Raw genomic sequence first — 72089 nt, 5'->3', positions numbered from 1 at the left:
GCCATCCCAAAGTGAGCAGGTGGATACCCAGTGCTGCAGCAGGGTCTGGGGCTGTCTATCCCTGTGTCCAGTCAGCATGAGGCCTCTAGAGTGTCTGCACTTCTGGAGGTTCCCCAGCACTGATTAATGGGGCTGATCTGGGGATGGAGGGGAGAAAATCTTTTGGGACATCAGTATAAAGCTGAAGGACAAATGTTAACCAGTCCAAACCTTACTTTCCACACACCTCTCTTCCCCACCCTCTAACCAGCTCCCAGCTGCTTATCCCAGAAAGAGGCTTTGGCAGGGAGCACTGAGCACATCAAGGTGGAAAATCTGCATCAGTCACTGGAGTATAGCTTTTCTTCTGTCATTAAAAATGCCTTCTCACTTCCCACAACCCTTACAAGCTCCTACCTAGCAAAGCTTGGAATCTGGCCCTTGTACCCAGTGCTCCCAAAGTACAGAGCAAATTCTGGCAGCTAGAAAAGGTCCCATGGGGGCCAAGTGCAATTTTATCAGGGCACATTGCAAGCCAGTTGCATACCCCCTACAACATAGCACCCCACAGCTTTCTAAGGGGGTTGAAGGTTTGCAGAATATCTACATAAGGTTAGAGTTTTCTCCTCCAACATGCCATAAAAGGAGATTTCCCTGCAGTCCTGCCCTGGCAGGTATTCTGCTTTTTCCCTGTACCTCAGGGCCAGCAGACTCTGGTAGGTGCAATGGGGCAGCAGATCCATGGTTACATTGCTTTTCAAACACTCCAGGGTCCCAAAAGCCAGTTTGCTTGTATTGAATCCCCACTCTGATGGGGAGAACGACACTTGAAAGAAATCCTCCAAGGCCACCAGGAGGGCTGGTCTGGAAACAGAGGACAGAGTTTTCCTTTTCCTAGGAAAGATATCCTTAGGCACATGGGAGCTGGCAACTCCTTAAGCAAGGGGACAGACTTCAAAGTGTCCCTTTGCTCTCTGGGGGCAGCCTGGTGGCTGAAGTGCATCCTCAGATGATGTCCTGCAAACGCTGCTGCAGTGGTGGGGTTACTGCCTGGTACAAGACAAGAAACCAAATCCTGTGTCCAGTTTGGGTAGCAAGGTAAGAACATGGTCCCTTGAAACTACTGATGCTGATACAACCCAAGTCCTTTCTACAGCTTTTCCAGAGGCACCAGGGAGGTTACAGCACTGGATGGTCCAGCTGTGCAGGGCTATTCCAAACCAAGCAACTCTGACAGCTCATCACCAGAATGACAAAGATCTGCACCCCAAAGCAAGGCCAGCAGCTTGGATACTGCCAGCCATGTAGATAGTGCCAGCCTGTCCTGCCTCTTCTGGGCACAGCCACCCTGCTCTGCCTGTCCCCTGGGCACAGCCCAGGACATGGACACCCTGATCTGCCTGTCCCCTGGACACAGCCCAGGACATGGACACCCTGCTCTGCCTGTCCTTGGGCACATCCTTGAGGAGCTTTGTGCACACACTGTGGCAATATGCCTAGGCCCTGAGAAGTGAGGGAGCACATCTGACTGCTAAATTATCATCTGCAAGTGGTACAGTGCTGTGGGATGAAGACCCATTTCTTTTACTTTGATTTGATCTCATTTTCCTGGGCAGGGAAATGCCCCAGTGACAGTATCACTGCAGATGGCATCACAAAGCCCTGGCTGGCACCAACTGAGTTGGCACAGTCAGATTATCATGTTCAAGTTTGTGTCTGTCTTTTCTTTTTTCCCTGCTTTGCTGTGCTAATAGCATTTCTATTACTGTGTAGGCTTCAGTCAGCTCCTTCAAAAGGACAGAGACCAACATAAAAAGTAAATTTCATTATCACTAGCAAAAAGGATGGGTCACAGAAAAAGCTAAATGATGCTACTCTACCTTTATAATTTTTCCTTTTTTTTCTCCCTCCCTCCCTCCCTCTCTCCCTCCCTCTCTCATCTGGGCTTAAAGGGAGACTGGAATTGAAGTTGCAGGGTCTCCAGGGCAGTATTGCAGAGCAGTGCTGCTTAATGGGGCAGCTGGTGGAGAGAGCTGAGCACATGTTTCCTTTGCAGTTTTCATCTTCATACTTCACAGGGCCTAGAGACTGATTGATGGAATTCTTTTTTTTTTTTTTTTTAACATAGCTTTCTTGAGGCCTAGAGGCTGCCACACTGAACATATGTCCACATATTCCCTTGGGCAGTATTTAAATGTGTGCATCCATGTGACTGTATTTGTTTAGTGTGTGCTCCCACTGATCTAATGGGACCTTTCCCATGACCCATTGCTTCCCTAAGTTTGCCACTTGCTGCTGTCAGGCGAGAGAGGCTTTAACTTGGATGGCTGTAGCTGTAAATGAATGAGAATTTTTTTCTCTTTCAGTCCTTTCGACTGAACCCTCTTGCTGATAGATCATCAAATGCAGTTTAGTTGAGAACCCTTCCTCGTGCTGTTAAAAAAAGCCAAACCTAAACAGACCCCATCTGTTGCAATCCTATGTCTATTTATGTGAATGCAAAATTTGTCGGGCTGCTTTCTGCTTGTTAATAAGCCATCCTCTGAGAACAAAATCCATTCCTGGAAAACTCCCAGTAAGAGGTGCATTGCTTACTACACTGGATACTTCTAATGCTAACATTTCTTGGGAACAAGAAAAGCAGTGGTTGCATATTGCACTCACTTTCCATTGGGAAAAATGCACAATTCTGTATGGTATTTAGTGTCCTCCAGGTAGGCAGCTCAGTGAGACACAAATTGGAATAAAACTATCTTTAAGACATTTCCAGCATACACAACCTGCTTGAGTAACATCCAACACTGCTCAGGGAAGGAGACTAGAAGAAGATTATTTGCCTTTCCCACTGTTGCAGCTTTGTGCAAAAGCCTGATTATATTCAACCTTTGGTCTGTCTTTCTGTTTCAGCAAAAAGCCTGCAAACTCCACAGAATGACACAAGTACAGGAGGTGCTTGAATGAGTTCAGGAACTGGGGGTGACTAAAAGAGTTAAAAACTATATAAATATTTCACAAGCAGCATTTGCACATATTTAAGGCAGTGCAAGGAAATACCGTAATGCATGCATAATACATAGAGAACGTAAATAAAAACCAGATTCATTATATTGTCTGCTAGAACTCTTGTTCAAGAGTGGAGCTTTCCTGCCCAGCACCATCCCTGCCCTAAAGAGCTTAAGGGAAACCTTGGAGGGCTGAGAGCTGCAGGGAACTGCCCTCACCTCCCTGCCAAGCTGCACATGGAGTGCCCCTCCTCCAGCCTTCTGGCAAATGCCCACAGGGTCACACCACACCAAATCCTGCTCAAGGTGAGGCTGAGGGCAAACCCTCCATCCCTGTGCCATAGGCACGGCATGGGCATGGGCTGGGCTACCTTTTCCAGCACTCTCCACAGGAGTCATGCCAGGAACCAAGTACAGCATATGGGAATTCATGCTGGACTTTTAAATATCACTTGTGAATCTAAACTCGGCTATCCCTTCTAGCTTGACATAGGCTGGGGAAAAAATCAGCCGAAGAATAGTAGTAAATATAAAAAATGCAGAGTGTTTGTTAAATATTGTATTTTCTATTAAAGAAAGAATAGTTTTACCAGCAATATCAGGGGGAAATGTATCATGGACTGATAAACAACACCAGAGAACTCAGTCATCCTAAGCCTAAACTGACTTTCCTTAGAAAAATTATTTACGAAACAAAAGTGCATCCTTCAGGTTATCCCAGGGGCTAACAAATGACTACATGTTATTACACTTATGGTAAGTGATACTGTAAGAGATGCTGTCATGTGAACTTGGGTTCAGTTATTAATCACTGGTGGTTTTGTCACTTTCAAAAGAAAGTGTAAGGTGATGGATTGACTTATCTACCCCTTCCAAGAAAATATTTATTTTCAAGTTGATTTTTAGCCTTGCTTTCCTGAATCTCCTGAGCAGTGCTTTTCATTAAAACAAGATGATGAAAAATGTTTCAGTTAAGGGGCCTTCTCAATTGTTTGGATTGTGAAGGAGAAAATACTTTTCCTGCAGCCAGAGAAGCAGCTAACTTTTTAATTTTAAATAATATTCACTTCCTCATCTTTGCATCAAATTGTTTCTGGTGCTTTTTCATTTGTAAAGCAAACAGCACTTTTCAAGTGAAACAATACCATATATGCTAGATGATGAGAGGTGTTGGGGATGCTGTGGGAGCTGATGCTGAGATGAATAGTTGACCCATTTGTGAGAACCTACACCCTACACCCTGAGCCCCCCACTGCTACTCACCAGGGACAGTCCTGGTCTTACAGCCCCCATGTTAGCCTTGCCTTTCAAGTGTGCTTTTTTTCATTGTCACATGGCAATCATCAGTTTTCATTCACCTTTTCTGATCCATTAAAAATGTGGTTCAATCCCACTTTCTTTGACTGTACCTACGTGCATTTCACTTATTTTTAACTCTTTTGTTAACCTGAAATTTATTCTTTGGAATTGAAAACAATTGGGATGTGGGAGCACAAGGATCTGTCGGTCCTGCTGCAGTCTATGTCAGTCCCTGGCGAGGTGCTTCTGTAATTCTGCCATATTTATTTTGTGTGATGACATCTGTGCAATGCAAGGTCAGCAAGATCAGAAATAACCCTTTCTTAGGCATTTGTTTTGATGCCAAGTGAAATCTCAAGTCCACTTCTTTTGGGTCCATTTCAGAAATTGGGTGTCCTTTGCTGGTAGCTCTCTGCTGAACTTGCCAGTCATTTTGGCAAACTTGATTTTACATCCCAGCTCTGTTTAGGTGCCCCTACCTAAACTGAGGGGGGATTCATAAATACCTGGTGCCTGTGGTGCAGGATAGACCCAATTGCTAAACTCAAATCCCAGTTTCATCAGAAAGTGGCTTGCTAAGAGTTATGAAGTGCTCAGAACCATGAAGTAAGCCATAGCAGAGCACTACAATTTAGTTCAGATGCAACTGGTGTGAACTTCTTTTGGCTTTCTGTGAGGAAATGGTCATTTCTGACTCAGAGAAAGCTTGCTTTCCCTTTGGTAGTGGATAACTTTGCTCTGTTTTTGCAAAGTGAAATGCAAAGTATAATGGGAGTGCTGATCAAAATAAGGCAAGAAAAGTAACTCCTCTGTGCTGAAGGTCTCAGCTGGAGTGCTGTATCCAAGCTGGGGCACCACACTTCAAGAGGGATGTGAACCAACTGGAATCAATCCAGGAACAGTGATGAGAGAGCTTAAAAACATAACCTATGAAAGAAGGCTGAGACAACTGAGGTTGTTTAGACTAAGAGGACTAAGAGGAGATGCAATAACAGAAATGCAGTTATGTAAGTGGTTGCTGCAAAGAGGGAGGAAATAAACTCTTCTCTCTTCTCCCGCCTGTGGACTAGAAAAGGGGCTCCAGTGGAGAACTGTAGATGGATATAAACTTGACTTTCTGGTGGAGCATTGGGATGAATTTGTGGGAGACTGAGCAGTGGGGAAAGGGGGAAATCCGTGGCTCGGGCTGTCCCTCACCAGTGTAGTCCACACCTGTAAATGTAACATGTTTGACCAAGAGCAGAGAAGGAGCCTAGGGCTGGAAGTAATGATGACAATCAGGCCAGCTGTGGGGAGAAACAAAATGTTTGTTTGGACAATTTGCATCTGTTGCTTTTTTTAACCGGATAAGAGAGTACACTATGTAATATACACACACCAGCCTCACTTACCGACAGAGACTTAAAATATTTATATCAGGGACAAACAATGCCAAGGAACTCCCCTACAAATGCAGTGATTTAATAAACACAGTACTGTAATGTAGCATTTATCTTTATTATATATAATCAGCTGTTGCTTTTACTTGGGTAGAAATAATGTCAAACTGAGCCAAGGTAACTGGGAAGGTTGGAAGGTTCCTGTTTCCCCAGTCCCAGACATACACACCTTTTTAGCTTTTGCAAGTACAAATGGGCTTCAGGACTGTGTGAGGCACAGCAAAGAATTTCCTGCTTTGGCCCCACAAAGGACTGTGCATCTCCCAGACCTCTTGAGGTCTCACATAGCAGATAGCTCCTCTCCTTGGTCTCCATCAGTCTTGTGCAATACTTATCTTCCATAACATCATTGAATAAATGTGCATGTATGTATCTAGGCAAAAGATGTGCATTGCTTCCCAAGCAAAGGTCAGAAAGATATCTATCTGAAAATACAGATTACATTCTACACAAAGATGTTTATACTGGGCAACAGGTACCAGATGCTCAGACAAACCTAACCCTATGCTCAGGGTTCGCTACCATGCTCAAAAAAAGGTGAAGATGATTCTGACTTTATTGACAGTTCCTAATCACATGATAATCCTAATCCCATGCTAATATGATATAAATCATTAATGGAATGATTGGCTGAGTGAACTGTCTATCAGAGGTGTTTTTTCTTCCTGAGGAAAATGCTGTTAGTACACAAGAAAAAACAAGAAAAAAACGTAAGAATTGGAGAGATGCTCACTTTTTAAGGGCATTTACATTCTCCTTAATGGAGGCATTTTTTCATATATTTATAAATGTGATCCAGTCTGAAACTTTATCTTTTTTTCTGTAGCAATATTTCTGTGTTCTTCCACCTTCATGTAAAATACAGAATTGCGCCAAAGAGCATTTAATCAAGAAACCACAGTTTTAAATGAAGCTTTGCTTCTGAAGAAAGAACTTCACAAATTGCTGGAAGGTCAGAGTAGGAGTTGGCCCCTACTTTGCAGACATGTGAAAACACGATGCCAGCAGGCTCTGAGAGCAGTATGAACAGTGATTGTGCAGTTTGAAGATGCAAATGGATGTAAACACACAAATATTACACATATGGAAAATTTTCCCCTTGGGCAATGTGATGCCAGAGCTGGGGTCATTAGCAGATGTTGTTCCCTGTGACTTTACCCCAGCTCACAGACAACACAGTGAGGACTCATCACCAGATCCCTGTCACCTCCATACCCAACTGAGCCTCATATCAATATACCCAAATTAGACTGCCCTGCATGATCTTTAGTTCTTTACACCACAGTGCTGGCTTTTTCACTTCCCTTCTCAGTGAACCTTCACCTAGACAGGAAATATTTTCATGTCAAAGCAAGGATACAGTTGCCAAAATGGACACCAACAGGGATGGCATCAGCTGAATAAGACTGAATGCTTCACAAGCATAGGCGCCAGTGTAATCTCATCATAAATTATCTTAATTGAACGCAGAATAGCCTCCTCCTGAAGAGTCAATTACTGGCTCTTACTTGATCTCTTGGAAAGTACCTGGCCATGGTGTCTCTCTGTTGGGACCTCTGGAGATCTCTGGAGTAAAGGAAGGGATATTTTGGGCAGTAAATGGGTAACCTGACTTTACAAACCACTCAGGAATAAGTGAGCTTCTTGAGGAGAGCACTAACAAGCATTGTCAAAGGTCCCAGAAAAAGGTCTTAAGTGGTCTTTCCACCAGTCTCTGGTGAGTTCCCATAACAGTGTCTGTATGTCACCTGGGTCTGGAAGATGTATGACCATGAGGTGTGAAATATGTCCTGAGTAACACCTTTGGAGAAGTGTTGGAGTGGCTTTTCCAGGCTATGTTGACAGAGTGGGACTAATGGACACATTTTCATGGCACATGAGTGTCCTCAGATGTCAGGCAGGGGAGAGCATAGACTTAGGCTTCCTTCCAGAGCAGATAAGGACATGCAGGGTTAGGGATGAGAGATCGCTGCATGTGGCACCCTGGGGGACTGCATAATAGTATTGTGTCAAAACTACAGTGCCAAGCCTTCTGCAAAGCCCAGGTTCTCTTCAGCGATGGAGGAGCTACAAGATAGCCTGTTTAAGAATTTATTTTTTTCTTTCCCCATGTCCTGGACACCTAAAAATCCCTCCTGACTCCTGGCTTTTCTTGGAGGAGTCTTGGAATATCCCATACGGCAACAGGAAAGCCAGCAAGGGGTGCCTTTCTCTACAGAGTCTAAGACCAGAGCTGGACACCTTAAGCACAGCAAAGCAAGGGCCACTGAACCAGAGGAAACTCATCCTGGCTAGGGATCATTCCCATAACCATTATCCTTGGTCACAGGCAGGACAGAGGGAGTCGGTAGGGTAACCTTGGGGAAAGCTCTTGCTGGAACAGGGCATTTGACCTCCATTGGCAGCTGCCAGTAAGTACCTAGTTCCTGAGATACTGTGTGGTGAGAAGAGGCACAGCCACTGCTTAATGGAGCAGTAACTCCATAGAAGGAAGCCAGGACACTGTGCAGGTGCTCTCAGGTGCTGGGTAGTCCCCAAAGGTTTATGAATTAGTCACCTGTTCTGCTTTGTGCCTACAGGCCTTAAAGTGATAATGCTGCAGTGGGGTTGTAACTCCTTGAAGCTGTGTTGTGATCACAGGTGTCAATGAGGGTGTTAGAATGGAGAGGAGAGTAGTGTCATAACAGAGGACAGGGATGTGGAGGCAGTCAGGAGTGCAGCAGGAGTAGAGACAGCTGTCCAAAAGCTTGGAGCCCCCAAGGCACGTTCACACAGTGGCAGAGCATGGGCAGACAATTACACTCCCCCCGAAAAACCTTCATCTGCTCTTTGGTGTTTTTACTAGAAGTCCATTGTCATGTCTCAGCAAATCGTGGGCTGTGCCTCATCAAGGCAAAAATGTGTTTCTTCCTCCTTTCTTATTTTGATGTATTTCACTTCCATATAATGTCCAGAGGGATAATTTAGCGTGTTCAAACGCCTTATTGAGGAAGGACTGCATTGTTCTTCCAGCCTTTGCGTGGCATCGGAATGTGCCTCTTCCTGAGCGCCCCTGCTCATGGCCAGCCCGTGATAAAGCCCAGGCTGCTTTTCTCTCATTGTTCCTCCTTGCCTTCGCCTTTCTCCTCCCAGCTTCATTTGTCCCAATACTAATTTGTGTTTATAACAAGAAGTGGTTCCCGCACCTCCCCTTTGTTGCTTAATTGAAGGGAAACTGAGCAACAGGTGGATCTCAGGAAATATCATTAATCTCTTTCAATTGTTTTTGGCACTTCTTTGAAAGAAAAGTTCAGCTCAATTCAACTGGCTGCTCGCTGTTTCCAGGCTAATTACTGCAGGACCCAAATGAGGAACATATTTGAACAAATCTAATATAAAGAAGGTGAGCTGCTCATCCAGCTTGGTATTATTTGCAGGCTTAGAGTTGCACAAGTTAAGGACTGTGTCTTATAACCAAACCTCTAAAGAAAATTAAATCCCTAGAGTATTGCATAGCATAGAAGTACCATTGGTGCACAGAAACACAGCCAACCACAACCCAGTGTGTTCATGTTTATGTAAGGGCTTCCTTTTAGCCTATTCTTTTGTTCATAGAGAATAGAAACAGTGTATAAGGACAAAAGTATTGTTGTATGTTTGATTTTGAGAGGTGCTTGTCAGTGGAGCCTGAAACTGGAAAAGAAAAGCTAACCAGGGAGACTTCTTCCTCATCTCCTTGGCTCACAAATCTGAAAAGTCACAGAGAAGGGGGAAGGATGCTAAAAAAAACCAAGCGGCATGATTCTTCAGTGTATGGTTTTAGCCCAGCAATTCCCAGTAGGACAAAAGAGGCAAGATCTCACAGTGTGCTCCTTCTATCCCTTTGTAGGCAGAGCTCCGATTTCTGCTATTTTTAAAACCAGAACCCTGGGGGAATATTTCACCATTGAAAATCAGCCAAATGCATTAACAAAGTGCTCCACCTGTTACAAGAATGCAAGCAAAGAACTGGATGATGGCAGCTCTCACTTGATGGTCAGCAATCAGGATATTCCCTACATGTGATATACCGTGATTTTTGACCAGCTGAAAATCTTGCCATCTGCTTTGTATTTTGGGGCTTGAACAGCTAGGCAAGTCAGAGGAAAAGAAGAGAGATGATAACATCTTTAATTTTAAGGGTAATTAAAGAAAATGGTAGGTACACAGAACCTAAGAATGCAAAAAGTAATTTAAATATAACTGGCTTAATGATACTGAACTCTCACCACTGTCCGAAATGTAGCTGCTTCTTGTTTCTTTCCACTGAGAAACTGGGAAGCTCAGCATAGAAATCTTCTGACATGCAATGTGTCATGGGCTGTTTGGAGCAGGAGTAATCAGAGGGTGTTGACAGCAGTAGGGCAAGAAGTTGTACAGCAAAAACACACACACACTCAACTACAAAAGCTGGGAAAACCAAGGACAGTGAAATCATGATTAAACAAGCATTTCTCCCCCTGACATGGGAACAGGGATGCAAGTAGAAAAGCCCTGGCCTTTCAGCAATGCCTTTATGGATTTATAATTGTAAATACCCCCTTTTATAAAGGATGTATTTAGGAAGCAAAACGGTTCCCTTTTGTGAATGATCTATTTTACAGGGCTTAAAAATATGTCAAGGTTTGCTGCAGTAAATCCTCCTCATGCTGTAACTGAGTAATGTAAGCAACTTGGGTTGCCTTTTAAACAATTCCCAGTGTGTGGCATGGCCAGTGCAGTTTGAAATGCCTCTGTCTATCTAAACAGAAACAGATGTTTGAACAGCAGAGCTGTGCAGAAGTAATTCTTCAAACAGTAGATTAAAACATCTGTCAGGACCATTGGATGGGACCAGACAAGCAGCAGCAGTGTCAGCTGGGACTGCCAGTCACTTCTACCTTCCCCTGGAGGTGGAAGGCAAAGGATGGGGGAAATCCGTCTGGTCTTTGCAAGTGACACCCCCTTATTTTGCCATGCCTCTCCAGAGATTCAGAGGATTACAGGCCCAGCTGTAATCAGAAAAGCAGAAAAGCTCACAACCTCTCTCAGCATTGCCTACTGTAACAGAGGTCTTCTAGGTTTTCACTTTTCCCGTTAATGTCTTTTTCTGCCACTGCTGGCAGTCGGCATGAAAGCTGTGAAGTGTTGGTGACATGCCAGGTTACAGCATTTTACAGTTATTTCCATCTGTCCTTCATGTTTCAGCATTTGACCAGTTTAGTGGCATTGCAAGCAAATTCTTCAGGCCTCATTGGGTCAAACAGATGACAGCCGACTAATCTCCTGCAACTTGCCCGCAGGAGCTGTGCCACAGGCAGTGCATTCATTTCCAGCTGAGCAAGAGGCCAAACCAAACCCTTGGATTAACACCTCTTTTGCACTCACCCCCACCCCAAAATCAGAGCCAAGAAAGTGATACAGAGTCAAGAAACTGTTTCAAAGTTTTTGGTGAATCAAGTCAAAGCTCTGAATCCTAACAGCCCCTGAAAGATATAATTTTTACAGTCTGGATCTGAAATCTTAGTCTTGAATCCACCCTCTGTTTCCAGCCCAAATTTATTCTTAGTTCTTGTTTTAGCATCCAGAGGAATACGTGAGGACAGCCCTACCCTCTGGACTGCTCATTTTGGGGTGGAGTTGCTGCACTCCCAGCACCTTCCTCTTCGGAGCACGGTCCTGCTGTGCTCGCCTGGATCAAGGCTGGGGCCAGGTCTGCCACCCCGGCTCTTCGGGTGTTCCCTGGCAAGACCCTCACCACCACGAGGTGCCCATGCTGGGACAGGCTGCACAGGGTCCCCTCTGGACCTGGAGGAGCTCTCCCTTCCCTGCACACAAGTTGCTCTCTGGTCTCATTTGTCCCCAGCAGCCATTAATTGTGGGCTGTAGCGGCAGCAGATTACCTCACGACAGCCTGGCAGATGTGCTCTTGCTGAATAAATAAACTCATTTATACGGCTGTAATGACTGTTGCTTCTGTGCTCTCATCATGAAAACTCCAGCCTATCTACAGCAGTTTATAAACAAAGCTGCTTTGCCTTTATGGAAAAGCAATTTGTGGCTGAGGAGCCTCAGCAGTGACTCGTGCCAAAGAGAGCTGAGGCCATTTCTCAGGGAACAGGTGTCCGCATCATTAAAGCCACCACCCCCCCGGCATTAATTGCCATCCCTGTTGGCACACTGAGAAAAGAAATTGGGGTTTGTCTGGGCCATGAAGATCAGCTTCCCGACTCCCTCCCTCCCTCAAGGTAGCTACTCTGCCTGCGGCACTGCTGAGGCAGGGAGAAAGCTCAAGTGCTCGTGGTGGATGGACTCCCTCTCTGGTGGTGGGGGCAGGGAGCACTGGGAAACTGGCACAGACTGGTGAAACAAAAGCATTCATGGGGAGAGAGAAGGAAACTGTTTATTAGATGGAGCAAGTTCATTAACTTCTCCCTTCCCCTCTCTATTTATTTTAACTGTCTCCTTGCTTCGTCTCTTCTCCTGTGTTTCTTCCCTTGCTTCCTTCCATGCTACATTATTATTGCAGAAGTAAAAGAAACTTCACCCTGTAGTTTCTTAGGCTACTTGCAGCTTTAGAATAATAAACTGCAACTAAAAAACACACCATGCCCCAGAACACAGCAAAGCACAGGCATGCACCCTGCAGAAACAGAGGGCTGCTGAGCAAAGTTCTCAGTTAGGTGGGATTGTCTCTCATCCATCTGAATCACTGGAGATGACCCCTTCTGTCCCACCTGGGTACTTCTCTGCACCTCTGTGGCCCAAGTAGCCATGTGAGCCAAAGGCACAGAGATAAAAGGGAGACCAGAATGCCCGGCACATCTTCCCTGCAGACGGCTGTGGTTAGCACCACACACGTGGTGCCCCGGGAGCAGTCACGCCACAGAACCGCTGTGTGGTTGCAGTGACTTCACCCTGCTAATTATGGCAAGGCAGGAACATGCTGGCAGCATTTAGGGGTTTAGGTTATAGCCACACTGCAAAGTAAACAGGCTGTGAGTGATGTTTTAGTCTATAACCAAAGACAGGATGACTGTCGTAGTTAAATGCACTGGTAGCCTTAAGGGATTTTGGGCATGGATGGGAGATGGGTTAAAGTACGCCCAGGTTCATCCTGAAATATGGCTCTCCAAGTGAATGCATTGCTCTCTGAACAAGATTATTTTCAAATCCCCATTAAGCCACAAAAACAAATGTTTTCACAAGCAATCAGGACATTGCTTCTCCAACAACACAGCCATGAGCATAAGGCCTGGGGAACGTGACTGTGAAAACAAGGGAGCAGCAAGAAACATTTCCAGGGCTGGAGTTAAGACAGCCATCCTCAGCAGCTGCTGGCCATCCGTCTGCCTTACTCTGCCCATGTCCCCACAGTCCCTGCAGGTCATTAGCAGGGCACTGCTGTCTGTCAGCCCAGCTCTGTGCAGTGGCTGCTCGGAGGGGGAGCCTGTCCAGCTCTGCTCACACACACCGGCGTGGGGATGGAGCTTGCCACCTCCTCCCTGCTCTCTCCTGCAGCCATGGCTGGCACCTGCCATGTCTATGGTGGGCATTTGTGCAGTTGCCTATCAGGGATAATTGCCTCCCTCTCTCCATGGATTAGCTGTAGCGCTGGGCAGCAGTGACAGGGTGAGCACTGCCATGGGCTTGCAGCCCAACAGCACCAACATGCACCCACCCAGGGCAAGACTGCCCCAAGCCTCCTCCCCAGATCTTTGACATTGCTGAGGGGGACAGAGAAAAGAGTTAGGACTGGAAGAGTTTTTAGGGACAAACCCAGCAAGCGGTATTTTGTATTCCATTAACTCTGCTGGTTTTACTCTCTGCAGAGTTAATTACAAATCAGTTTAATTGTTCTCTCGCTTGATAACTTTCTAATCTCTCAGAGACTTGCTGCACAGCAGGCTGTAAGGTTATATTTTATCACTTCTCTTTCCATTAATCCCACTTTGTTAGTCTGTGGTCCACTTCCTCCCTCTCTCGCCAGACCATTAACAATTAAATTGATTAAAACCAACTTGGGCAATGGCTCTGCTAAGAACCTTCCCTCTGCTCCCTGCCTGCCACAATGGCTGTCACACTGTCGGGTCACGGGCGGCCACTTCTCTTCTGCCCATATATCCCCTCCCCATTACACCACCAAGAAAGGCAGAAAAATTGTGCAATGATGCATGACTGTGCAGAGAAGTGAGGGAGAGGAACAAAAAGATCACTCTGAGGAATATTAATGAGAATAAAAAGAAAATTTAAAAAGGAAGCAAACCCTGGCAACCTGCAAGTCAATTATAAAAACACCCCAAGTCTGTCAGGAATTCAATCTTGGATGCCTTCTTACAGTCAGCACTGACTGGCATTTTCCCATCACCTCTCCCATTCTGATCAGACCACTTGGTGTAGTAATAACAGCAGGTGCTTCTTTTGCTGCTGTTACATCTCTGGATTCTGGATGTAACACAGTGGTGGGAGGGAAAGTGGTTTGATCATTCTCTTTTCTGGATTGCAACACACAACAGCATGCAGGTAACACATTTGGAATACAGAGGATCTGGGAGCCCTGCAAATGCTCCCAGGTATAGTTTGTTTTACCTCTGAATACTTCTGAAAACAAATGCTATTGGCTTGATGTAAGAAATATTAATGTTCCTTTACAAAAGCAAATAATGCCAAGTTCTCCCACAATGCCCTCAAACCAAGCACCAAATCAATGCTCATTGTTCTGGAGGTCTCTGTAGCTCACCAACCGTGCTCCATACTTAAATTTGAATGTATTTTGGTACTCCGAACTTCATTTTCAAGTCTACTAAAAATTCTTCCCTCAAAACTTCATCCATGACAATGCTTCTTCCTTGGATGATCTTGTGGGTTTCTGTGTCTCTGTCATGAGGACAGAGAAATCAGATACACTAAAAGTACTAAAAGTAATTCAGAAATTTTCTGGTTCAACGGTTTAAACAGAATTCTTTTCCTAGCTTATGCTTTTGTCTCTGATATGATGTGTTCTGTATTCACTAGATATGTTTTGTTTTCTTTGTTTCACTTTTTTGTATATCCACCTCTTACTGAGATTGGTTCTATTTCTGCAGTCAGGGACATCCTAGAGTTAGGAATCTTAACACAAAAATACTCCAAAGAAGTCATGGTTTATATGTGTAATGTAACATTTGTCTGATGTTGAGCTCAGAAGAAATCTTGCCATTGCAGTGAGCTTTGGATTACTGCCTCAAGAGAGGACAAGGAGAGTTTGTTTTAAGCCCATCAAGGCATTTTCAGGCAAGAGTAAAGTCCAGAAACTCCTTGACCAGATGTTGTTGTAGGAGACCCAGCCACCACCAACCCTCCTCTGACCAACCAGCCTAAACCAGGCTGGCTGAAGAGCTCAGAATGGGGAGTGCTGTATGTCACCTGACCCAAGCTGGTCTGTCAGATGAGATCCATTTATTAGCATTTGATAACATTAGTTAATACCAGACATGCATTTGCTTGTCTTTCCCCTCAATAACTGTTTGATCACAGAAGAGGACTGCTGTGTGCTGAAGACATGGGATGGGCAGGCAAACCCTGCTATAAGGCATGTGGAAGCTAAATGCAGGCAGTGCAAAGCAGAAAACCATAAAACTCTTGTCCACCAGGTCCTTGGTATGGCCATAAAATCACTAAATGGCACACTGGCATCAGGAAATTGTTGCTTTACAACAGGAGCTGTGTGTCCATATCAATCATGTGAACACTTTTCACCCTGGAGAGCTCTCTAAAGTTTCTTACTAAATGATCATAAGAAACCCTTCAGACTGCCTTGTCAGTGAGTTTGAAAACATTTTGCTGGCTGGCAATTGCTTATGTATGTAGGCTGCAGTAGCTTGCCAATGCCTTTTTCTGTAAAAGCTAGTATGTTATTTTAATCCATGCTTTTCAGTCAAGTCAGTAATTTAAATGGGCACTTGACCCTAGAATATGCCAGATCTGAACTGTCACATGCTTTCGGGAAATCTGGAAACAGATCCTGACCTCGTAAGTCATCACAATAATTGTAAGGGATAAAAACCAGACCACCAGTGACTTAATCACTCCTGAAACTTGTAACTCTGTTTGGATCTGAACTCTCACTGAGATTTTCAGCAGTGTTAGATGGCTTGTTTTCCAAAGATGCATTTCTCAGCATTTCTGTAAATCAGGCCTGAAATCAGACACTAATTTAACACACAGACACAAATCACCCAAACCACCCATACTTTTTTGAAAATATAAATTTCTACTTCATTATCAAAGCATCAAAGGAGCATTTGCCAAGCTCCTCAGAAACAGAACATTTCATAATAGCAAAAATGTCTTTCTTATATGTTAATTGTATTTTTATAGTGATATTTTCATTTTTTTAGTACTTCAAAGCTTTGGAGAAAATGCCTGCGTGGTTAGTAAGTCATGAGGGCATTCAAAATCTGTGAAAGTAATTGAATTAACTTGAAAATCTTTTCTTCTGTCAAAAAATAGTGCAGTGGGATTGGTTATCAGCTTGCACTTCCATGTCACATCAAGTAGTGTATACATTTTATCCTAGACCACATCTGTGTTTTCATACCTGGGGGATAGTCTCTCAGCCCAGTGCAGCACCAAGCCCACCCAATGACTCTTTTCTGGTTGAGATTTGGGCACTAGCTGTCCTCCTCTGACAGGCTTTTGTTCATGAAGTGGTTTGGGGGATTTTTTTGACATACTGAATTGTTGATTGGTCTCTGGTGACAGTTTCAGTGGCTGTGAAAATGAAAACATCAACTTGAAGTTCTTGTCACTGTTCCAGACCAGATCATGTTATATGCCAATATCAGCAAAGTAATCCTGGGATCAGTGAGTCTCTCTGGACTCAGCATCACTTCACCTTGTAAACCACAACTTCTTAGAAAAAATGAACCATGAAATGTCCAGAGTGACATTTAGAGTATCAGTTACCATTCATGCACAATAAAGTGTAGTAACACATTTATCAGCTAAAAGCTGTGTCTCTTTATTTCATGTTTAAAACTAGTTTACATACTAGCTTAGGGTCTTTATATCTCTGCTCTCACTGCAAAGGATTGTGTTGTTCTTAAAATAATCTTGTTGCTATTTAAAGAATGGTGGTGTGTGAAAAATCAAAGCTCAGAGGAATTTCTGCAGTGAGGGACATGGAACTGAGGTGGAGAATTGTTGTAAAGGGAAGGTGAGGAAGCAGACAATTGCAGGTACCTGGGAAGCTGTCCATAAACAGCTCTTCTCTCATGCAGTTTGGACTAAGAGATGAATGCAGTTATTCTGCATCCCAGAAGAGTACATTAATCATCAGCATGGGGCAGCACACAGCTGAATCTGCTGTCTGACACCCTGAACTTTCAGCTGTTAAAATTTTCTGCATAGCCCATATGCCATCCCATGATTAAATAACAGAGATTTCAGCATGGCATTGACAGCCACCCTCAGCCTTGGCAGGAATACTTAAGGGAAAGAATCTGAAAAAAATGTCCCTGCAAATGTACCTTCATGGAATTGTTTTCTGAGAAAATATATTTTGGGCTGACTCACCAATGCAAATGTCAAGGAGTAAATATTTCTCATGGTGAATATTGAGACAGGAGTATTTTTGTACTTTAACTATTTTTCGTTTATTTTTTTTTCTGTCCACCTCTATTAAAAGATAATGGTATAAGTCCAGAATAAATCCATGGGTGTCTACTGAGCTACACTGATTTAAATCTCAAGTAGCAGAAATGGCATGGTACTGAGCAGCACAGCCGTGAGGTGATGGATCTCACAGCCGCCTCAGCTACAAGGGACAAATCTTCATTCACATAATTTCCATGAAATGAAAAGTCCCTGTTGGTGTAAACAAGGCATTTCCATACCTCTCATGTCTATGGAGGTCAGGCTCAGACATGGCTGCCATTTCACTACCTATCTCATGGCAAGACCTGAGGAAAACACTTGAGTTAATGTAAAGCTGTTCTTCAAATCCCTCCTTGGCTGGTTGCAGGCTGTTTAACTCTGCTCCCACCGTTTTGCTGTGCCATGTCCTGGTGTGTCCATCCAGAGCCATCTCTGTATAAGTGGCTCCCAAAATGATCCTCGGCTACATTTTTTAGCCCAGAGACAATTTTGAGGACAGCAGCTTTACGTTAGAAACAGAGGAGGACAAGCTCAATTGGCACCTCTTTATTTTCCTCAGTTGTCACTGTGGAGGGAGAGGACAAGACAGAAAAATGTTGCCTTCCCTTGTCATTTGTCACGTTAAGTTTTACTTGTCTCTGAGGATTATGAGCTGAGGATTGCCTCCTCTCTTTGTGCTTCACGTGTGCCTGCTTTGACACAGGTCAGGTTGTGAGTTCATCCCTTTGTAAGTATTCTGTGACGCACAAAAGCCAAAAGGGGAAAGAAAAAATCCCCACCCACTCTGAGACAGTCTATTGAACTTTGTTTTCCAATTACCTAACAAATTGCTGACTAAGGACAGGATAGGGCGGTGGAAATATAAGACCTAAAGGCACTGTACATTCCTCATCTGTAATGAGCAGAAAAAGTGGGTGTTTGTTGGTGGTTTTAGCCAATTTGCAATTTATCTTGGTTTTAGCCCAAGCAGGCTTGAAACCAAGACAAACATTCTTTGATGTAATCTAATTGTGACTAAGACCGTTTGCATAAAGGTTTCACAGCTAGGATAGGAAGAGGAAAAAGACCTTGAAAGCATTCCAGTGGAAAACTCATGTGCACCAGGCTTTCAGCTGCACCAATGGCGCCCTACAGCCCATTGTTTTAGCTGTGGCTTAAATTAATACCTGACAGCAAATGAATTAAGGCCCTGATGAAGTCATGTATTCATTTATTCTTGTTTTGTTTCCAATCATGTTTGCACAATGATAGCTTCAGGTGAAGAAGTAATGGGGAAAAGGCCCTTCCCCTGTTCCTATTCCCACTCTCTTCCAAAAATATATTTAATAATCTAACTTAAATTCTCTCCAAATACATTAGCCTGACCAGACTAGTCTCACAAATTAATGAAACTTCACATTGTTGGTAAGTCTGGAGAGGACTGCCACCGAAGTTCTGCAATGCATTTGAAGCAGTGCCTAGTTTTTCTCATTACACAGATCTGTGGGTCTCACTACTGAGGTTATCTCAAAAGCAGGATCAATGATCCCAGCTGGATTTTCCAGCAAGATGTGCATTTTAAAAATAGTGGTGCTTCCTCTTCACCAGCTGTCCTTGGCCCAGTGTGTGGAGAGACCAGGCTCTAAGTTTAGTGGGGGAAAGCAAAACTAGGAGATATTTTGCTCTGGAGAATACTGAAGAGACAGCAAAGTCATTACTCAAGCATAAGCAGGGAATACACAGGAGATAGAAGCAGAGTCAGACCACTTGGAATGAATAGAGAGAGGTTGTCAGGGTTAGTAGAAATGTTCTTTCTCACAGCCTGTTAATACCTTGTTAATGTCCTTGCCTATTACCAACAACTCTTGGCTGTTTGTACCAACAGTCCTTGGTTGGCTCCACAGCAATCTGATAATAAGTGTTTGATACATACGCTTAAATTCACATTATTTTCTGGCCTTCTGCAGAGAAAAAGCTGAGAGAGTTGGTCCTGTTCAGCCTTGAGAAGAGATGACTGAGAGGGGCCCTCATCAATGTGTACTAGCAGCTAAAGGATGGGTGTGAAGAGGATTCAGCCGGGCTCTTCTCTGTGGTGCCGAGCAATAGGACAAGAGGCAACGGGCAGAAACTGATGCACAGGAAATTCCACCTGAAATGAGGAAGAACTTCTTCACTGTGCAGGTCACTGAGCACTGGAACAGATTCTCCTGAGAGGCTGTGGAGTCTCTCTCACTGGAGATGTTCAGGAATATCTGTGAACAGAACAACCTGTGCCAGGTGCTCTGGGATGACCCTGCTTGAGCAGGGAGGTTGGGCCAGATGAGCCCCTGTGGTCCCTGCCAGCCTGACCCATTCTGTGATTCTGTGATTCTGTGATTCTGTGCTTCTGTGATTCTGTGATTCTGTGATTCTATGAAAGGCATGTATGCATCATAGCCTACTTCTATAGGTGTTCATGTATGCAGCAGGAAGGTCAGGTTTAATTTTGATTCTTCTTTCCCATAAAACCTGTCATCTCTCAATTACAGCAGCATAATTCAAAAAAGTCAGAGCAAAGGATTTTCCTTTTTTTGTGTGACAGGATTGAGACGTGGTAGCAGAGTACAATTGTGCTTGTTGCTGTAACATATTTGCTGTTAGTAATCCATTATGGTTTACTTCCCACTTTCTAAATGCAGACACCTTCAAATTTTCACTAGGGACTGTGGCTAGTATGGTTCAATAAGCAATTTCTCAATTAGGTGTTGTAATTCAGCTTTCAAATCGTCCTGAAAATTTGCCAATCCAGACATTAAATATGCTCTTCCGAGCTTTATGTTTAATTACAATGAAAAAAATTCCAGTGGTATTTTACACTCCTGTCAAAATACCTTCTCCTACAAGCCTGTTTGAGTCATAATTTGCAAGACAGCACCTGTAATTTCTCTAGAAAAGTATCTATATTTACCTATTACTACATAATGCTTGAAAAAATTAAGACCAAAATATTAAGAGTTTAAAACACATTCACACTATTTAGAGGTGGACAGCTCTGTAATGAACAGGTAGTATTTTGTCTACAGGACAGAAATAAGTCTTAACTAAGATGCTAAATTTTATATTCCAATCTACAGCAAGAGATTTGGGTCTTCATGGTGCCTTCTTTTTTTTATTATTTCTTCCATATCCTAGGTAACAACCTGCTTTTGAATTTCATTCAGAAATTTCATTCTCTTTGCCTCCTTCATGGAGACCTACAGACAGATGAATTATTTCTCTGGCAGTGTCTTGTTAACCAGATGGTAAGGCAAGGAGGGTGTGTAACAGGATATCGAGATCTCCTCATTCTCAGTTCTTAAGTCATTGTGAGATAAGCCCATAACAGGCTCAGTGATTAGTTCAGGAGAATTTCCCTGGGGACCAGGAGATCGACTGTAGACACACCGTGTCCTCTTGGTCAATCAAACTGACGACTGAGAGACAATATCTTAACAGCACTGAGCATTACAACCCTAAAGAAACCCAACACTAATTAAATGCAAGGGATTTTCTATGTGTTACTGTTCTTGTGACGTTCTCAGCAAATTCTGAAAAGCTGCTAGTTTTTGGAATAATGCCTTCATAGATTAATGCTGCTGTTTAATAAGAGCTGTTATTTATGGTGAAAATCACACAACTGCTGGGTCTAAAGGCTTCTTTGGGGCTGAAAGCTTTCTGTACAGAAAGTTGTTGTTGGGAAACAAGGGACTGGTGTGTTACTGTAAAGGATAGGTTGTAAAAGGGATGCTTAAAAGGGGCCCAATATGGTTTGGATCGCAGCCAAGGTCTTGCATAACAGGATGCCTCATAAAAGAAAGGCTTAGAGGGGTATGGTTAAAAGACAGACGTTTCTTTTGAGCAGAGATGTGCCAACGGGAGGATCACTGACAAATCTTTGTTCACTACTATGTGTGCATATAATTAAAAAATGTTGGTGTTTGCAGCCGTTCCCAGATGATGTTGACTGGTTTAGAGATTCACTATTTTAAAAAACTAAGAATAGACAAGGACACAACAAATTTGGCTCAGCCAGGGGTATCTTTTGTGGGTAAACAGGTCAGATTTTAATGACCCTCAAGGAGAAGAAGCGGGAATGCCCCCCAGACCTTGTGACCAGGTGTGGAGCATTCACAGCTAGACAAGATTGCAAATCAGGGTCAGCTGTCTTCAAAGGCACATGGCAGTGTGATCCCCAACCTGGTATCAGGCAGGAGCTCAGGGGCAGCCACTTGCATCTAACAGGCAAGCCAGGAAGCTGCTAGGTTGGTAACAGAGGCTTCATTGAAAACTAGAGAAAATTATCTTTGCAAAGATAGCAGAGGGAAACTTTTAACTCCAACCTAATTGCCTGGCAAGTATTTGCATTTTCCTCCAGATTTAGAGTCCACTAGTAGTGCCTTAGAGCAAGCTCTGTCAAGACACCATATATGGCTCCTTTCTGTTTCTAGAGGAAATACTTGATGTTGTCCTGCTGCTCTCCAGAATAACTTTCACTAGACCAAGTTGCTCAGAGCTCCACACAACCTGGCCTTTAATACTTCCAGGAATGGGTTATCCACAGATTCTTAGGGCAATCCTCTGTTTCCTAAAAACTACTGAGAATGGTTTGACATCTCCCTGAGAGAAGTGAGTTATAACCTCATCAACATTGTGTTTACTTTTGCTGCCTGACCTTAGGTTGTGAACCCAAAAAGAAATTGTCAACCACATTCTAGATTTATACTCAGCAGGGTTCTTCTGTGTGTTAGTGTGACATGGAGACAGCACAGGATCTTCTCCAGGACAATTCCTCTCTCGATTTTAGTGTTGTAAATATAAAACCAAAGGAGTTGTCCTTCCAGCATCCTGCTCCACACTTAGACTGTGAAGAACAAGACAATGAGGTGGTCATGTCATCAGTTAAAATGTAATGAAATTAAAATGTAATTGCAGTTTTACTGTATCTTACAGGTTTTCCTCTGCATCAAAGGAGATGAAAAGGCAGGGCTCCAGCTTTAGGCTGAGAAAAGGTTTGATGAGGTATCACAAAGAAGCAGGTGAGTTATTGACTTCTCATTTTCTTGTTTTGGTTCTGAAAGCTGCAAATGTTCCTCTGTGCCACAGGAAGCAGTGGCAACCCTTTGTAAATCAATACTTAATAAGTAACAAAGCATCACTGCCATATGCTGAGAATAGCATGAACCCAGTCTTTAAAGACTTTTCCTACTTAATACCAAATTTTTTATTTAATTATGGAAATGCTTATATCTAAGCAATTATACAACAGAATGCAAAACATATTTTTTTCTATGCAATATTCTTCCAAAATAGTGTGCTCCCATGCTGTAGATTCTGAGTGTTTTTAACTGAAGAGCAAACCTGATAGTAAAGTGCTTGATGAAAACATAATGTGTGATGGAAATAAAGGGTTTATTGGGCAGTGCAGTGGGAAGGAGAAGGCACAACAGCTGAGTAGGCAGACCTGATAGAAAGACTGGAAGACAAATAGCCACCAATAAACATTTTCAGACCTAGTAATGAGTTCCTTTCCAGTTAGACATCTGAACACCAATCTAAATGAGGCCTGGATCCACACATTATAATTCCCCACCTTATGTAAAGTAATTGCCCACTGCAATTACCCGGCCTTTAATATATTGGGACCTGAAGATAATCTTAGTGATGTGTCATTTCATTGCATGCAATAGGTTCAAATTCCAGATTAAAACAAAGCAAAAAAAAAAAAAAAAAAAAAAAAAAATCCAACGAAAGAAAAAGTAAAAGTGGAACTTGTAAAGGGTATCAAGAGGAGAAGGAGATAAACTCTGGAGTTTATGTCAGTGGACTTAGAGACCAAAATGTTATCACTCAATATATCTGCCAATGATTTAATGCTATTGTGTACCATTAGCTTCTTTCCACCAGAGAGATTAAAAGTAAAATAAACTCAAAACTTTCCCCAACACAAAATGTAGCTCAAGTTCTGGCATCACCATATGCTTCTTTTTTTGCTTTTTCATGTATATATTTGTGTATAGTTTGGAAAGTAACCATAGCATAGTCTAGCAGGAGTCAGACAGGTCAATCTCTGTGAATTCAAGATAAAGCTGCATGCCTTGAAAAAAAAGCCAGGTCTGGAGACCAGGCTTGAGATAAACAGCCATCTGAAAGATAATAGATTTGCCTGACATTGTTGTATCCAGTAAATCATAACAAAACTTCAGAATATTGGAGAAAGGCCAGGAATCGGTGACTTACATTATTGTTTTGTTATCACATTTTGGAAAGGTAAAACTAATAGTGTTGTTTACTTTAACTAATATTAACTAATTCTTAACTCATGGCTGCCCAAAAGTGTGCTGCTTGAGACCACAAACTAATCCCTTTCCAGCTGTGCTAAGAAAACAACCTTCCAGCTATGTCAAAGGAGAAGGGAATGGGAAAGAAGGGAAACAGCATTTGGGAGGGCAACATGCACCTGCTTGGGCTGCATTTCAATCGCACTCTTCTTTGTCCTTTTCCTGTAATGGAGTGATTCCTGTAGAAGCTTTCTGCCATGTTAAAAATAAATACAAATGATGCTGCAAGGAAAATAAAAAAAAAAAGGCAAGTGTTCTCATAGCTGTATTTCAGACCCTTTTCTATGGTACAAAGCTGTGTTTCCCAGAGGCTTTTTCCCAAGAAGTGCCTGGTGAGCACATGCAGAATGGGCAGAGGTTAATGTGAAGCAGTGAGTGCACGTGCAGGAGTGAAGTACATGCTGTGACACACGGTACTTCTTTCTGGGCAGAGGCAGACAGAGCCTACCTGTGGCCTCTGGTTTGCTTGGTTGGTTTTTCTGAATATATTGAGCAGCCTGGAGAGCAGGCAGCTGACAGCATTTGGTGCATACACAGGTGACACAGAAGACAGCCTTGAACAAGCAGGAGAAGGGCTCTGCCTGGTTTCTTGCTGTGAAGCCACTCTCAAGTTAGCCCACCTTTTGAGAAGAACCCCATAAAAAGAGACCAAGGACATTTGATAGGGTGTGTGGATGTTCTGCCAGACACTTTGAAGGATGCAGATTGTTCACATAACACTGCCTTGGATGCTAGTGAGGTGGCACCTCCTCAGTGGGAACTCTGCATCTCTGGGCAAGCTGCCCCATGGTTAAATACACCTTCCCCACAGCAAACATCAGAGAAGAACACTCTTCTCTTGAGTTCATTGCATAATGAGAATAGGAAGAGTGACTAATTCTTGAGTGCTGATATTGGTGTGTATATAAACTCCCAGCTAGCAAACTGAAAATAGCTCTAGTAGGTTTGTATCTAAACTTCTGATGAGCAGACTGTAAATATTTACTTGCAGTTTCTTGTTTTTCAGGGGTAGACACGTAGTCTTTAACCACACTTTTTTCCTGATACCTTATTTTAAAACATTTCCATCAAGGAGGTACTGGAAGGGTTTGAACACAGGTTTGCTGTTTTAGTTCAAATTTGGGCAGTCCTGTGGTCCTAAACTGATAGATTGTGCTTTAACCCCTGCTGCTTCCTCAGCTCCAAATGGGAGCCAAAAGGTCTGCACAAAGTCTGCACGTTTTAGTTTCCAGAGATTGTGAGAGTCCATTGAGTGGGGCATGCTAACAATTGACTCTGCTGCACACCCTTGTTTTTGTTGTTGCTGTAAGTCATCATGGCACAGTTTTTGGTGTGAAAGTGGTTACTGAGGGCAGAGCACTCCCATTTCTGGGCATTCCCATTGGTGCCTGGGCAATGCTGGATTTCAGAATCAATTAGTCATCGAATCCATCCTGGTTTACAATTATGTTCAGTGACTAGCTGTGTGCTTTGGTCATCCTTCCTCTCCATTAATGTGTTCCTGATAATTAAGGACCCTGAGAAGATCTCTTTGAGCCTGTTATATGGATGCAGGTGGGAAGGAAGGTGCTTGTGCAGAAGTGAAGATGGAGGGAGTTAAGGGAGTTTGTAGCATAGCTAATTTTTACCATTTGTTTAATCTGTTACTAAGGGTCATTTGTCAAACTGTGATTGCTGTTCCTGCCCCTCCTTCCCTTGTTCACAGTAATGAACAGCCTGGGAAAAATTATCCCCTTTCCAAAGGATCAGCAAAGAGGAATAGTTGATGATAATGGTCCTGAGAAGTGAGGCATTTGTGCATGGATCACTTCCCAGGACACAAAGGCTGTCTGCACACTCTACACCCAGGAAATGAGGTTAACCAACACCTGCTCACAAGGACAGTGAAAACATCTTCCTCATGGTGATGGTGAGACCATCTTTGCTGCTTGTTTCCTGAGGAAAGTGGCTGGGCAATACTGAGCAATATGTTGGGTGACTGTCTCCACAAGATTTCATCTGAAATTGGTGGGAAAGCTGCTCCTCCAAGGAATAAAGACTTGGACTTTGTATCACTCCATACAAAACTGGCTTCTCACTCAGCCAAGGAACAGAAGAAAAGGCAAACACAGTGGCAACATCATATACAAGTTGCAAAGAACATTTTCATGATGTAATCTTCAAGCAAAGGACGACATGGTTTATGGGACCTCTTGGTGAGAAAATTAATGAACTGTCCAGCTAGAAGATTGATGGTTAAGTAAATGGTAACATATGAGATGTTTGAGATTTAGCAGTCTGTCTAGCAGTTTTGGAAAAAGCTAGAAAATATCTTTGTATATTTAGTTTGACCTTCACATTTTAGATCTAATCATTTTATCAGTACAGGTGGGTCCATCATTTTGGAAAGAATGACATTGCCTGCAGCTGAATAAGGGATGTGTCACATTAAATAGCAACAGTCAAACTCTACTTTTTAGAAGGTGTTTGATTTTTGCCTGATACCTTTTCCTTTGACAAAATAGAAATTGTTGATGTCTTCTTTGCATGTAACAAAAGAGTATATGGTGATTAAAGGGCCATGACAGTGAAAAAGTAAAAGTCAAGTCAGGAAATAGAACAAACACTTCAGCAATATCATGGAATGTGTTAAAGAGAAGCACTCTTCAAAGATGGAAAGTTAAGTCACCATGCTGGTCAAAGGATCAGTGGTCCTACAGACACTTGCAAGGCTTGCAGACAGGTGTTCAGTTTAATAATCAACACTAGTTTAACTAAAGATTAGTTATTTAGGTGTTGGAATGATCATCTCTTTCCTAGAGTGCCTGGCTTTGTGAGGATAAAGTGTGCTTGGGAGATCTCACCTTTTTCCATTTATGAAAAGTTGGTGTATTTTTCTTTAAATATCTTCTAAATATAGAAAATAGGAAAGTATTAACTGATAAAAACAAATGGCTGCCTTCTGATGTGAATCTTGGGCATTGCTCCAGTCCTCCAGCATCTCAAGAGGAACCTGAATGAGGGTTCACTCTGTATCATTGACCAAATTCTCAGCTTCCTGTATTTCCAGGAAAGAGACCTGACTGAGCCATGCTATGCCACCTCTTTGCTTTGCTTTCTACTGCAGGACTTGCAGTCTTTGTTGGTGTAAAATAGGCTGCAAGGAGACAGGAGAAAGATTATTCACACAAATATCAACCTGACATGGAAGGCCTTTCTGCTTAGCCACAGCATCAAGCTGAATTTCCTCATTCCCTTTCAGGAACTAGTTAAATTATTTCCTAAAAATACTTCACTATTGTATTTGTATTTCTTCTTTTGGAAAGATCCTTCCTCATTGTTTGGATCATTGGCAACCTGCTTCTACTTTTGCTAATTTTATTCATGGCCACTTAGCATTTGTTTGTTCATGTGCCAAGTTACTTTTTAGCTTAAACAGCTTTTTTCACCTCCCTCAGGTTTACTGCTCCTTGATGTATTTGCACTCAGCAGTCACATCCCTTCTCAGCCATTGTTTTGCCAAGTAAAAATAGCTGATTTCTTTAACTCTCTTGTAAATTTTTGTTTTGTTTTGTTTTTTTGTTTTTTTGTTGTTTTTTTTTTGTAGGGACACCAAGTTGCAGAGCAAAGTCATAGATATTTGCAGCCAGAGCTAATGACAGAATCTCCCTGTGCTAAAAAAAAAGTAGGTATAACACAATTTGGCTCATGGCCAATGCCAGCATTTTGAAACACAGACCCTAAAGTCTTTATCTCTGGTGAAGCATGTAAGTGAAAGGTCTCTTACACCAATGTGATGAGAACTTTAGTTGTCCATTGATTTCCATGACTAAATAAATTTCTGTTTAACTAATATCATGAAATGCTAAGCACCAGCACCAGTGTTTCTCTAATTATTGGCATTTTGTATTCTGCTCAGAAGCACCCACATCTCACTAGAGTTATGGGTCCTGACATCTGGGGTAAGAAAATCTTATTTCTCTCTCCATATATACTAACTGAAGTCAAAAAAGCCTTAGAGCATTCTGCAATAAAACAAGAAAGGGCATCAAGGAGAGTAAAAAACCCCAGCAAATCAGTGGCAAAATTTTATAGAGGCAGGTACAAATCTGTTCATTATCATTATGCTCTCAGGCAATATGCCAGAGGCCAAGGTAAAATCCTGGTAGGTAATCCTAAAAATATGGCCATTAGTACATGGGCTTCTCCCAGGAGCCAACTTAAATAATACATATTTAATGTGATGACATGTCCAGTGGGATGGGGACCCAAAGAGAAAAGAGAGGCCCAGAGAACCTCGCTGTCTGGGGAGACATTCAGATTTTATTTCAGACATTAGCAACACTTCAAGAGACTGGCTAGTGATGAAAGAGAAAATTTAACCCTGCCTTGCACAGTGGGTTATTGAAGCACTGGTGGAAAAAATGTTGCACTTCCATAGTTTTAGACATTAGTGACAAAACATCTTTCTGCTTTCTGCTTGAAGGGTCTAAACTACATTTTACCCTTAAAGCCTGCTTGGAGCTGAATAATTGTTCTAGTTCTGCTTTAACTTTTGCATGTATATAGCATGTATATGTGTGAATCTGCCCTCCCCTGCTCTCACAGCTACAAGCACAACCCAGGATCCAGCACCACAGCCTCATTTAACCCTGACTCCAGTCAAAGACAGCAAAGAGCTGGGCAGACCAGTTGCCTTTCCACCAGTTCTTAATGAGTCAGGTAATTGGTAAGGACTTGTCTGTGTCTGGCTGGGTCAGGTAACCAAGACACCTTATGAGAATCTAAAGCTGTTTTATCTCCAGTACCAGGAGAAGGTTCTTGGAGTAGAAAAAATGAAAAAGTTTCTTGTAGGCTTCTCTAGCTAAAATACAAACTATTACTGCATTTAACCTAAACGGAAATATGGGAAAAAAATCTAATTTTTTCATCTATATTCATAGCTCTATCTATCTATCTATCTATCTATCTATCTATCTATATATCGATATATCGATATATCGATATATCTATCTATGAACATTTAAAATGCCACCAGAGTAGACAGATAGAAGATGCTGAAGTGCTCACAGAGATCTTCCCAATTGGATTTCATACTCTGGCATGCTTACTTTATCCAATATCCAACAACTGAGCAAAGCATGTGTAACTTGTGTGCCACCTCTTTGGTGCTCTTTGTTCTTTAATCACCAAAGAAGTGCTTAAAGTTCACTTTAAATTCAGAGGTGAATGGCCCAGCATGTTTTGAATCATGAGCATGGGGCTCAGTTTCTGTGTAATATCATCAAATTTGCAGCCTATTGCTGCATAGTCAGCTTAAAAATTAAACCTCAGGCTACATTTCCCAATGAAGATGGGTTTAATTTTGCTAATATCAGATAACAATATAAGCTGTAAACTTGGGACAGGTTCATTACATATTTCAGGAGTTTATTAACCCAGTTTGATCTGGGGTGAAAGCCTACAACAAACAAAACTCTATCCTTGTGGTAAAATTTTGCCCTGTTTGCTGTAAGAAATTAATTTTAGGAGGGCAAATTATATTCAAGTATGAGTTTTTAGAAGCCTTTATAAAGACTTTTAAATATTCATGCATTTATGAACTTTTATAAGTTTGATCTCCTATAATTTTATAAATGTGTTTTCACTTCAGGGGTAGTTATATGTGAAGGAATTTAGACCTCACTTACTTGACAGAGGTAAGTTCAAGCCTTTGCATGAGATAGAGGATGTCCACAACCAGTCCAAAAGACACAGTGTATTTGAGGGGGGTCTGTCAGAAAGTTTTGTGTTTTCAGGCCAGAAAGTTTATCACTTGTTTTGGTGTCTTATATGAATTCTAGACTATAAAACTTAAGTACAAATGCTCACTCAAATATTTCAATCTAGTTCTTTCAGACAACATCTTTGCCTTTTACAGGGCAGTGGAAAGAATTAAAGGAGGAATAATATTTAAGAAATTCATTATGAGTAAGAAATTAGGTGCCCTTAAGTGTCTGTGGCACTCCAGACTGACAAGGATTTGGGGGAAATTTGTTTAGAAACATGCCTGCTGCTAGTTTATCAGCCTAAACTCTTTCCCCATGTGCTACTTTTTGGAGACTCGTGAGTGTCAGCTTGTGCAGAAGAGGAGACACAGCTGTATGTGGTTTTCAATCAGGTTTTAATGTTTCATGTGCTGCTCTGAAGTCTACTTTTAAAAGTATTTTGTCCCCATTTCTTTGCCCTCTGACCCACAGAGAGGCCTGGCTCATGAACCCTTGCTCCCTACAGTGTGTTTCCCAGCAGAAGAAACACAGTCACTGGTCCTACAGGCCTGCCATTGCTCTGTTCAAATAAAACAAAAATCCAGCCATGAGATACATAGGAAGCAGGTCAAGCTTTTAATCTTACCAGAGAGCAGGAGGCTGAGCAGAGCATCTATAAGTCATTAAATCTCCAATTTTCTGCCTTTCCCTGAGGCTTCCTCTCTTCCCCTTGGGACTGTCAGGGAAATCAGGCTCACCCCAAATGCTTCATACACTCAGAGCAGGAAAACTGCAGCAGAAAAGGCAGCAAAACCCTGGAAAAAATCCTCCTTTCAGACAGCCAGGCAAAACTTGAGAGTTGTAGCTCCTAGTGGAAGCTGTCCTCTTGCCATGAAGAAGAGCAAGGCAAAGCCACCCTCTGTGCCAGTGATACAGCTGTGGTGGCCCAGGGTGCCAACAGCCCCTGCAACAAGGCACTGCTTTCCCTGGGGTGTCTGCCCATCATCTGTGTGGTGCTGGTAGCTCCCAAGGACATTTCCTAGCAAATTTAAGCCCCTTGAACACTGCAGCCACACCAGGAGGCAGCTCCTCACCACTAAACTCCCCATACATTGGTGCTTGTTTGCAGCCTGCTGTAAAACCTTCCCCACCCTCTGCTCTAGCTTGCTGGGCATGACAAACAAGAGGGCAGTGACACATGAAGAGTGACCCACCTGCAAGGTGGTCTTTGGGAGTGCTGCTCTGCCCTGCCTGGTCAGACCAAGCATCTTCTCACTCTCAGCCAGCCTCTGCTGCTGCTCCTCAGCTGTCCTGTGGGGTCCAGTTCAGGCCAAAGAAAGAGCTGAGATACCAGAGATGGGAGAAGTGGGAAGAGGGAAAGAAGCCCAGATGATAAAGTAAGCTGGAAAACATCCTGCTGGCATTGCAGGGCTGGTGAGAGTGAGCCTGGAACAAAACTCTACCTCCTTCTCCTGTATCTGCCCTGACTGGGAATGTGCTGATAGATCCTAACCAGAGAAAGTCCAGGCTAAGTCTTCTTATTTGATTCTTGGTTAGACATATGCAAGTGGCTTACCATGGGCAGATTCAAAAGCTAAAAGCTATCACACACATATCACAGAATATTTGGGTTGGAAGGGACCCACAATGATCATTGATGAAGCTGGATAAAGCTCTGCTCTTCATTAAGAGTGCAACACAATCTGAAGTATTAGTGTGCTTTCTCAGTATCTGCTTGGGCCACCTTTGATTTTTTTTCCCTACCTGCTATGCTGTGATATCTGAGACTCCTTGTAAATATAACTACACTGCTGACAGGGGCTCTGTTCTTCCAGACAGAGATCAGGCACCCTCTTTCCTGACTTTTCACACCCCACAGGAGAAAAGCTGCATTTTCCTCACACTGTGAAACTGAGCTATGCCAACCATTTGTTCTCAACTGAGTCCCAGAGCAGAATTCTTCCATCAGTTTTGACTTTTTTTCCCTGCATATAATGTTGGAGCAGCACACCAATTGTCTGCCCTTGAAACAAAACCCCCTGGGTTTGGAGAATGTATATAGTGATGTGAGGCTGCTCTGCTATTGTGCAATAGATATGCCTGAAAGAAAGATTTTTTTCCCTCCATTATTCTCATTATTTAATTTCTAGACACCAGGGTTTCACCTCCTGAGCTCTTTATATCCTCTCTGATCATGCCTGCTTTTTGCTTCTTCTTGACTGGCATGATCTTTGCTTCTGCTTCTTGAGTTTGTCATCTTGGCTTGTGATTCTCTTTCATTTCCCTACCTTCTCTAAGGGGGCTTCAGCTACACCTTGAGCTGCAGACACACCCCTGTGTTGTCCAGCTTACTTCCCTATCAGTGTTTCTCCATCTGTACTGTACTCAACATTTCTGGCTGTTCCTCTGCCTCTCATGTGAGCTGTGCCCAGCCAGAATGACAGGCACTGAGTGCTCTCCACCATGATGCTGCCCTTGCCTCTCTCACTGATGTTAACTTCCCAGCCACTTCCTTTTGCATCTTCATTGTCAGATGTTACTCCTCTCTCTCCTCCCTTTTCATCACCCTGATTTGCTACTGGAAACTATTGGGTATTTTCTTCCTTTCCAACTCTTTATTTGCTTTCCTTCCTGTGCTTACTGAGATGTCCCTTGCCCAGAAATCCATTAACTCTTGCTTTTCCCTTCACCAGTTTTTCCTCTCTCCACTGGAAGTACTTCCCACAGGTTGTCTCCAGCCCCACCTTTCCTCAGACATCTCTCCCCATGTGAATCTCCCAGACTCTCACTGGCACCATGGGGTTAGGTCGAGTGTCTTTTGTCTGGCTCCTTGAAGCTTCACATAGCTTCCCTCCAGGCAACTTCCTTGTTTTTGCTTCATCTCATTCCTTGTCCTTTTTGAATACCTCAGGATTTCTCATGGCTGTCCTCATGCACAGTGCACTCTTCTACACTTGATATACTTAAAGAACCTTCAAGATTCGTGTATTCAAATTTCTTTTTGGTCATACAGCTTGGGGGCTTACCTTCAAAAATAAGTCTGTTGTCTCTGCTTCAGGAGAGGCATCTTTAAGTAAGATGAAGCTTTTAGAAAAAACATAATATGAATGACTTTCACTGTCAATGCCAAACATTAAAAACTACAGCATTGATGTATTCAAAGTCCACACTGTTTTGGTTTGGTCTCAGACACTGGGTAAACACAGGGTTCAATCTCTGCTGTATCCCTGCTTTTTGCACTAATAATTCATAAAAGAAAGATAGCTGTGCCTGCCATCCCTTCACTCCAGATGCTACCCCAGTCATATCTATTGCTCTCACAGGGTAAGGGGCCCCATTCTCCTACAGCTAACAATTGCTGTTTATTACTGGCAAATACCATTCAGCTAAACCAGGAGCCTGAGGAAAAGCAATTTTAGGTTCACTTCCTAGATAAGAAAGAAAATTCCTTCCTGTTACTGATTCCATAAAAGAGAAGGAGGTAACCTGCAGAGTCTGATAAAGTCAGCCCTCTATTTCAGCTCTGGCTGTGGGCTATGTTAGCACAGAAGACAGGCAGCTCACGAAAATTTAATGCAAGAGTCACAGAAGAAAGAAAATTATTTGGTTCTCCCACTCCCCTGAGGGGAACTGTCATTGTTTTCCAGAACTGAAACTCCAGTAATATCCTTGACAATCCCCCTGCAGTATTTGTAATTTGTAACTTGCTGGTTAAACCACTTGGGAGCAAAAGCATTTAAGATTTCAGATCCTCCTGGCCAGTTCTCAGATATTTTCTGTCCCTTTACCAGAGTTTCCATACCCATAGCTGTTTGCTCAGGGAAGGAGGTAAAGCCTCTGCTGGCCCCACAAGGTGCTCCTCCAGGGGCAGGCACACAAGCCAGGGTGGCTCCTGGCTCTTTGACTGCCCAGCTGTGCTGGTATTCACAGGCTGAAGGTTTGGGTGCATGTGCTGTGTAAATAAATACAATATTAACTCATTTGCATGCAACAACATGGACATAAATGCTACCCTCTAAGAATCATCCTGGAGCCCTACAGGTCTCATATAATAAATCTTTTTGGGAGGCATGTACTCTGCTTCCTTGCTGACACTGATGCTCATATCATTGTTTGTTTTACTTTGCTTTGAGCTTAATAATTGGCAAATCCTGGGGAGGCAGCTGGGCCGGCTTGCTGAGTGCCCAGGCAGTGAGGGGATGCTGCTGAACACAGTTAAATTTCTGTCAGGGTGATGGCTTGCTTGAAAGGCAGGGACAAGTGGTACAAGAGTGGGAAATGTGTTTTCCAGATACCCAGATTCAGCCACTTTCCCTCCATTCTTTTTCAGGTTTTCTTTCCATCTGTCTCTTAGGTAGAGCTGTCTACATCAATACACATGAATACAGCAAGTGGGTGTGTTTACCAAACTTTGCACAGGCAAACCTTCAGACCATTTGTTTTAAACTTCTCTTCTTTGTTCACAAAGATGAAGGGAAAATGTTCCCACGTATGGGTTTTGCAGGAAATGGGAAGTGGGTGACAGTGACTGGGGCTGTGACCTGGCAGACCCCGCTGTCTAATGTAACGCGATCTCATGGTGCTGGGAGAAAAAAGGGAAGAGAAGTCTGGCCCTGGGACTGCAAATCACAGGCTGTGATGACAAGAGGGGGCCTAATAAAACTCAGCACCCTTCACTTTTAAATGAAATGAGTAGGGAGGGGGAGTGGGGAGAGGATAATTTATTGCCTAGAGATATCCCGGGGTATTGCATTCCTTGAAATGCCTTTCACTGCCCCATAGCATTTCAGTGGTGGAAAATGTGAATACAGCTCTGAGCAGTTAAGGTCTTTATTTTAATTAATTAGAACAGCTATAATAACAGGATTTAAGCAGTGGAGGATGGAGACAAGAATATCTTGCATTGTTCATGATGTCATATCATCCTCCAATTGCCACCTTCCTGAAAGACATCAGTAATGCCAGAAAGGACAAGCTGGGATGTCCAAGGAACTAGGATGGGATTAAATGACACAGGTACATGATGCTGAGAAAACATGACTCTACCTCTCCTCTGACAACTAATTTCTAACTTTGTGTTGAGGATGCCACAGGAGCGAGTGAATTTTGCTGGACAAATCTCTGATGCTGCTATTTGTTGTCAGGCAAGTCTTATTTTGAAATGATGGTGATGAAAATAAATTTGCTTTCATACATTTTACTGTGCAAGGATGGAGACTTGCTAGACAAACCCATTGCACAGGAATGGGTGCACAGTTTAACAACAGCTTGGCGTGCCAGGACATGCCAGGACTCAGGGGTCTCCTGCATCCCTTTTTGGAGGAGTGGCTCTGCCAGTTTTGTTTTCATTGTTTCATTTTGTTGGGTTTCTGGAGGTTTTAAACAAAAACAAACCCACAGGAATAGACAAACTTTGGGGGCTTCAGAAATTCTGCTGATTCAAGCACTTGTGGTACTGAGATACTGACATCTCTTTGTAACTGCAAAAACAGGTTGCAAGTGACAAAACCATGAGTCCCCTCACAGGACTGCAAACCTATTTCTAGTTGAGCTGGAAATGCACATCTTTTCCAAAGGATTTGATAGGTCTACTTTTGGATTCAGACTATTTTTAATTAAATTAAATAGAAGAAGAAGAAAGGGAAATTAATTAGGAGGCTTTTTTGTTTGTTTGATCTAGTAGATGGTTAAGCTCAATTTTAATTTTTTTTATTATTCAACTTTTGGCAGAGGCCCTTGTTTGTTTAATCTATCTCTCTGATTATTATTATATTTCTGGTAGGGTGAACACCACAGAATAAATTAAAGACAATGAAATAAACAGAGCCAAGTGTGGCTGTGCCCTAGAGCCGTCCCATCCCAATATATGAGCCTGTGTTTCATCTCTCCAAAGCAGAGATTTCAGGACTCAGCTGGCACCAATAAAGAGGTATCACACTGGGAGAGAGAGCTGCTGCTCCCCTGGGCTGCTGTCTGTCCCCAGCCCTGGGGCTCAGTGCAGGGCTGAGGCAGGAGAGCTGCATCTCCATGCAGCACTCACCTCCTGCACACGTTCAGCGTGCACCCACTCACCTCATCCTGTCTGCTGGAGCTGCAGAGCTCTTTGCATGTCTCAGGCACAAAAGCTGTGCAGTTTCAGGGCTGTGCTTGGTCCAGCAGGCAGAGCAGCTGTTGGAAGCACAGCTGGTTTCTGAATCACCTGTTACAATCTGCCCTCAGCAGGGCTGCCACCACTGCTGCTCCCCCTCCCACCTGGTCACAGCTCTCATTCTCCTCTTTGCTCCCCTTAGCAATCCCCCATGAGCCACCATGGTAGGAAATATCTCTCTCTATATACATCTATCACTCATATGGAAGTGGGAAAGTTGCTCATCCCCTCCTCCACCCTGCTGTGACAAGGACTTGGTCAGGTTTCTTCTGCTTTCTGAGCTTGGGAAAGCCCAGGTGTCCATCCTGCCATGCTGGTCCCTGCCTCTGAGCTCCTCATGGCTCACAAAATCAGCTGTCATTGTTTGCCTGGCTGCTTACAGCATCTCTGGACTGTGTTGGGGCACAGACAGCTCTTTGTGCTCAGTGTAGCTTTCTGTGCAGTTTAGCCAAGTCAACGTGCTGGAGACTTTTCATTCAAACCCAGACTGAGGGCTGGGGTTGAAGACTTTCAATCTCTAAAATTGTTCATCTCAAGTTGAGCCAAAGTTTTCAAAACTGCATCTTCTTTAAGTATCTTCTTTAAACTCTGAACACACTTATTCTTAATAAATCTTTTTTTTTTTTTTTCCTCCAGAAAATTCCCTGGAAGCAGCTACAGACTGAGTTACGTGCATTTTACAAATGACAGACCATATGCCAGGTGGTCCCAGATAGCCTTGATCCAGTACTGCAGTTAAAATATTAACTTTCCCAGCCTCCATTCAACTTAGTGATACATAAAGAAAATCCTCCTATGCTCCTCGCCAGGTGAAAAGCATATTAATTTTATCCAAAATCCACCCTCACATCTGATATCATCCTGATACCAAAAGAAAGAATAGAAAGATAACTGTTTGCTGTCCTGTTTATGGGCAGGGGGTGTTCGGGGTTAGTGGAATCATACAGATATCAAAATACTCAGAGAGTGAAGCAACAGGGATAAAGAATGAATTTTCAGAATGCCAAAAATTAAAAGACAATATGGAATTGATCTGGGAAATGCTTACTCATGGACTGAATGGGATTAGGGTGGGATCCAGTCTGGAAGAGTTCCTGTGAAAGACTAGAGCTTTCTGCAGAGGATACAGCCCTTATTGCATTAGATATGTATTATATCTATCTGTCTGTCTGTCTGTCTATCTATCTATCTATTCAGAGAAAATATATCAGTGTAACAAGTGGTGAGTGAATAATGAGATTCATATTCTCAGAAAATGAGCACCCAGGTGTGGTGGACCAGACATCAGGGAATTATTCAAATATGCTTAAATCTGTGAGATTGCACCAGAAATCACAGCAGTTAACCTTATGAACTTGTACATCTTGCTTGAAGTCAGGACTCAAAAAACACCTGGAGAACAGCCTCTCACACAAGCTTATTTGGTTTCCACTACTGGCTGTAGTAAATTAGTAGATTACTGGCTGTAATCCAAAAGGGTAGTAGCCTGTGTGCTTGAACACTGAAAATATACTGGACCAAAGCAGAAGCTCCTGTCAGATCAGGGTGATGCTGACCTGGGCTTGGTGCTGATCAGCTGGGTTGGTGAGCAGGGCAGTATTTCTGAAAGAGAAGCTTCTATTATAATCTATATTAGTGTGAAACTTCTTTGAAAACTAGCAGGATTCTTCCTGTAGGTGATAGTATTACATTTTTAATACATTACATTTAGTTTTGAAAGTGCACTTTGGTGTTATTATTACATTTTTTTAAGCACTTAATCCCGTGCCTTACATAGGTGAATGTATTCCTTTCTCCTTCTGGATATCCATGAGCTACTGTGGGAATACAAGAGCTGTTCAGAAATTCTGGGCACCTGCAAATCTGTTCAAGAGGTGATATCCAAGTGCTGCCAGGGTGGAGTTAACATCTGGTTAAACGTTAACAGGGGGCTTGGTTCCATCCTTATACAATGTGTAACCTGTGGCAAGTAAATGATAAACTGTTCTGGGTGCAGCCCTGGTTGCCAGGAACTTATATTTCAACTTGTTACTCCCCAAAGCAAAAGCAAATAACTGTCATTTGGAAGCAGGTAGGCAGAAAAGATGCTGCATATTGATTTCCTACTCTCCTAAAAGAGGCACAAAGATAACAATTGCACTGGAAAATATATTGCCCAGTTTAGTATTTTCTGTATTTTTTTTAGACAACAGCACAAGTTGCTGAACCAGAAACAGGAGAAAGTTACCTGCCACTGTTGGGCAGAGCCTGTAAGGCACTGCTTCTTATTTCTTCAATCATACTGATCTTTCACCTTCTCCTCTTCTCTGTTTGCCCCTCAACCAATACAAAATGTTAAAAGATTGATCACAGAGACTGGAGCTGCCCACAGCTCGGGCTGGCTGACCCAAAGCTCCCATCACAGCCAGCCCTCTCTCCTGCCCACACTGCAGCCAGGCACACCAGGTGCCAGGGGGGAACACAAGGTTGTGTCTTTGGGCAATGGCCCATCAAATGTGCTCTGGTGTGATGCACTTGGTGACTCTGACCTCCTACATCCTTACTGAGACCCTGACTGGGTGCAGGCAAGCCTGTCTTCTGCTTGTTCTCGTGAGATGATAATTGTGATGAGATTCGGGGAAAGGTTAAATATGCATGCAGTAAAAAAGCACTTTGCAGTTCTGCTGACTGGGACAGACACGGCAGCAGCCATTAATCTCCGTGTTCCAGGCTGGAAGCTCATCATGGGCTGAAGTCACTGTCTGCCCCCTTCCCCCGAGCAGGATTGTGCAATCACCATCCGTGTTCATCATCCGAGGTGAGAGGGGAGGGCGTCACCTTCCTCTGGAGCATCCGGCACAGCTCGGGTCACTGGCAGGATGCTGCCCGAGGTGCACATGGCTGTGCTCCAGTATGGCAAGAGTTACTCACCTCCTCCCAGCTCCAGCAGCTGATGCAGCCACATGTCACCTCTGGCCAGGCTCACCCCTTCCCCATGCACGTGTGCCAGGCTCACCAATAGCTATCACCTTCCCCAGCCCCTGAGGAGTCAAATCTTCAGGTAATTTCTTCCCAGTGTCGTGCTCTGCTTCTTACAGACAGAGTGAATTCATTGCTATCACATTCCAAGAGTTTGTGATCCTCAGCATTCAGAGACTTCATGATGTAAGTACTTATAGACAGGCAAGAGGCTGTGGCTGCAAAGCTGCATAAAATAATACACACTTCAACACTGCTGACAGGTGCTTGCTTTCTGACCTAAATTTGAAATTACTTCATCCCTCTTTAATATGAAGATGTCTTACGCACTTCATTATCAGGGCTCTTCCTTTTTCTCCTATTTGTATGTGTGTCTGCACATTTCTCTTGTCCTGCCTCACTCCTGTTTCTCCCTCCACCTCACATCAGTGTACACTGCAGACTTCCTCTCTCACTTTTATAAGCTGCCAGAAGCGAAGTGACCTGGTTACACATCCAGCTCTGGAAGCTGCCTCAGCAATGTTTTTCCTCTCTTTCTGCAGCAGTCCTGGGCAAGCACGCTGTCCTCAGCCTGTCAGTACATTTGAAGCAGGGGGGTTGTTCTGCACCACAGCTCACCACAGCTCACAGAGCTGACATCTGCAGTCACTGACTTGTGACAACTTTATTAGGAAGACTGTAGTCACTGACTTCAGGCAGAAGCCATAGAAAAAGGTGATGATATTATTGTTGTTATTGTTGATATTAATATGATTATCACTGCAATCAGTGTGAGCTGCTGACAGAATGTGCCTCTCCGGAAACAACTCCTTAATCCTGAGGGTTGCCAATGGGAGGAGCAGGCAGAGCCCCGATCCGGCAGCGCTTACGCAGCAGGATGCCCGTGTTATCAGTGAGGAAATCCACAGCTTGGCTCGACTGTGCAAGTGTCCTCACTAGTTCCTGAAGGCAGCAGAAAGAGAAAGTCCTACCCATCCTCATTCAGTGCTCCTAGGAGTGTTTGCCACAGTAAGATGTTCCTGTTTCTTTCTGCCGTTCTAAATAGTGAGGGAGTCAATTTCCACTCTCTGAGAATCAGACTGACACTCCAGCAGTCCATCATAAAACTACATTTTCTTTATTTTGTCTCCCTTTTTTTTCCTCTAGATTTGTCTCTTTTATATCCCAGTGTCTTGGGTGTAATACCTGTAATAAACTATACTCCTGGATTCTTGTGGTTACACATGAAACCCAAGACTTTAATGTAACAGTTTACATTCTAAGAGATTTCTTGCCACCAGATTATTATCATGGATGTTAGAAAACTAAAAGCTTATCATCCAGTCTGTTCCTTTGGCTGGAGTACATTTATATTTCCCTACTAGTCTAGGTCTAACCATCTGGAGGTTAGTTAGAATATAATTTGGTGGAACAATCTGATGAAGTAAAAATGCAACGATTGTTCTTTCTGGACTTGTACTAAATTTTTCCACCATTCAACTTTATTTCCATGACTTCCAATATTTTTTTCAGATTTCCAGATTTAGAGCACAGAGCTAGGCAAGGAGATATCCAACTTGAGAATGCAGAGATAAAATAGAGAAAGCTTTATCATTACCTTATTTCTATGAATTCCTTGCTCCATGTCAGAATAAAGGCAGTTCCAAGCATGCTTGCTGGTTTATGACATGCTTGCAGACTCAGCCACAAAAAGGGGCAAAATAGCTTCAAAGTGCTACCAAATCCAGCAGGCTTTTGGGACTGCATCCCAGCTGAGAGTCACCAGCACTGTACCACCAGTGGACACAGAGAAACTTCATATGGCCTCAGGATTCTGCTCTTCACTGAAGAGGCATATGAAGCTCAATAGAGATGGCAAAGTATAAAGCAACCTCTCTTCCTTAGGCAAAGAGTAATGCCAATGAAAATTATCTGTCTGTGATGAGGAACAAGTTAAGAAAGAGGACTCTTTTCTGGACTTACATTAAATATTCCACTCTCAAGTGCAGGAATATGAGCAGATATATGTGTGCGAAATCAAGTCTAGAAGTTTTATGTTAAAGACATAGAAGACTCCAAGGATTCAAGATAGAATCCAAACCTGAATGTAGTCAGATGAGAAAGTTTTGGCTTAATAGGCTCTGCAGGCAATTTCTGGGAAGGGGATGCTGGAGCACCATGGTCTTCCCTGAACACTGGTGTGGCTTTGTGAGCTCATTTCTTTCTATCTGTCCATGCACCCATGTGAGATGCCCTCACATCTGGGCAGAATGTTCCATATCAATCCCAGGCTCTGTTGAGATAAAACATCACTTTCCCTCTCCCAAGTGTGAGGTCTGAACCAAAAATTGCAATAAACATCACAAAATCATAGATTTGTTAAGGTTAAGAAAGACCTCTAGGATCATTGAATCCAACTGTTAAATAAACCTGACTGGTAAAACCACCTGGTGATCTATCACATTTTCAGGTTATTTTCACTTCAGAACCCAACACCTCTATATCCCATACTATAATGTGGCTAAATATCTGCATTGCTGATTTTAAATTTGCTTGTCTCCCATATGTAGTGTAATTTTATTCCTTTCTGCCCACAGTTTCAGCTTTCTGAATTCTTGTAATTCCCTGGTGTCATCAGGAATTTTTATGTTGTCCAGTTAGGCATCATCTGTACATTTGTTACCATGCAATTAATTAATTTCATGGGGTCATTAAAATATTCTTTGAATAAAGGTCAGAAGTGCACTCAGACTAAGTCAAATCTCTCACTGATTTTTGTGTATTCCAGATCTAACCTCGAAACTTGCCCTCCCACATACCTCTTCAATTGCAGTATCCTGACAGATACCTCCCTGCAGCTGGCTATACTGGGACTGTACCACTCATGGATGTTTTCCATAGCACCAGCTGGCAATATGTATTCACTCATTTCTGTCTGTGCAAAGCCTATCTGGACTGCTCTTTATGTGCAACATTGCATCATGAGACAGCGGCATCAAAGCACTTAGTAAATCCAAATCTATTGTGTATCCTGCATTTGTCTGCTGTGACTTGCTCTTTAGACTGTGTGTTTACAGAATGCTTTTAAAAAATGTAAGAGCTTTCTCTTTCCCTGGCAGGAGCAAAGCACAGGACTGCCCACCTGCTGCTCTGCCTCTGCCAGCTTTGGAGCTGGAAGCAGGAGAAGGAGCAGGGAGACCACCAAGGCCAGGCACCAGGGGTGGCAGTGCCCATCTTGGGCTGCAGGGCTGGTCACAGCACACAGCAGCCACCCCTGTCTGTGACCTCCCACCCCTCTTGCCAGCCCAGAACCCCCTACCTTGTCCCACAAAACTGTTCTCCCCAGCTTATTTACAGTCCTTGAGGACAGAGGCTTTGTCCTGTGGTCTGTAATAAAGCCGAGTTTATTGTTCATCTCAGCTCTACATTACAATTCTCTCTGAGCCCTTGGCAGCCATACTCAATTCCCTAGAGGACTTTGCACATTATATTGGAAGAATACAAACTAGAATCATTTATTTTCTTTTAACCAAGGTAGATGCAATCTACTGACTTCAGTGTGTGCTGTAGTCCTCAGGAAATACCACCAAGCCATTATTTTCAGCAGTACTGCACATCTGGCTAATCCACACTGATTCTGATTTTTCAGTGTAAAGATTATCTCTCACAGTAAATGTTGTAAATGTTGTTGTTGCCTTTGATTATTAAATCCACATACTATTCAAGTCAGCTCTTTCTTTCAGAGGTCTGATTTTCCATTACTTTTTTTCCTTCTTCTTGGCATTTTTGTCCAACCCTGATCAAGCTCAAGGAATGAAAGGTGCTAGCTGACCTGCAGAGCAAAGTCCTCACTTAAGGTTGCAAGTTGTTTCTCATTATTGAAGTTACCATAGCTGTCCTTTCTAAGTTTCTCAGTTCACTATGCCCTGTGGTTTCTCTGACTTGAAAATGCAGAGTATGTGATCCCTCAATCCAGATGGTACTAAGAAAAATGGACAAGATGTGTGTTTTCATTCACATTAGACCCTTTAATTTACATAGACTATTTCAGGATAAGAAATTAGAAGACTGACAAGCAAGCAGAATTTTTGAGATTATAAAATAAGACCATTATTTAGGGAGTTGAATTTCTCCCAGCAGGATTCTTTCAGATTGGATGTAGGAACAGTGCCATGGCACTAAAGAGAACTACCTTTGCTGTGATACATACTGGTTTCCTTTGGAAGACATGGAGAAGGGCAGACACTACAGAATGTGACTTGCTTTTACTCTCATGGCCCTATTTGCCAGTAAATAATCCTTCTATGGAATAATTCACCTGGTCTCCCTTTTACAATTAATGTGCTCCTTATTAATCTTCATTCACTAAATCTAGAATAGGTTCTCTGTTCTGTTTATCACAACTTTCTGAATAAGAACTGGCCACCAATGACTTCCAAAAGCTTTTGGGCTGCCCCACATCCGTTCTCATGAAACTTGTAATCAATTAAAATCCCCCACAAAAGCAATGTCTGGCTGGTATTATGGATGATTTTGTCAGTTCCCAGTAAGTTCATCTACATTATTTCCCTTTCTTGGCAGCAATATTAGCCTTCTACTGTGACCATGCCTTTTCACCGAACTGCTCAAACATTTCACTATCAACTGCTGCCCTGATCTGAGCATGCAGTTCCTTGGTCAATGCTACAAATGAAGCCTGGTTTCACAGGACCACAGAGTGATTTAGGTGAGAAAAGACTTTTGGAGGTCTCTGTGCAACACCCAGGGCCAAGCAGGACTTGAAGGCTGGACCAAACCCTGGTGGCCTGTTCTAGCTGAGGTTTGAAGTCCTCTGTGGATGGAGAATGTGCAGCATCTATGCTTGCCTGTTCCCTCCAGGAAAATGTTTTCCTATGGATCTATTTCTCACAGTTGTTTAAAACTGGTGAATAGGAATATATCAGCTGGAAATAAAGCTTTCCTGGTGCCTGGAACAAAAAAAAAAAAAAGGATAAGACCTTCCTGTCACTTCCTCACATGGCTTCTCTGAAGTCTGCTGGGAACTGAGCTCATGGCTTGAGCCATGTCCATCAAATCCCTTATGGACTTTTCATACTGGGCCTCCTTTGGACTGTACACAGTTGTCCTGCAAGGTAGATAAAATTTATCACCACAGTCACATTTGTTCTTTTCCTCTCTCTGCAAAGTTTTGTTCCAGTACAGCAGCAGCTTCACAGACTTCCAAGAGACATAAACACATCTGTACACACACATACAAACACGTTCCCAAACACCTTACTTATTGGGTATTTCTGTTCATTATGTTTGCTTTATTATGCCTCGTTATTTTTCAGGATGATCCCTGGGAGGCAGAAGATTGCTGGTGAGACATGTGGACAGACCCTCTTGCAGCAGCATAGCCCTGTCACCAGGGGAGCTCATTTCAGTCAGAGCAGTGCAGACTGGAGATGGTCTGATGCCTGAAGGCACAGGCAGGAGCCACTGACGAGCACAAGCCCAGGAGGAGCCAGGCAGGGACACTGGTTGGGGCACTGCCTGGCCCCTGTGAGGCCAGCAGCAGTATCATTTTTCTGCAGCTCCTACTTGACCCTAAAAGTGAGGAGAGCAAAACAATACCTTTGCCCTCACTTTGCTCACCTGTACAGGGAAAACACCTGGGTGGAGGGGTCTGCCCTCCTCACCAAACCCAAAATAACATGTAGGCTGAGCATTTCTGAGGAAAGGAGAATTATTTTTCTGCTCAGTAGAGCAAAAGCAGGGCACAAACTAGCCCTCTGCAAGCAGACACAGGCCTGAATTCATTGGATAATCTACTGCCAATTATTTGCCCAGCTCTATTAATTAATGCTGTGAAGCACTTGGAGGGTTAAATGCCCTTGAGCTGTCGTTCACCTAAGCTTTGCCCCTGACCTGACATCAGTGAAAAATCCTTAATGGTGGTGGTAGCAGCAGCAGGAGCAAAAGCACTGAATTTTCAAACCCTCCTGAGGCAAGAAAACATGATTTTTGCCTTCATTTTATGGTCTGTTGAATCTTCTGTTTTTCTTGTTATATAGCAGGAATAATGTTCATGGCCTTGGAGTATTCTTGTGGTTTTCCAAATGCCTCAGATTTAATCTGGCATCTTCCACACGCACAAAAATTTATGGCCTCATCTACTCTTTCCCTGTGAATGCTGTCCCTTCCCCAGTTCTTTGGAGGGGTCCTGGAGATGAACAATGATCCCGTGGAGCTGTTTCTCAGCTGGTGAGAAGCCCTGCCTGGTGCCTCAGCAGACACTGCTCGCACAAGAAGACAGCTCCTGATGGGGAGGAGAGGTCAGCCCAGACCTTTAGGATTGGCCTGAGCCCCAAACACTCATCTCAGAAAATAAATAAGAAGGCATAATAAGATGCACACACAGGCCCTTTGTTACCAAGGCCAAACCCCAACATGTAAGAATAAGCTTTGTGAGCAGGGCGGTCTCCACAGGGAAAGGCGCCCAAGGGCAGGCGGCGGGGATGGGAATTTTCTGGCTGGTGGTGCCTACTCTCTGTCTGGGGCTCAGCAGGACGGCCTGGGGTCAGGTCTTCGTGTCTGAACCTCTCTAAGGGCTGGTGCTTGGTTTACCAGCTCTCCAGAAAGAACGTGCTTGTGTTGCAAAGAAAAGAAAAGCATCCAGACCATTCCAGATGTGGGGGCTCCTGCCTGTGACCCTTAATGGACTGAGATTCAGATCCAGATGTGGGGGCTCCTGCCTGTTACACTAATGGATCAAGATTCAGACTCCTGAATTTAATTTTCCTCTCTAGAAATGACATATGGTCAGAGAAGCTCATGAACTGTAGCTTCAGGGTGCTCTGAAGCCAAAAGGAACAACAGGACAGAGCTCTGGCAGTCCTTTTCTCTGGACTGTAGATCATCCTACTGCCATTGCTATGTCTTGCACAGAAGTATGTGAAGGCCTTGGCTGTTTGGCTACCATACATCGTGCCACTGCTACCAACTTGGAGCCAAAATGCTTGGAAGAAACAATGGTGAAAGCAACATCTGTGGCACCAAGGAGGACCAAGTGTCCAGTGCACTGCCATGGGGTGGCAGCAAATCTGCTGCCTTAAAAACCCAGGTCATTTTGACAGGAGCACCTTGAAGGTCCATAGTCCTAATGGAGCCCATGACATCCTACTGTGCATGAACCCCATTCAGAGCCCTTTTGGATGCTCCAAAATCCATAGGGTTATCCATAGTATCATACAACTCTTTGTGTAAGGCCATTGCCCCAGGCTGCATTGACACACTTCAGAGGAGATCTGGTCTGCAGCATCTTCAAGGCCGTGAAATTCTGGCCCTGAGCTAAATGATAGGTTGAGCCAAAGCCCAAATCTGTGAAAAGCTGCCAGCAACTTTCTGCCATAGGCCACACACTGTGTGTGATACAGGCCACTGACATAACTATATCAGATCAGATACATACCTAAAAATATTTTTTGTATATGTTTTTAGCTTTTTGTTTTTCTTATTAAGCACCTGAAATTAAATGAGATCCACAGCCCAGCTTTTGAATTAGACCAATCCCATCTGGGCAGATTGCAAAGAGGAATAAACCAAATGATTCTATTTCCAGATTGGAATCAGGTCAGATAACTATCACCTCCCTTCCTTTGCCTGACCTCCATTAACTCCCAGCTCCACTGCCAGCTCCTGCAAGCAGTGACAAGCAGTGTCCTTCACATGTTGCTGAGACATGTGAAATGGCAGGGAAAGGCTTCCTGTGATGGCCTGAGTTCCCATTTCCAGGTGCAGTACCCGGTGAGGATGTAGGAAGGCACACCATGCCTCGCCTTTCCTAAGCTCCCCGCCCAAGGTCGCTGCTGCCAAGCCCTGCGCTCCCATCCGATGAGAAGGGAAGGGAAAATTGGCCTGTCCCTGACCTTCAGCCACGTGGAAAGTAACTGGGCACTCTGGGGCTGGACCTGGAGGTGCAACTGTGCATCCAACAAGGGAGCAAAGCCCTCCATCAGCGCTGACCACTGCTGGACCAAAGCGGGCTCTCAGGTTTGCCAGGAGGGAACAGAAGCACCAAACTATGAGTGCAGTGGCTGTGGGTGCAATCACCCTGATTCACTGGGAAACCAAGGGCACAGAGAGGCTGTGGGAAGGATGGGGGATGCCTGGAGACACCATCCATCTCAGTGAGTCAGGGCAGCTACTGCTACCCATGGTCACATCTCAGCTCGGAGAAGAGCACAGGGTGCACCTGACTCAGTCATTAATGAGAGGAGAGGAGAGGAGAGGAGAGGAGAGGAGAGGAGAGGAGAGGAGAGGAGAGGAGAGGAGAGGAGAGGAGAGGAGAGGAGAGGAGAGGAGAGGAGAGGAGAGGAGAGGAGAGGAGAGGAGAGGAGAGGAGAGGAGAGGAGAGGAGAGGAGAGGAGAGGAGAGGAGAGGAGAGGAGAGGAGAGGAGAGGAGAGGAGAGGAGAGGAGAGGAGAGGAGAGGAGAATGGGTATGAAAAAAGTGAGAATGTAAGAAAGAAAAACACTTGTAAATTTTTTGCTACATGAAAAGCAGCTCTCACTGATGAATGGCACTTACACATGCAAAATATGCAGCACCTCCTAGACCAATTAGTCTTCAGTATGCTATACCTGACAACATGGATGGGAAATCAGGAATATTTTTCTCTCTGGAGAAATCTGGAGTAAGTTCCTGTGCCGGTGGAAGACTGCAGTGGGATTTTCTTTCTCTGTGCAGAGCCTGTGCTTTACAGAATTTTCATGTGAGCCCTTTCCTGCCTCAAGGACGCCAAGTTCATCCTGGCACCAGGGCTGCTCCGAGGCAGGAGGTGCAGGGATTGGTGCCATGGGTGTGTCCCCATTTGCTGGTGTGGTGACTCAGGGCGTTCAGCAGAAGCAGGAGGTGCAGGTGGCTCATGTTCCCATCGTGTGTCACTGCAGAGGGTGATTTCCCTCTGCCCTACTCTCCATTCAAATGCCCACAGCTATCACCCATCCTAGCACGGATCTCTCCAGCATGCACAGGCTGCCAGTGTATCCTCACAGAGCTCTGACAAATGAGGACACACCAGAAACAGGATCTCAGAAGTTGGTGTAGCCACACTGCTTCATGGACCTTCATTTCTGTTGCATGAGAGTGCCCTTACCACCTCCTGTGGAGGTTCATCTCCCACTCTTCTCTTTATTTTGCAGCCTTCTGTGCTTTCCCAGCACTCCTGCCTTTTCCCTTTGCTCTGCCAAGCAGCATGGCCAGTGTTGGCTGTGATGCAGAGGTTAAGGGTGGCTGATCTGCAGGGGCTTGGCCTGAGCCCTCTTGGTCTCAGCAGCAGCAGTGCCAGAGCTGCATTCCCAATCCAACCGAGCAATGCTTTCACCTGGGCACCCTCACAGCCTGGCCAGCAATTCCAGCCTGGCCAGGAGGGGAGACCCATCTGAATCTCCTCAAGCTGCTCTCATTTGCACACAAGGCTGGTGAGATGTGTGTGCTCATTCTGGAAGGGGAGCGATTAATTAGGTGATGATGGGAGCAAGAAAGCTCTCAGGGCTCTGGGTCTGCCCCCTACCAGATTGTACTGGCATTTTCTGAGCACTTCTTTTAGCTCAGTGGCACAGCTTGTGTGCAAACAAATACAGTAATGCTTGGTTATTGTTTGGTGTGATGGGAGCCTTGGATTGTTGGGGTTTTTTGGTTTTGCTTTTGTTTTCTTACAAGTATTGTTTCTATTTGTCATTAAGGCTCACTTTCTAATCTATCTTTGCAGGAGTTTATTCTTTTTTGACATTTGCCAGTTGCGTGTAGCCAAAGCTCTCTTCTCTGGCCTGAAAAAGCATCTGAGGCCAACTGGGGGTTTTTGTGTTTTCTTTTTTCTTTTTCTTTTTTTTTTTTTTTTTTTTTTCCAGAGAAGACAACCAGAAAAGATGGGGGAAGGGGGAGATTGCTTGTAAAGAAAGACAAACATATAATTAGCAAAAAACAAATACATCATTATTTGATGGTTTTCATGCATGTCACTGTTTCGACTGCTCATGAATTGTTTCATCCAGACTGTAAAATATTCATATTTATATGTTACTCTGAAAGAGATGTGATGCCCTGGAGAGGCTAATTCTTGGTTTGCAGATTGTTTACAAGCTGTCAATTGCAATTTGAATATATTTGCAATTCATAGGGCTGATAAATAACGTAAGTCACATGGCACAGTTTCTGCTTCGAGCTGCAGTACATCCCTGTGTAAGTAGCACTAAGGTAGGCAAGCATTTGTCTCCCCATCTGCCTCTCAAATCACACATTTAATGGAGCAAGCCAACACAATACCCCAGAGTAGCTCTGGGATCTCATGACAGTATTCTCTCCTGCCTGAGTGCCTGGAAGGCTCTGATCCCATGGCATGGTGTGTGGCCACCTTTGGCTGAGTCCTGTCTCAGTGACAGCTCACACAGGATCAGGAGCAGTATTCTGTGTGTTTGCTCTCTCAGGAACCCAGCACTCTGTGGGACAGCCAGACACAGAGGGGTGAAAGGAAAACTATGCCACAGTGACTGCCAGCTTTGTGTGGAATGGGGTGACTGAGAACCTGGGAGTTCTGCTTCACTATTCCAGACTTGTGGGGGTGAGTCTCTTCTTTGAGGCATGAATAATCTAATTATAAACACAATACTATTTTCAAATTGCATTTTACAATAAAAATGCCAAATACAGCATTCTGTCTCATATCTTTTCCTCTATATTTGAAGTGAACTTTTGTGAGTGCTTAATAAATAAAGAGAATTTTTTTAAATATTCCTAGGTGGTGAGATTATTACTTCAAGCAGTATTTTCATTTGTTTCTCCTTGTTACCAATTTTGTTTCTTGGAACCAATCACTTTACTCACAATGAATTATATTAGAATGTCTTTTCACCTTATCTCCTGGTGTAAACAAAAACCTGTCTCTTGTTCTTCTCCTAAAACCATGGTACGAAATTGCATTGTGTGTGTTGCATGTACATAAATATGCATAGCCACTCTGAGTGTCCTAAATCAATAGTTTCAATTAGATATATTGTTCTGCCTTTGCAGTTGCTTGTGGTGATTCTCTGTCCTTACATTTGAAACCTTTTCCTAGTTCTGAATACAAATTTCTTTTCTGTAATGTACCCTCATTCTTTCTTATCCTCTGCACTGTAGAACACACATTATTTCCTTTTGTATATTTGTGTCTTCTCAACTTTTATATATTTGTGTCTTCTGAGTCTCACCTCATTTTGACTGATCTTTCCTGCTAGACAACATTTTACTCCAATATTCTCCTTGGAACTTTTCTGGATTGTTTTTAGATGGTTGACATCTTTCTTGAAGCCCAGTCTATGAGACTCAACTCTGAAGCAGTCAGGACTGTGTACTGTCTTTTACTGTAGAGATGTTTTTCTTTCAGCTTGTATTTGTACAGAATGTTCCTTTCAAATAACAATTACTTGCCCTTGTCACTACTGAACTGCAACTATTTTTCTTCAGATGATTTAGCCAATTTCTTATGTCTAGTTTTAGGAGCAGCTGATTGATTGTTTTTTAGGGTACTTTTATGTTTTTTGTTGCTGTCATGAATCTTCTCTGGCTGGACTCCTTGGTCTCCATGTGTTTTTGGGCATCAATCAGGCTAAAACAAACTGGGAGGGATCATTAGCTTGGGGTACCCTGAGGATACCCATCCTGTGTCAAGGGAGTGGGATGGCACACAGCAAAAACAGCTGAAGCTGAGGGTCTCTGGGTCTTGAGAGGGAGGGTGGGAGACTAACAGAAAAGAGACTACCAAATCACAAAGCTGACATACTGTCTAAAAGTGGCACAGAAAGAATTACTGACTACACTTTGTGGTGCCAAAGCACTTATTTCAACAGCAAGTGCTCTATGTGGACACAGAACATTTTCAAGTAACCAGTTTGATACAATACTGCCATGTAGACCATGCCCAAGTCTTTCCCACTCATTTTATGAAACTCTTTGAACTGTGTCGACCCACTGTAAGTGTTTGCCATGTGCACAAAGTCAATTGTTACCCTGAGGAATGGGATGGATGATGACATGCTTAGATAGTAATGCTTTAAATTAAGATTCCTGAATATGCCTCTGATGTATAGAGGTTAATTAAGAAGCTATTGTGAGCAGAATTAATACCATTTGCTTATTGAAAACATAAGTCATGAGAATTAACAACAAAGTCATAAATATGTTTCCCTAAGGGCCAGATCCCTCAGCTCTTACTCATTTGAGCAGTCCTTACTCATATGAGTAGACCCATTGAATTAATTGAGACTACATGTATGAGTTAATTTATCTATATGACTAAGAAGTTGCATGGTTGTGTACCACACAAGCATTAATCTGAAATGAATGTGTTTTTAATGGTAAATTGGTATTTAGATGGCCTATAATGATTGTTTACATCCAAGCCTTGTCTTAATAAGACTGGTTTAGCTTGCCAAGTAAATAAATCCAGCCTTTTCTTAATAATCAAGTGACAGAGATCCAACAATAACCAATTAAAAGCAGGATTCTGACACAGACAGAAAGCAAGTGTGAGGTTTCATTATGTCCATTAGCAATGTATGCATTTTTAGAGATAGCTGAATGAAAAGCTGGTACATCTTGACCAGCAAATTCGGCATCCTGAATTTGATCCCTGAGCCATTTTTGAGTGAGTTTGCTCCAGAACAAAAAGCAGGGTGAGAGGGGAGGATGCTCAGCTGGGAGGACAACAACCCAGTCCATCCTGCTGTAGCACCCCAAGATTGTCATGGTCTGTGGTATTGCACTCTAGCATGCAAAAATATCCCAGCCTGCTCCATCAGGGACCTCCTCCTGCTCACTAGCACACCTTTATGTTGTGGGCAAGCTAGGAGTCACTGGACTCTCTCCTCCTGAGCCAAGAGCTGAAATGTTCCCCTGGTACTGTGAACAGGAAGAGATTGCTCCACTGTGGTTGGTTCATCCCAAGCCTGCTGACCAGCACTGAATGATCCACTGGGGTGGTGCAGGAGGGAACAGAGGACTCCATCTTCTGAAAGATCATCTGGACTAACCTGCTTCCATCTGTCCCACTGATAAAAAGCCTCTGAGGGAGCACTTCAGTGGTAACAGAGAGCAAATGGTGCAAACAGGGATGCTGTTCCCTTCCCTGTGGTCCTGTGTGAGATGCAATCTCATCACAGTGAGTGGCCAGGGCTTAGTGACTCCTAAGCAGAGTAGTTCTGGCATCAACTCTTCCTTAAGAATCCCATGAAACTTCCCTCTCTATCTTTCTGGGACCAGCACCAGCTTCCTTTTCACCTCCAGCTGCTCTTGAGTGTTCTGTCAGTGGAGACATTTTTGGTTAGAAAAAGTAATGAGACTTTCCTCTTCCAGGCTTTAGCTCAGTCAGGGGAGAGGGGGGAAAACCCCCAACCCTACTGGCTATTGACAGAAACAGTTCAAATGGCTGTCAACATCCAAAATGTTTTCCTTTTTCTCCTCCCTGACTGTGTGCATTTCCCCAAAGTTCATCTTGAAATCCTTTAATGCTGCAGCCCTTGCTCCCCTTTTCAGTGCTAACAACTGCCCGAGGATGCAGAGGGAAAGGTCTCCTCCAACCTAGAAGGAAGCACCACAAAGCATTTCCAGAGGCTGCTCTCCTTCAAGACTTCCAGCCCAGGATCAGCTTTCTTGGAAGAAGTAGTACAAAGTCATAATAAGGCCTTATTTAAAGACCAAAATAACATAAAACTAATTAACTTTAAACTTTTAGCAAATTAACCACTGGAAATCAGTATCAACACACATTTTGACATTTGATTTTCTGCATTGGAAAAATAAATAGAATTTATTGCTGCACATTTTAATCTTCTGATGTCCTTTAAATCCCTCAAATCCATGTCACCCACCTAAGGGATACAAACTCAAAAAGAAAAAGCTAAACAACAAAACCTAAAGCTGCCTGATTTAAAGTATCTGTGATTAAAGGCAAGATGTGATTTGTAGGAAAAACTGCTTAGTGTCAGACCTTTGTGGCATCTATTTACTAATCCCTAAAACTTATTTTCATTGCAAACATTTTCTCCTCCCACCCCACATCAGAGGTATGTAATAAAAATAACAAACTAATGGGTCAAATTAAAGAACTGTAACAAAAGCATCATACGTGGCCTGAGAAGCTCTAGTATGCCCTAGGATTTTGTGTTTCTATCAAAAAGATTAATTTTTATTCTTTCTCTTTCTTTTTTTTTTAATTGTCAGCTGTCAGCCACGAAAATCTGGATCTCTGGAGAGTGTGCCCTGCCTGGTCCCTCTGTACAGCTCCAGAGCCCTTTCAGACTTTCAGACTTCCCTTAGATTTCATTTCTGTCCCATCCCAGCTGGCACCAAACCCTCCTGCCCACCCTGACCCCACTTAGCACAGTCAGTCTCCCTGAGGGTCAGCAGGCAGCTCCATCTCAGCCACTTCTGAGAAGACAACAAGAGCAGAATGGATATGACCTTCCCTGCACCCCTCTGCTGCATCCCCAGAGCCCACAGTTCATGGCCTCTTCCCAGCCCAGCTCAGCAAGATGCAAACTCCTCTGGGGACCCTTGCTGCCCCTCTCCTGTCAGGGAATGCTGCCAGCCTCAGGTCCCTCAGCCAGGCTGTTTGTGGGAACACCTCCACTCAGTGCCTTCAGTGACTTGTCACACTTCAAATTTTCCACCATATATATGTAAGGCTTGGATACAAAGTCAAGCCATGAGAATTTCTGATTTAATCTGTGGATTTTCAGTGTCTTGTGTTGTAAAGGTGGGGATTGAGGAGTGCACAAGTTAGGACCCTCTGATAAGGTAAAGAGAGAGCAACAAAAGAGAAAATTGCTGTCCTGCTGAGGGCCTTGGCACCTAAATATTCACAGGAATCACTGTCTGTCTTATTCTTGTTCTCTGACCTGAGCAGGAGCTCAGGCAGGGCATGGCTGGGTGAGGACTGTAGTCTGCATTGCAAAGTGCCATGCTGTGCTCTGACCTCACAAATGGGCTTCATGCCACCTCGCTCCACACATCCCATCTTCTTCCAAAACTAGTCCCTCCTTTTACTGCCAAAGGATGCAAATATGCTTCTGTACAGAGTTAATCATCTAACATACCTTAGATATTCCTCTAGGAAGAGATGAGTCGCTGCAAACCTCTTGCAGAGCCCTACCTAGAAAGTAGGTGCCTGGTTGAAACTAATGCCAAACCCACCTATGGGTTTACTTAATCCTGACAAGCCATAACAGTATTTGTAGGCTGCATCTTACTCAAGAGGAAGTGATGGCTCCTGAAAGCCATGTATGTTTTCAGGAGGCTGATTTGCTTTTCAGTGTCAAGGTCACAATTACTCACTCAGACCAGAGCAGTGTGTCACCCCTCAGCAATGCACTTCCTCTGAGACACTTGGGGGGCATCCTGCCCTGCTCTTGGCTCCCTACAGCACACCTGGCTGTGCCACAGCCAGCCTGTGGCTGCTCTCTGTCTCGACACCCTGTCAAAGGAGAGCAGCATAAAATCCCTCACAGGCATATTTTAGATGTGTAATGCTGATATGCTTCACAAAGCATATCAGCATATTTCAAAAGTTATTTCTAAAATTTAAGCCCATGAGTCAAAAAATACCAGGGAGTGGAAAGTGTCCCACATGCCAAACAAGAGCCAGCACACATATGAAAGCCAGTGAAGGAAATGGGCAGCAGCCAGTGACACAGCAGGAGCTGGTTTTCCCCTGTCCTCTCTTGTATTCCAATGCTTGTAAAATTCTAAACTCCAGTGGGAAACACAGAGGAGAAAATGCATGTCAGTATACAATGGAAGGGGGTGTGTGCATGATTTTCACAGCATTTAGGTTCATTCTGAACTTTTCATGGAGCTTTGGCACCAGCCTGACTTGAACAATTTATGGTAGAGCTGAAACTCCCTTCGAGGTCTCTCAGATCATAAGATAACTCCTGGAGTGTTTCTGAGATTTTAAAAAAAGCAAAACCTACCCTCCCTCCATCTGGTATACACACAGCCTGATGCCAATCAACTTTCTAACTGCACATGGCAGAGTCTGGCTGTCCTGTTCACAGCTATGGTCTCTAACATCACTTACTAAGCAGAGTGCAAGGGGAGGGTCACAGAGGACTTAGGAATTTTCCTGGAGCCAGGAGGGATGAGTGTGAGGCCAAGGCAGGTCTCAGCTTGCTGTGCACAAGCTCACAGCTGCAGATCTGTGGCATTTACCCTGCTTTACCACAGCAAGGCTCTCCCTCAGAAGCTGCTGAACCCAGATGTCAGTGTCCTCCTTAACTGCAGACCTCTCTCAAATGCCAGCTGCACTGCCTCCAAGTCAGGAGTTTCAGTGTCAGCCTTCATCAGCTCTTCAGCCTGTCTGTCACAGTATGGTGCAGCTGGAGCCTCGACCTCGCCACTGGTACTAACTGGGTCATTTATTCCACTACATCAGTTTCTTCAGCTGACTATAGGAAACTGTGCACTAAAGGTAGAGGATGCTGTGTTTCTTTGCTAACCTTCCAAGGCCATGTTAAAACATCAGAGGAGACAGAGAGCAGAAGCAGCAGCAAACTCCTCAGGGTGTCCCTTGGGGCAGCTGAGACCTGTATTTATATAAGGAACACAGTTCAAATCAATCAAAGTGTTTGCACAAGTTGGGTTGTGATTTTTGCAAATATGAGAATTACAAGAGCAAACTGAAATTAGGTCAGCAGTAGAAACTTTTTATTATTATTATTTTGCCTGAGAAAATGCAGAGAAATCTCTTTCCTTTAAGGCCATGAAGGGTGAACAACTTAGTGGAATTTGTGGATGACCAAAGTTCTGTGGACATTCACATTTAGCACTGGGAAGATGTGATGCTAAGGCAAGTTCAGAGTAGAATACAAGTAGCCATAGAAGATAAAGAGGTGCTGCTTCCTAAGTAAAGATACAGCCCTTGTCACTTTGCAATAGCTGGTGTGAATGAGCCTTCACATTCTTCATAATAGCTTGTCCTTGTTTGTAGGTACATGCCCATCTCCCCTGTCAGCTCCTCAGTCACATGTGTCACAAATTTATCATCTCTGCACTCCAGAAAACTGCTGGATTCTTGTGTACTGTTTCACCCTGGCAGATCTTGGGTAAGCAATTACCTATGAAACTGTGGAGAAAAAACAATTGTAGGAACATCATGAAAAATTATCATAGATCACTGATCATAGATTATCATTATCACTGATCATAGATCAGTGAGCTAAGATGAAACATTTGCAAAGTTTTAGGGAACATGATGAACTTGCACTGATTCAAAGAGGTCTTGAAACACCAATATAAGTTGAAATGGGATTCAGGATTGCTTTTAAGAAAAAAGTAAAGTAGTGAGGCTGGTGATGATCTTCAAAGTTTACTTTCATTTTCACTAATCACATTGGGTTTATGATGAAAATGCTGAGAGGACCAGGATCTGAAACCTTCAGCACTACTGAAGAATGAAATGTAAGCCTCGATTGAGGACTTTGACTCCACGAGAAGCTGAGGAATTAAAATAACAAGTTCCATATTTCTTGAGTGTTAATCAGCTCTCAGCACCTTTAGAGAAACAAATAAACACCATAATTCCTATTTTACAGTTTAATTCCCCTTTCTTCACATTTAGGGGAAGAGAGGTAGGGAAGTTGAGTAACTTGCAAGAACAGGTATTAGCATGTAAGGGTTACTGGCACTTCATTCAAAGCTCATTTCAGATCACACTCCTCTCTGACTACGTTTCCAGAAATCCAATTATTCCTGGCATCAGCACTGATAGTTTTTAAAATCTAATTGCAATGGAAGGAATGTGGTACAGAAAATGCTTTTTTGTAAGTGTTTGATACCTCACTCCACAAAATTATCCTGCAGAAGTAAAATTGAAGTTAATTCCAGCTTGGATAAAAACACCAAAATCTAGGAATTGTCTGGATGTCACAAACAGCAGGTAACCAGAAACAGCAATGTCCTGAGCTGGGTGTGGGTCCAGCAGGGAGCCACCAGCAAAGGGTGAGATAAACCATACATTACATCTGCAGGTGATAGCCAATTTGGGGTGGCACAAGCACCAGTGAAAGCACAGGAAAAAGCTCCAAAGATAACCTGGAAGGGTCTGAAATGTGTGTAGTGTATAAGGAAAAGGAACCCAGCTGGCACTAAAGGCACATTTAATATTTAGAGGAACAAATATTAAAAAGACACAAAAAGCAGAAATATCCACAGGACCCACCAAACACTTACTAGCAATATCAGATACTAAAAGCAGTGTGTTTTGGTAGCACAAAAGAATGATAAACAAAACTTCAATTTTATATTTTGTATGCAGAAGACCCATATCAGGCAGAGGGGAAAATGAGAATCCCTTCATGTGCAGTGAGTGAGAGACTGCAGACATCCATCTTTGAGTTGTCATATTAAAAGAGAGAGGAATAAATCCTGCTGCTAGAGGAAGGATTAAAAAATGATGCCATGAAAATGAGCAAAATAAAGTATCTGTGATGAAAATCCATCAAAATGTCCTAATGATGGATCCTTTGACACTGCTAAAATTTTGTCATGGGCTTCCTGGAACCATTCAGAGAGACAGAAAAAAACATTCTTCTGCAGGAGAGGCACTTGAGGAGGAATGATTAAATACATAATATGCATTTCTCTGCCATAGGCTGGATTTGAAGAGAAACTCCTCATAACTGATGGATGGATGGATGGATGGATGGATGGATGGATGGATGGATGGATGGATGGACCGATGCTTGCTGCAGAAAAAATTAGGATTTTAATTCTACCTAGACAGTGGCCAGCCATTGTCTCCTATTCAGGGAGGGAAGAGAGCAGCCCTGGGGGTCAGTGTTAGGTGCTCCTTTCCCAGGCACCCCCAGCATGAGCTCATTGGAATGGGAGAGCTCATCACTCCCTCAAGAGTGATGGCTCACCCAGGGAGGGCTCAAGGTGGGCTTCACTCAAAGGTGGGGCTGGGGAGAGCTGCAGGAACATCCTCAGGCAGCAATGTGAGACTCCAGTGGGGGTCCATGCCCAGGAGGGGAGGGGAGGCAGGGTCACATCAAAGCCTCCATCACTGGGAGCACAGCTGGCACTGGAGATGAAATATAGACCAGTGGAAGGAACCAGTCAATCTATTCGTGGACCAAGCCTGAGAGATGGACAGCAAACTAATATTGAATGTACACAAAAGGCAGCCATCAAACAGAATTATAACAGCTGTGAACCTGCAGTCTATCTCATTTTTCCCACCCCATGCTCCCAAACAGCTTTCTTCTTCCCAGTGCCTTCTGAAATGAACAGTGCTCAGTGGTGTTGTTGGCATTTATCTGGGAGAATAAAATCATGACCTGATTTCCTTTTCCCAAACTTTCCTCTACAGTAAAGGTCAGCAAAAGCAGTAGTTTATACATCTAGGTAGGCACAATTTCCAGCCTGCTGGCTTTTCCAGACAAATGACCAAACACAGATCACTAACCCAAGGTGACTAGCAGAAATACCTTTTTATCCTAAAAGTTTCTGATTGAAGGAAAGACCAGTGACTAAATTTCACACACTTCACATTAGCAGAAATAAATGTGTCTTTATCACTTCATTGCCTTGTTGCCATGAGACATATTGTAATTGTCAAAAAAGAATGGCTTGCAGCAACAATGCAAACCCCAGAAAATAGGTGAAATTTTTTAAAGAGCAGACTGGTGAAACTTGTGGAGTTACTGAGGTAGGTGGTTTATTAGTAATAATGTGTCTGTGAAGGAAAGATAAATTTTATTCCAAGACACTGCTGGAGGCTCTGAAGGATCCATCCTGCCATGAACTTCTGTTAGTTACTTATAAACATCTTGTGCTCTTCATTGATCCACTCCAGACACAAAACCTTAAAGAGTTGGTATCAGACCATCTTCCAAGCTGCAGCAGGAAGGAATGTGCCCAAGAGAGACCAGGAAATGGCAGAAGGCAGGACCTGGCCTTTCAGTGGTGTACAAGATTTTACACTGGCATTTTGCACATCTCTACCAGATGGCAATCTCACTTGATCCATACACAACTCTCTGCACCAGAGACTCTTACTGGAGTCATTAACCAGCTCTCAAGCTTGCTCCAGCTCTAATTTGATGATTCTTAAACTACATACAGTGTTGGGTTTCCCCTACAAACCTATGTTGAAAATACTCAGCTTCTCCTTACTTTTGTATGCAAAAATTCTCTCCACCCTCCATCTCAACCTTGCTTAAACTTTCCTAAAGTAAAAATATATTTGTGCAATGGTGGCAAAGGATTTTTGATGTTAAATTTTTGCTGTGAAAAATGTGCTCGAACATTGATTTTGAAGGGTTTTGATTCATGTGGGTGCTTTATTTTGCTTTTAATTTTTGGAATCAGGCTGTTTCAGTGATGGGTTTTGGCCCTTTCAGCTGGATGAGCAACAACAGAGTAGCCAATGTGTTTCCTTCCCTTCCTTGCTCTGTAAGAAGGCTGGGGAAGCAAAGCTGAATCCCAAGCTTGTAGAAGGCAGAGGAGAGCTGGCACAGAGCATTCCACTTGCCTGCAATTAGAAGGGACCAGCCTTTATTTCTTTGATTTATACCAGTAACAAAAAGGGTGAATCAATTAATCCAGCCTTAGCAGTGTCACATTAGACAATATAACCATTAATTAAACCTCATTTTTCAGTGTAGATTTTAGCCTGAAGTCACAGTCTGGTAACAAAAAACTCACCACAAAGCAGGGAGCAAAAATGGGTTTTCTTTTGGGATGTCTTAAGACTGCACTAAATTACACATCTGAAATGAAAATTGTGAATATAGGTTTGTATGTGAGGCTTTGCTTTTTAAAACATGCTTTTAACCTGGTCCTCTGCTTTTTGATTCTGCATCATGCAAGAAAAAAAATGTAAGAAAGGAAATGTCTGGAAAGAGACACTGAGTAATATATAACAACTATTTTATGTTTCCTGCAGCACATTTTCTTGCTAAAGCTCAGTGAATTGTGACTCCACCACACATGCCTTGTATAGTGTTCTTATTTTCCCAGCACAGGCTTTAACCAAGCTCCCTTGCAGTGGTTTAGGGGAGCTCAGAGGAGGTGTTTGCCAAACTGTGTTCCAAATTGTTGTTGTAGGTGCTGGGAAGTCCAGAGGATTCCAAGAGGAACGTTTCATACCTGTGAGAGGCTCTGGAAGAGACATGGGCTCCCTTGTGGTAGGGGCAAACCTCATTTTTCGTCTATCCAACAAAGATAACAAAATGGGGAGAGGTCCCTCAAAATAGGTGGAAATCCCACTGGATTTGCAGTGAAACTTCTGCTGGTTTGCTGAACAGCCTGGGCTGAGGAAGAGGACAAACTAGGACATAAAGCATGATTTTGTGAGTGTTTAGAGACCCTGAGACTGAGCTAATTCTTCTAAACAATTTTTTTTCTAATCCCCCAACTTTTTTGAGATGGATTCTTATCCATCACATCCTAAACAGTCACAGTAAGTTGCTTCTTTAAAATAAAAAATCCAAAATTTTGCAAAATAATATGCAGAAATTCTTTCAGCTGTAATCCAAACATGTATTAAAGAGCCTGAAGTGTTGTGTCCTATCTCAGACTGGTGCTGCCTTGGGAGTACATGAAAAGCCATTCAGGTAAGGGACTAGAATTTCTCCTGGAATAATCTGCCATGGCCTAGCTGGGATGTGAGGGAGTCAGTCCTGATTTGTGCCACTCCCCTGCTTCACAAATCCTTTCCTCTGAAAGTAAGGAAATGGCTTCTTTGCTTTTAACAATTTGTCACAGCTGCAAACTGTGAGTCCATCAAAGAACGTAACCGTGACAAGAAAAAATAGTGAATATTTTATTCTTCTTGCAGGCTCAGCTGGAGGAACCTTCCCATCCACTGCAGCACTCTTGGACTCTTTTATGCTCCAAAAGTTACTTACCCCAAAACAACCAACACACGGTCCATAATCACTTCTAGCACCTTGTTTCCTCCCAACAACATGTACCTCAAGATCTCACTGTTGAAAAATCTGAGCTTTTAATAATTTCCAAGCCACTTGGCTCTAACTAGACTTCCTAGCAGCAGGTCCTCAACAGCCAGCAGATGTTGCTACTGAGCAGCAGGCAGGCCAACAAGCCTTTCCTCCAAGGCTCAGGGTGAGCTGGAGCTTGGTCTGTGCCTACCAGCCCAACCCCAAAGGGTCACCTTGAGCCACTGGTCTTCAGACTTGCATGAAGGAAGCAGGGAATCCTGACCCCATTGAGGCATGGGGAAGCTGAATGAACAGCAAAGTTGACCTTGGAACAGAAAATTCGCTTCAGTATCAGGAATTTTCTGATAGTTTGTGGCTTGAAAATTTGTAACACCACAATAGTGCTAGACCACTGACTTCATCTAGTGCTCATCAGCTTTATTCTAGCGTCCAATCAGTACATTTAAGTCTGTCAGACATTCAAAGACAAATGCTCTTTTAGGCATTTTGATAACCATTTTAGGCACTTTTTCAAGTAATACCCTACAGCAGTGCATGGAGGGTCCATCTGTAAATTGTGCCACTCAGACCAGGAACTGCATGAAGAAATTACAGTTCCTGTGGAGATCATCTTTTCTCATAGAATACGTTGTAAAAAAACACTCAAGGAAGTAAATTCTAAGGGACTTTCTTATCCTTTACTTTTCTGGGCTCTTGATACTGTTCTTGTAAGCAGTGGGAATGATGGTTTGCATAACAAAGTCATCTTGTCTCCAGCTGAGATCACTGCAGTCCAGGGGCTGTGCAGGTAGCTGCACACAGGGAATTTCCATCTGCTGTAGAAGGGGTCAATACCATAAGATGACATCTTCATAAAGGGAAGTGACTGTGCAAACTCAATGGCTTCAGTGTGAACGTTGACCTATTTTGTAAATACAGTGTCAGCGGTGGGGAGGGGAGGAGAGGTGAAGTTTCCTAGGGAATTTTTTGTTCATTTTTTGTTGCGTATTTCTGCTGAAAACCCATTGATCTGGCATCTTTTGAGAAGGAACAGGAAACTGACTCTGCAATGCAAAAAAGTATTCCTGGAAAACTGAAACTTCAAAATGCAGCTCTGCCTTTTTTCTCACATTAGTTCATTCAAAAACTCCCCTGAGTTATCCCTGGGGGAATGAAAACACTGCAGGGGAAAAAAAATCTCATTATCTAACTCAATTGCTACTTGAACACTTGTCAGCTCTCTGGCTGGTGTTTATGGTTCCTTATTAGTCCTGCCACTGATGTATACTTTCAAAAGAGAAAGTACATCATTTAACAAGGAACTCTAGGTAACTTTAGACTAGGACACTCATCTACCTTCACATTAATCCATGGACACAAATCATTCTGTACTACTTGCTTTGACCTCCAGCTAAGTCTTACCTGGAGAAAACCATGCTCCAGACATGAAATATAAATCTACTTGAAAATATGACTCCTCCCCATAAGTCACAGAATCATAATATTGTAAGTTTGGAAAAGACCTTTCAAAACATTGAGTCCAACCTCTAGCCAAGCACTGGCAAGCCCACCACTAAACCAATCCCTTGTCCAGATCACCAATGAAAGTATCAAACAGAACTGGCCCTAGTGCTGAGCCTAGAGGGACACTACCAGTGCTCAGTCTCCAGGAGGATTTAACTCCATCACCACCACTGTCTGGGCACAGCTCTCTTTTAACCCAGCAAACCATGCACCTGTCCAAGCCATGAACAGCCAGCTTCTCCTGGATAATGCTGCAGGGAATGGGGTCGAAGGCTTTACCAAAGCCTAGGTAAGCAACATGGTCAGCCTTTCCCTCCTCACCAGGCAGATCAGCTTGTCACAGAAGGGCATCAGGTTGGTGAAGCAGCACCCACCTTTCATAAACTCATGCTGGCTGGGACTGATCCCCTGATTGTCCTGAACATGCCACAGGGTGGCCCTCAAGAGATCTGCTCCACAGCCTTCCTGGGCACCAAGGTCAAGCTGACTGGGCTGTAGTTCCCTAGATCCTCATTCTGGTCCTTCGTGGAGATGAGCACCACATTTGCTGACTTCAGTCTACTGGGACCTGCCTGGTGAGTCAGGACTGCTGGCAAATGATGGAAAGTGGCTTGGTGGGCAACTTGGTCATCTTCCTCAGAATCCCTGGGTGGGGATTCTGGCCCCATAGACCCGTGTGCCCACGTGGTGTAGCAGGTTGCTGATCATTTTCCTTTGGATTATGGGGCCTCCATTCTGGTCCCCATCCATGTCTTCCTGCTCAGGGGGCAGAATACCTGGAGAACAATTGTTCTTAGTATTACACATGGAGACAAAGAAGACATTAGGTACCTCCTTTGCCACTGTTTCCTTTCACATCCAATAAAGAATGGAGATTCTTTAAGCCCTCTTTTTGTTGCTAATGTATTTATAGAAACATTTTTAATTGTCTCATAAAGCTCCCTTTTGGAGCTCCCAGGGAAATTCTTGGCAGAGTTGGTTTTGGGTTGCTTTTTCCATCAGGAAATGTCAAAGTCTGAAGTTTTCCTGCAAAAATAACTCTTTTCTTACCCTCCTGAAGCAATGTAGGACTGTAGGACTGACTGAGTACTGGATGCAAGAAATATGGATGAGTAATGGGATTTATCTCATTTGGTACGTGCAGCAAGTTTTACAGAAGAGTCATTTCCAGCCAAAGGTAGAACAGAGATGTTGTTTTTGTCCATTTTGTAAATAAATGGCCTTTATTATGTTGCTAAATATTGAAGCATGTTTTACAGAGAGGCCAGAGAAGAAAAAAACAATAAATAGATTGCATTATTTCTAACAGGCTCATCTATCTTCTTCACTGTTTAGACATATATAGATTACTATCTCTGTAACCAGCTTATTTGCTAAATAAGGGTATTGATATCCTGCTTGAATCGTAGGGTAAACTAAAACCCAACAGACACATGTATTCAGCAAAAAACTAAGATGTTGCATGGTGAAATATTACAACACTTACAGCACCATTACCAACAACATTAAGAGTATAACATTTACATTCAATATCTCATTATTTTTTCTAATTTAGTCAAGGCCTGAGACAAGGGCCTAGTGAAATCCTACAGAAAAAGAACAAGGATTGCTGATGCCACGTCTCCATGGCAGCACAGCTAATTTGGCAGGACAGCCCAGTGCACAGAAAGAAAAAGAGGTTATTTACAAAGATATCTTTGATAAAAAGGGCTTTGGGGACAGGAAAATGGTCTGGGGGGTGGGGAAGTGGGGGGAAGTCACAAATCGTTCCAAACCTTTAAAATAAATTCTTTAAATGAGTGAGACAAAATAAATTGAAGAAAAATTTCTTGAGTCAGTAAGCACAGTGAGTTTCATCTTTGTTTGTTGTTGTACAATGCTATAAACCACACTGAATGGCTCAGAATAACATTAGTGGTTCTGTGTATTGTAACCACTTCAATCAAGGCCTTTTGTTTTGAATCACCTGCCCTGCCTGCATTGGAGCCCCTTTTATAGCCCAGTCGCAGCACAGAGATCTAATTTAGTTCCACATACAAAAAGAATCAAGGAAGAAAATATACCCATCTCTTATGCTCCTTGCTTGGATCCACAAGAGAGCGACTGGGACAACAAATGAACAGAAATGGCTATGAGAGTATTTTTAAATTTCCTCAGCTTATGACCCACAAGCAGTTTGTAAATGATATTGTTACAGCATTCCTGAAGGATGCAGCTGCCCAGCTGGACACATGGGAGGGCTGCCTCAGCAGTGGGCATGCCTTCCACTGCTGTGAAGAGAGGAGGGGGCAAGGAGGGTTCACCCTGAAGCCCAGAGAGCTGGGCACAGGGCTGTTTTAGCTCCCCATGGAAGGGGAGAAGCTCCCAAGGAAGGGCAGAAGTGCCTCAGAGGATTTGATGTGGCTGATAACTTCAGCAGAGAGCTCACTCGATGTCGCAGGCAATGTACTGAGACTCTGCCCTCGGCCTTGCCACAAGCCTTTTGCAGTCCCCTTCCACGTTTTGCCTGTAGAAAGAGCCCAGTGAATAGGCCCATAGTGGTTAGTGAAGCAGCAGAGGAGGGTTTCTGTTAAAAATAGACTCTGAGAGACATTGAAGTGCTGGTTTCTTGTTATGAGACAACCTCAGACCGTGGAATGCATCGTGTCTACCACTGTGTGCACGATCACCTTTCTTCTAGCCTGCTGTAAAAGGATGACATTTACCCCATCAATTCCCTGGCATGGTGTGGGGTTCAGACAGAGCCTGAGCACCTTGGGCTTTTGTGAAATGGTTCATTTGCCAGAGACATAAAGACTTCATGTGGGAGCAAAATGCCCCAGGCTGGCCATGCTCCCCTACGGTGTCATGAACCAGAGCCTGCAACATCTAACCAGGCAGGTGTCTTTCCAGCATGAGGTCACGTCCAGCATGGGATGGGGTCATGTCTCTCAGCACCACGGGTACAACTCCTGCTCTTTTGTGCTCTCGATGCTCCAGCAGTAAATTTGACATTGCTCTAAAGGCAGCATTGTGGCGATAGTCTGCAGATGCGCATATAAATGCAGGGTGGATGCTAGTGAAAACATCATACAAAGTAAGTGAGAGAGAGAGAGTGTGTGTGAGAGAGAGAGAGAGTGTGTGTGTACATGTGAACTATACAGGTTCAGGGTGTGAATTAGCAAAACACAACCATAAACTTCAGAATACACACTCATGAAAGATAAGCATGAGATCCCCTTCATGGGGCACCTTCAGAGCATCCTTGTCTTGACTGAACCTTTCTTCTGGAGGAAATTGATTTCCATTTATAAACATAAGAGAAAAAAAAAAAAAAAAAAAATTTCCAAGTCACTTATCTGGATCTTCTAATTAATTTCAAGTGTGATGTTACCACTTACTAAAGAAACAATCCCACTGGTTTTCCGTCTGCTTGCTACTTTCTACTATGAACGATTAATGTTTTAGAAAATTAACTTGGAGATGAAAGAAAAGAACAGCCTGTGGAAGTTGAATAATGACCTTATTTTAAGATTTTCCCTTGAGTAACCCCCACTGTTGCCTCTTACAAATGCAGGAAAAATTATACGTGCCCATCTTTAATGTTTTTTTGAATGCTGATGAAATGATTAGTGATTTGGAAAAGTCTGTGCAGATGAAACAACAGCAGCAGGAGTAGCAGTCAGTGATATTAGCTAGAGACAGCAGTCTGGGAGCTGCTGTTCTGCAGTTCAGAGAGAAAAATTAGCATGCTAGATTATAATTAATAAACTAGAAGCAAATTAAGATAATATGTTGTGGGGTTTGGAAACCGATGAGCTTAACAAATTTAGAAAATGCAGCTTTCTTCATAAGTTAGAAGCAATTACTCATTGCATGTTTGTACCTTATGCACTTATCCTGCAAACACGTGGCAATGTGCACTACCTAGTTGCTGAGGGGACCCAAGAGATCTTATCATTGCACTTCACAAGGGGGAGCCTTTCTGCTTTGGTAAATTAATTCCCTGGGTCCTCTCTTACTCTTCCAGCACCTGGTGGTCCTATTCTTGCTCTTGGACCTTTCTGAATGCTTTTTAGTACTGTCTACAAAAGCCTTCTCTGCTGACACAGAAAGCCAGTTGAAGGAACTCTTTCCCTATTGGGATGCACATGCCAGACTTGGTCTGGGCCGACCAGTACTGCCTGCTTCAACAATGTATGTCATATCTTAGACAAGATTACATATTTCATGTCTTAGACAAGTCTTGTAGTTTGCTTTGTTCCTCACCCCAGAATCCTCCTGTACTGTTGTTTAGAAATTGTATAAATACTGCAGAACCTATGTTAAACGCAATGCAATAAATGTCTCATATTAGTAATAAACAGTCCTTTCCATTTATTGTGTAGAATGCAGATTTCATGGACCAGAAGGCTTGAAAAGTCACATAGCTGTAAATGACACATCACTATTGACCTTCCAGGAAACAGGCAAGAGTCTTCATTCAGTGATCCTTGCACACACATGTAATAGGGGAAGGGAATAATCCTTTCTGCTTCTCTTTATGTCTTGACCGAAGACAAGGAAGAAGCACAGCCCATGTATACAGGAAATATAGGATTATTCCCTCTATGAAACACCCCAAAACCACTTGGCTTTATTTTTCTGAGCTTGCGTTGTTTCAAAGGTGGCAAGAAGTATACATGGCTCTTTCCAAGGGCAATGTTTCCTGGTGTGCCCTGCACGATAGGAAAACTGCTGATGGCATTGTTGCCTTCTGGAACTAGATTGCCTTGAACTTCTGAATTACTGTGACCTTCCCTCAGGATGGACAAAAAAAATCATACCCAGCCTAGCCTGGTGCCAAGAAAGATCCTACATGACTTTTCTTAAGGAGAACAATATTTGATTTTTTTTGCTTCAGATAATTCCCCCTTTAATAACTGCAAATGAAAATTGGAGGCTAAAGACTTCAGTCTCTATCTGGTCCTTGATGGTGGGGTCAGGACGTATACTCTTCAAGTTTGCTCAAGAGGCTGTGGAAAAACCAAACACAATCTCAGCTACACAGCTGGGAGACAAAGTTTCAGTCTACAGACAAATAATTTCAAACTGGATTTTTAAATTTTAGCTTCAGATGGTCTGTAAATACAAGATTATATCCAAGCTGATGACCAAAGAAAGGATGCATGGATGAATGAAATCAGATGCCAATGAACACATTCCCTTGCCATGCTGTCTTACTCCATTAAGGTATCTCTTGTTTTCCTAAATTGGTAAAACTAGCTACTAAATTAAACAACTTGTTGATCCTATATCCTCCTTTTACTGAGATATCTTTTTTCATAATACTGATCATGTCCAACAGACATCCCCAGCTACTGACCACATCCAACTGAAATTCTCAGCAGGATTTGTTTCTAAACACTAATGTAGCACAGAATGGATATAAAAAGTTAATGAATGAGGGAGGAGGAATGATGTATGGGGCTCCAGAGGAAGACTCAGTAGATATAGGTTGGATTTCAGGCTTTGTCATGGGTTTCCCACAAAATGTTGGTCAAAAATCAATTCAGTAAAATGGTAATTAAAACAAGGCCAGGGCAAGGACTCAAGTACTGGCTTACAATTGTCTACACTGTTTAATTGTTAACACAGTCTTTCACATGGCTTTGGCCCATGCTGACTTGATTTCCCCCAGACAATGTCAATGCTCAGTTCAGAGGATAGCATGAAGCAGGGACTGCCCCAGCAGGCAGCTTGGACACAAGAGTTCCCCCTTCTCCACTCACCATGGGGGAGTGCTTAGCCATGTGGACACAAAACACACCACCTCTGGCCTGAAGGGCTAGAGAATAGGCCCTCTCATACTTCATTTCCTTGTGTAGATATAGTAACTTCATCTTTCCTGCCTTGCTTTGTCTGCCCTATTTAGACTGTAAATTCTTTGGAATGAAGCAGCCTTTTAATACAGATTTGAATTATGCCTGACACAATGAGAAGCCAGCCTTTGCTGGGGGTTGCCTTTGCTACTGAAAGGACTATTAAAGAAAAATAGAAAATCAAGAAAAAATAAGGAAGATTATTCATCTCTCAAAACAGCTCTCAGTTATTCTTCTTTTAAATCCACCCATGTCAACAGCATATCTTCATCCTACAGTGGGGCTTTACAGCTGTCAGAATTTGCAGTCTCAGGATTGCAGCACATGTTAACTCTGAGCTCTGACAGTGTGTTAACTCTGAACACACAGCAGCAGGGACTGAGAAGACAAGTAAACTGCACCCAGTGATCTCTCAACACCACCAGGCTCGAGTGTCCTACATCATGTTCTCACAGGGCTCTTGGTGGTGGCCACATGCCACCAGCAGTCTGAAAAGACCCACATGCAGAGAAAAGCCTAAAAGCCTTTGTTTGGGACCAGACTGTTCCTGTTGCTGACCTCAGGTCAGGACAGCAGCACAGTTAGTGTCCTGGTAGAAAAGCAGTATCAAAAACAGGCATTTGCTACTTGCCTTGAATTGCTTCTTCTCCTTGCTTCTTAGCCAACCTCACAAGCAGCTCATCAAGACATCCACCTGGAGCAATAGAGGAATTTAAAATATAGAGAAAAGAGCTCTGTCAAAAGCAGATTGGAACTGGCCTCTTCCAATTCTGTTCTTAACTGGACTAATTTCCAGCATCACTGTTACTGACAGTCTCCCCTCCAGTTCTCCTGCCTCAAGAGCCCTTAGACTCCATCTTACTCCAGAACAACATGTTAACTTGCTAAAGAGGCAAAGAGCACAAAATTCTTCTTCACTGCCCATTCCTCACAATTCTGGCTCTTCCAAACACACATTTCTAGCTGTGGGCTAACTCTCTAGAAGTGTCTTTCATCCTTGGAGGAGGCAAGATATTATAGATGTCATTCTACATTTATGTATATCCCTACCCTGCCTAGAGAATGTGCCCTTGGTCCATGGCAGTGTGTTATTTGTGTTTACACCCACACCTGACAATCCACCTGGATATTGCTCATCAACAGCAGAGCCCCAGATCAGACAGTTCCTTGCACTGACTGTTACATCATTGTTCTGCTGTCATTAATGACATTAAAATGCCAGTCTTGCCCCCTGTTTGCAAACTCTCTTGCACAAATCAGTTTATCTGCACAGGATCTCCCCACAGTCACATATTGGCAAAGCAAATGCAAACAGCTTGTACTTTTTACCTCAAATGCTTCTCTTCCACACTTGAACTCAGCTGAATAAATCCTGAGTTGTCCCAGGAGAGCTTGAAAGGAGTTTTTAAGAGTTGTGTATAACTCCTGATGTTCAGATTGCTTTGTTATATTTTCCAAATAAAATAATTTTGTCAGAGAGAGTTAGTTCTGCCCAGTGTGCACCAGCCACTCTTAAGTAATGTAGCACTATTGCATTCTGTAGGCTGTAATACAACCAATGTTCTATAGATTAACTTGTTTAGGAGCTCTGAGACCAATAATGAAAAATGCTTATCCCTCTAAATTCCCATGAGAAGTTCCCAGCTCTGCAATAGCAGATCCTAAGAACAATCTCAGCATGCTAAATTATGCTTTGACCAAATCAAATATGTAACTCCAACACAGCAGCAATACAGCAACAGCCAGTGCTCATGAAAGGACTACATTTTCTTGCTGAGCAATACTATGTTGGAGCACACTGGGAGACCAGTGAGCTGTGGCACTGAGCCATATTAACCTCTTCCTTTAAAATTTTTGCAGAAGGGAAACTCCAGCTTGTTTCATCATGTCAAAACCCATCATGGCTTTAAAAAAAAAAAAAAAAAAAAAAAAGCCAGGTCACCAGTAATTATAAAAGGGATTATAAAGAAAATTTCTGCCGGCCGGGGATGGTCAGCTAGGGAGAAATACCCACTGGATTTCCTCCTGCCAAGGTGTTCCAGCTCCTTCTCCCCATTCTGCTCTATGCTACAGCTTCTCTACTCCACAGACCATACCTGCTTCTCAGTACTTCAAAAGATCTGGTGTGTTAGACTCTCACTCCATTTTTTAACTGCTGTCAGTGTCTAAGCAATAGCATCATAGAAGAATAGAATGGTTGGAAGGGACCAAACCCTCCTGACATAGGCAGAGATGCCACCTACTAAATCAAGTTGCTCAGGGCCCCATCCAACCTGCCTTGACCTCTTCCAGGGATAAGGCACAGTGTCTTTGAGCAAATTCTCACTTACTGCAGCTGCCCTTAGGCTCCTCTCTATGCAGGCTGCTTCCTCCCACCCTGTGCCTCCCCATTCCCTGAGGAAGTGTTATGTCTTTTCCAGGTATAAACCTGTTCTTTGCAGTCTGGTAAGCTCTCCCTGGGAAAGAAGATTGCAGGCAAAGCAGTTTTCTTAGGGACAGGGAGCCAGGAATGCCCCATGCTGTGCCCAGGCCCAGCATCCTGGATGACCTGGCCATGGAGCTTGTGAGAACACTCCAGGCATAAAAGTGGTAAGAACAGGGAAATTCTGGGGCTTTCATGGTGTCATCAGAGGGTGGCTCAAGAATGAGACAGCTCTTTGTCTGATGGGCTAAGATCATTTCCCAAACCTGCCAGCAGCACACAGCCCATGCTACAGCTGTGAGGACTCAGACTCTCTCCTCTCACTCCCTCCAGTCCCTGCCTTCCTCAGCAAGCACAACCACTGCCCACAGCACATCTACAAACACAAAGCATGTGCACAGAAGGAAGCAACTGTGACCTTAAAAACAAAACAGTTGGCATTTGCATACATCCACAATTCTCTGTGTTCTTGTTTGAAGCTGATGGCCAAACACTGTCAAAGTATAAAATCCACAGATTAACTGTAAATCCACAGGTTAACACTGAACAAAATATATTCTTTCCTTTCTTTCATTTTTCCCCTAAGAAAAGTTGCCTGACTTACATTCTTGTTATCATCTGTTTGAAACAATTCTTTTGAACATGTTACCATAGCCAGCTTTTGTGAGTGCCTCCACACTAGGATGCTTAAGGAACAAACAAACACAGGACATAATTCATATATTTTTGTCTATCTTCCCTTACTCCATGCAGGCAATATTTTTTTAATAAATCACTCAGTGAACTTCTGTGCTGGCTGGTAAATCAGCAGCCAGGATAAATCATATGGCTTGAAGTGCTTTGCCTTGCAGTTCTGGATATAGCTCAAGAGGATGAGATAATCTCTCCATTTTCATCATCTCACACACGTTATACACACTGGGGATGACTTGAGCACATGTAGTCCCACTGACCTCATGCTGAGCTCCCAAACTCTTCCCTCTGTGGTACCAATGTGTTAAATGGCTCCACTACAACTAAATCCTAAACCATACTCCAGCATGGTGGTATAGCAACATCCTCGGGCTGGGGACATACTTGGTGCATTTGAGAGATGCAGAGCCCAGGCAGAGAGAATATTTCTGGCCTGGTCTCTGTAGCTGCAGGTCTGAGGCGTGAGGATGGTGTGCCATGACCAAGGACAGTCTCTTGCCAAACAGAGTGTACAAAGTTGGCCTCTGACAAGACATTTGCCTGATCTTCACCCCATATCATACCCCATATCCCATTGCCTGGGTTTGCAGAGAGCTGCTCTGGGCTCTTAGCTCATTTGGGGCAGTACAATGGCTTTGGAGGCTTGGGCCTCCTGCTTGTCTGTGTTTCCACAGCTTAGTGTCAGCACTTGCTGAAGAACAAGCAACTTTTAGCTATTTTATATACAGAGAAACAAGCAGCTCTTAACAGTGTAGGATGAACTTGGCACTCCCAAATCTTGCCTAACTGGGCATTACTGTCATAGTCTCTATTCAAAGCACAGTTTAATGTCAAGGTTCCTCTCTAGATTCTACATCAAATCTTTCCTCTGCCTGATCTTAACTTTGCCTAGCTTTAGCAATCTAGGATAAACATTTTGTGTGTTCTGTGTGTCTGGCTTATCTTGGAGAGAATATCTGCTCTTATATTCAAGACATTTTAGAACAACTGACTAGTTTCTGAGAAAGAAGCTAGAAAAATTGTTTTATCCATGTTAGGGGGGAAAAAAGTAAAAAAACCCACAATCTTGAATTTGAAAATATTAACTATCCCTGTGTTGGAGCAAAGACTTTCAGATCTGGAGGCAGAGTATGGAGAGGTAAGTAGT

Source organism: Oenanthe melanoleuca, chromosome 3 (genome assembly GCF_029582105.1).
Source record: "Oenanthe melanoleuca isolate GR-GAL-2019-014 chromosome 3, OMel1.0, whole genome shotgun sequence".
NCBI lineage: Eukaryota > Metazoa > Chordata > Aves > Passeriformes > Muscicapidae > Oenanthe > Oenanthe melanoleuca.
The sequence above is the reverse complement of the archived record's forward strand: the minus strand, read 5'-3'. Positions refer to the sequence as shown.